At 38.3% G+C, this 65,754-nt stretch overlaps 2 protein-coding genes across 23 annotated transcripts; both read left to right on the forward strand.

The window, feature by feature from the left end:
* The first annotated feature begins 12,710 nt into the window (after positions 1-12,710).
* Positions 12,711-56,069, forward strand: dazap1 (DAZ associated protein 1). 22 transcript variants are annotated; one of them, XR_012386823.1, is made up of 14 exons: positions 12,711-12,865; positions 13,680-13,720; positions 19,759-19,925; positions 20,098-20,163; positions 20,589-20,696; positions 21,188-21,236; positions 28,661-28,743; positions 34,541-34,694; positions 35,062-35,091; positions 38,179-38,331; positions 42,977-43,144; positions 46,453-46,512; positions 51,049-51,310; positions 55,268-56,069. XR_012386823.1 is itself a non-coding variant. In XM_021479636.3 (14 exons), the coding sequence occupies exons 1-14, from the start codon at positions 12,798-12,800 to the stop codon at positions 55,303-55,305; spliced, it is 1,275 nt and encodes a 424-aa protein (XP_021335311.1). In that variant the 5' UTR covers positions 12,711-12,797; the 3' UTR covers positions 55,306-56,069. The 22 variants fall into 22 exon arrangements, 18 of the variants coding, with proteins under 18 accessions (XP_021335311.1, XP_021335308.1, XP_073772103.1 ...); XR_012386822.1 differs by having other exon boundaries at positions 55,272-56,069; XR_012386825.1 differs by having other exon boundaries at positions 38,182-38,331.
* Positions 56,070-59,169: 3,100 nt separating this feature from the next.
* Positions 59,170-63,935, forward strand: rps15 (ribosomal protein S15). Its single transcript, NM_001001819.2, has 4 exons — positions 59,170-59,193; positions 59,566-59,651; positions 63,334-63,568; positions 63,791-63,935. Exons 1-4 carry the CDS (start codon positions 59,191-59,193, stop codon positions 63,902-63,904), a joined length of 438 nt encoding a protein of 145 aa, NP_001001819.1. The 5' UTR covers positions 59,170-59,190; the 3' UTR covers positions 63,905-63,935.
* Positions 63,936-65,754: the final 1,819 nt, after the last annotated feature.

Here is a 65,754-nt window from a genome sequence, read left to right on the forward strand (position 1 = left end):
CATTGTACTGTAGCCCCTCCTTCTCCTGTCCTGTAAACATGGTTAACTGTACCCCCCAGTACCGTATTTGTGAACCTGTTGAACTAACTGATAACACAGTCCAAACATCAGATCACTGAATCCAGTGGTGTAAAATAACTAACTATACTCAAATCACTGTAATTCAGTAGTTTTTCTAAGAAATTGTAATTTAGTTAGTAGTTTTAAAAATGTGTACTTTTACATTCCGTTGAGTACATTTTTAGTGCAGTATCTGTACTTTTACTCCACTACTTTCCTTCAACCTGCAGTCACTACTTTATTTTTTCCTGTCTATGGGGATTAGAAAAATCAGTCCTGTGATTCCTGTCCAGTCAACTAAATCACATCATAATGAACTACCTCAAGATATTGGTGATTTATAATTGCAGAAAACTGTTTGGAAGCATTAAAAAGTGTCCAAGAAGATCGTCACACGCAATGACCCAGAGACTGTTTAGATCAGGGATGGGCAAACTTGATCCTCGAGGGCCGGTGTCCCTGCAGAGTTTTGTTCCAACACTAGTCAAACACACCTGAACAAACTAATCAGTGTCTTCTAGATCAGGGGTTCCCAAACTTTTCAGCACGCGACCCCTAAAATAACAATACCAGTGACTCACGACCCCCAATATCCCCTGAGGTGGTTATAAATTCAGAAAACTTGCATGCAATGGCGCGCACACACACCAATAGACCAAAGTCTATTCTTCGTTTATTTTTTTAATGTATTTCAGTGCTGTAAATGGGCCAGAAAGTTTAACCTTGTGTTATAAAATCAATCTGCTGAATCTGACGCTATTGCTGTGTCTGTAATATAATGTATTTATCCCAGGGGTCGCAATCCAATAGAACAGTGGTTCTCAAACCTTTTTCATCAAGTACCACCTCAGAAACTATTTGTCTCTCCAAGTACCACCAAAATGAGCAGTATTAAAATACAGTAGCGTAGTAGGCCCAGTAAAGCAGCTACAACTCTGCACGGTTAAAAAAGACGTGGCAGATTACCTCAGAAATATAGGCTATATGTCATATAGGCATATTATATACATAATTTCAGTAAATTTTGAAATGTGTGTAGCATGCACATGACATATTTCATTCCTCCGCGTACCACTAGAAGGAAGCCTGCGTACCACTAGTGGTACACGTACCACAGTTTGAGAACCACTGCAATAGAACAAGTAAATAAGCTACTATAGTAACTATAAACGACTGTTTTTTTTCTCTTCAGTTGGTAATGGATAAAGTATGGTAATTCTTATGGTCTAATAATAATAAGTAGATTTTTGGAAATCACCAGGCAACCCCCCTTCATTGTTCTGCGACCCCTCAAGGGGTCCCGACACCTACTTTGAGAACCAATGTTCTAGATCACTTGAACTCTATAGTGAGGTCTGTTTGAATTGGGTTGGAGCTAAACTGTGCTGGACACCGGCCCTCCAGGACCGAGATTGCCCACCCCTGGTTTAGATGCATATCACTGATAAGAAGATGACCGATGTTTACTGTAGGATGACCGAAAGGGCCTTAAACACCCAGCAGGCACAAGACATCAACATGACGTCTGATTGATTTACCCCAACGTTGTGGGGACGTCACATTTTGTTTGGAAATGAAAATCGAGTTGATTTCAGAAGTCGACACCAATGTTCACCATTTAACCTAAAATCAACGTGTACCACTAGTGGTACGCAGGCTTCCTTCTAGTGGTACGCGGAGGAATGAAATATGTCATGTACATGCTACACACATTTCAAAATTTACCGAAATTATGTATATAATATGCCTATATGACATATAGCCTATATTTCTGAGGTAATCTGCCACGTCTTTTTTAACCGTGCAGAGTTGTAGCTGCTTTACTGGGCCTACTACGCTACTGTATTTCAATACTGCTCATTTTGGTGGTACTTGGAGAGACAAATTGTTTCTGAGGTGGTACTTGATGAAAAAGGTTTGAGAACCACTGCACTACAGAATGTTACGTTTACACGGATGCACAAATGACATGTAAATGCATTGACTACTCTTGAGTACTTTTAAAAGAGCTACTTTTTACTCATACTTTAAGTAACATTTACAACAGGCACTTTTACTCTACTTTCACTACATTTTTAGGCAAGTAATGGTACTTTTACTCAAGTATGATTTTTCAATACTCGCACCACTGACTGAATCACAATTTCAAAAACTCAGAACTGAAATTTCACGCAAAAAAAGGATTTGTGGTTCTCTTCTCACTCATTGCAGGTGACTCTTAAGTGAATAAAAAAAATAGGTTTTAAAAACATACCCCCCCCATTCAATCACAATAAATGGGGACTTTAAGAGTACCATTAAAGTACTGTAAAGATACTCAATACAGCGTGCACACTATTTCAAGCCTTTGGAAGTCATGATGGATTTGTGTGAGAACCAGACTGCATTTTGGAGTCATTCTTGTAATAAGCGAGCTGATATAAAGAGATTCAGTTATTATTTACTCATCCTCATAAACTGTCTATATTTCTTTCTTCTACTGAACACTAAAGAAGATGTTTTGAAAAATGTGGATGGCCAAACAGTCCCAGCAATCTCCCTATTGAATTTACCCATGAATTCTACCAAGAGATTTTATATTCTGCGTCCACACAAATGACACAATCCAGTCTGTCTTCATATTTTCAATACATATTTATATATACACTTACCGACCACTTTATTAGGTGCATCTGTTCATTCATTCATTTTCTTTTCGGCTTAGTCCCTTTATTAATCCAGGGTCACCACAGCCACCAACTTATCCAGAACATGTTTTATGCAGCGGATGTCCTTCCAGCTGCAACCCATCTCTGGGAAACATACACACTCATACACTACAGACAATTTAGCCTACCCAATTCACCTGTACTGGATGTTTTAGATTGGGTCACCAATCTCGGTCTGTTGGGGATGTCCCTGCAGGGTTTACCTCCAACATGCCTCAACACACTCTCGTGTGTGTTTCTAGTATACCTAGTAAGACCTTGATTAGCTAGTTCAGGTGTGTTTGATTAGGGTTGGAGCTAAAATCTGCCGGACACCGGCCCTCCAGGAACAAGTTTGGTGACCACTGCTTTAGACTGTGGGGGAAAGCACCTGGAGGAAACCCACACAAACGCAGGGAGAACATGCAAACTCCACACAGAGATGCCAACTGACCTAGCTGAGGCTCAAACCACTGACCTTCTTGCTGTGATGCGACAGCACTACCTACTGCGCCACTGCATCCCCTAGGTGCATCTGTTAATCTGCTTATTAATACAAATGTCTAATTTGTAATCATGTGGCTGTGACTTATTCAGACAAGGTCAAGATGATCTTCTGAAGTTTACTCCGAGCATCAGTTTGGGAAAGAAAGGTGATTTAAATAACTTTAAATGCATACAATGGTTTTTGGTTGATCAGATTGTAAGGTCAGAGGTGTAAACAGCATGAAAACATGGACCCTTGTATTGACAGTTCAGGCTGGTGGTGGTGGTGTAATGATGTAGCAGGGTATATTTTCTTATGTTCTGTTGGGGATGTTTTCATCCACTGTGGGGTGCTTTTGAGTCTTAATTTTGCCACAACTTTCTCTGTTTCAGCAAATTGAAGGACTTTTGTTTAAATTTGGTATTTGTTGATCATCCGCTGGCATTACCCCTTTAAGATGATAAATAAATAAGTTAAATAAGCTTAGTTTCTGGGTTTTATATAAGTGGTACAGCATATTATAGTGTGCTTGTGTGAGTGAGAGTGAAAACTTTGCGCACTTACCTTGATGCATCTGAGAAATCAAAATATGCACTTCAGCTCTCAGAACTACATGGAGTAAACAAAAACAAAGCAAGTGTTTTTATTCACAGGCTTATCTAAAGGGTTGCCAACTGATGATCAGCAGTAAATATGACTTATTTTACCTCTTCCCAACAGGGAAAATTACCAGCAATCAAGAACGCATGGTTATATTGTGTCATGGCATTGCAATGAAATTCAAGTCAATTCAATTCACCTTTTACAATGTAGATTGTGTCAAAGCAGCTTCACATAGAAGATTTTAATAAATTGAAACAGTGTAGTTCAGTTTTCAGTGTTTAAGTTCAGTTCAGTTTAGCTCAGTGTGGTTTAATGTTCAACGCTGAGAGTCCAAACACTGAGGAGCAAATCCATTGATGCGCCACAGCGGAATGAACCGACAACTTATCCAGCATATGTTATACACAGCGGATGCCCTTCCAGATGCAACCAATCACTGGCAAACACCCATACACTCTCATCACACACAAACACTATGGACAATTTAGCTTACCCAATTCACTTATAGCGCATGTCTTTGAACTGTGGGGGAAACCGAAGCACCTGGAGAACATACAAACTCCACACAGAAATGCCAACTGACCCGGCTGAGGCTCGAACCAGTGACCTTTTTGCTTTGAGGCGACAACTCCACCCACTGAGCTGCCACCTTTTTAATATTAGTTTTAAATTAATTTGTTGTATTTTAATTTTTTTAGTCCTTTTTTTCCTCTTTTTGTCCAGTTTTTATTTTTTTATTTGCTTCAAATCAAATTTTGTGATCTTTTGCTGCCATTAGCAGATCCTTGGTTTGGTTCTTACAATGACAGATTTTTTCTTTAAATGTCCTATGGGAAAAATAAAAGGTCAAAATTCTGGGAGCAGCTCTGCTGAAATAGTTAGGCAAAATGAATTTAAACCTGTGTTTTCTATCATTTTCCTTCTGCTTAGTCCCTCCTTTATCAATGGTTACTACTACTACAGCTGAATGAATCGCCAATTACTCTGGCAAATGTTTTACACAGCGGATGCTCTTTCTGCCACAACTCTTGTACACTCAGTGCTGGGAAACACAACCAACATGCAACATGCAAACTCTACAGAGAGGCCTGCTTGTCCAGCCAGGACTCAAACCAACACACTTTTTGCTGTGAGCCAAGCACGCTAATCATGTAGCCACTGTGGCTTATCTTCTTCTTCTTCTTCTTTGGCCTTAGTCCATATGATAACGACTTTTTTACACATTCCGGCCGGCCTGTCACCCTCATACACTGATACACTCATTTACTATGGACAATTTAGCCTACCCAATTCACCTGCAGCATGTCTTTGGACAGTGGGGGAAACTGGAGCACCCGGAGGAAACCCACGTGAACGCAGGGAGAACATGCAAACTCCTCACAGAAATGCCAACTGAGCCGAGGTTCGAACCAGCGACCTTCTTGGTGTGAGGCGACAGCACTACCTACTGCGCCACTGCTTCGCCCCACCCTGTTTCTTATCATATTCATTTTCTTTCAGCTTAGTCCCTATATTAATCTGGACTCCACAGCGGAATGAATCGCCAACTTATCCAGCATATGTTTTACACTGCGGATGCCCTTTCAGCCGCAACCCATTACTGGAAAACATCCATACACTCATAGACTACGGCCAATTTAGTTTATTCAATCCTCCTATAGCGCATGTCTTTGGACTGTGGGGGAACTAGGAGCACCCGGAGAAAACCCACGCCAACACAGGGAGAACATGCAAACTCCACACAGAAATACCAACTGAGCCAGCCAAGGCTCAAACCAGCGACCTTCTTGCTGTGAGGCTATCATGCTACTCACTGTGTCACCGTAAGTGAAGTTTATTCATAAACTAATTTCGAGAGGAGCACGTGATTATGATTGAACACGGCTGGTCCTGCATTAGCATGCTTGATCCACCAATCAGGCCATTCCTAACCACTATAAAGAGCCAGGGTTTTCTCACTACAGTCATCTTCGATTTGAAGAATACACTGCTCTGCATCAGCTGCTACTGCTACTGCTACTGCTACTGCTACTGCTACTGCTACTGCTACTGCTACTGCTACTGCTACTGCTACTGCTACTGCAGCTACTTCAACTTCTCCAGCTACAACTTCTCCAGCAACAACATCAACTTCTCCAGCTACATCAACTTCTCCAACAACAACAACTTCTCCAGCTACATCAACTTCTCCAACAACAACAACTTCTCCAGCTACATCAACTTCTCCAACAACAACAACTTCTCCAGCTACATCAACTTCTCCAACAACAACAACTTCTCCAGCTACATCAACTTCTCCAACAACAACAACTTCTCCAGCTACATCAACTTCTCCAACAACAACAACTTCTCCAGCTACATCAACTTCTCCAACAACAACAACTTCTCCAGCTACATCAACTTCTCCAACAACAACAACTTCTCCAGCTACATCAACTTCTCCAACAACAACAACTTCTCCAGCTACATCAACTTCTCCAACAACAACAACTTCTCCAGCTACATCAACTTCTCCAACAACAACTTCTCCAGCTACATCAACTTCTCCAGCTACACCAACTTATCCAACTACAACTTCTCAACCTTCTACTTCAATTGCCTCACACAATGCAATCTCTGTGTCTTCAACCCAATTCTCCAACAAGATCACAGTAAACACTCGATCACCATCCATGAACTTTGCCTAAACTCTCAATGCCTGCGATTCAAGCTGAACTCTCTTCTAGGGGTGCACCAGCGGTAACATGCATGACACTTTTTAAGGGGAAGCCTCACAAACTACAACTAAGATTAAACATCCATCTTTAAAGGATGATTCTAGCGTGAATAGAATGACTCACCTCTCAATCAAGGTTGTAGACAATCCAATCCTTAAAACATCAGTCCACAACTTATGCATACATTGATAAACATCCATGTTAATCCTCCAAACTAGTCGCTGTGGTGCATTCAATAGAGTAGCGTCTCCAATCATAACACTAGTTCTCTGGCAAACAAAATGGCCGCCAGCCTTTTTCTGCAACTTTGATTGACACTCCTTCGAGCCAATAGCTGAAAGGAGAAGCGCCACCATCCAATGAACTCTCAAAAATTTGAGATGGTCCCACCCTCTCTCATGACAAGCTCATGAATGATTATCATTACATTTACACAATTACTACTAAATGGTGACATTAATTTTAAGTTCAGGGTTTGATGTTGGCAGATGATAAATAAATAAATACATAAATTAATAAATAAATAATAAAGAAAATAAATAATTATAAAATGTAAAAAAAAAAAAAAAAAAAAAAAAAAAAAAAAAAAAAAAAACTGCCACATCTGATAGCAGTTTAACTTCTAAAAAGTTTACTCTGCTACTGAAAAACATTCAATGCATTAGGCATAGAAGTCCAATCGTAATATGCCCCAGTGACTCATGTCCATACACTTATAAGCCATAAGCTTATAATGGCAAGTTGGTTAGATGTGAAAACAGCAAAGAAACAAACTTCCCGCTTTGACTTCCACGAATAAGAGGAGGACATTTCTGACATGTCTGATGTTTCATCAATTGACTCTGCGTTAGATACAAACCAAGGGGTTTAAACTCCACTATAATTCCACCTACCCTGTCTTCAAGAGGTACATCAGGATCACTAGTCGAGCAGATTTCCCATTTAATATGCCATCCTTAGGAGGGACAAATGCCTACCTCTACTATCTTTGCTCGTTGCGACAATGAGGCTTCGTACCATGCATTAACAAAGGCACTTCCACACTTAGTTGCCCATGCTCTTATTAAGACGCCCCGCATGGTTATCAGCTAAAATAATTCATTGTGTTTGCCATACATGTACCATGTTGTAATGTCATTTCTGATTCTCTCTTGTTTTTCTCATTTCAGAGATCATGTCAGCTGGTTGCAGAAGCTGACCCTCATCCAACCTATTACACTCCACATCCATTTCTAAATACATTTACACTCTTTGCAAATGACACTTTTCCACTCACATAGCCCACACCCTCGATGCCATATTCACACTAGCCTTTATAATTTAAGTCTTCTGAACTAAGTATGACATTTCAATCCAACGATACACCTAACCATATCTGATCTATCTTCGCAGGATGAAGGGATGCAGGATGATATCCGTTCCCCCACACACCTGTTCTAAACAGGCCCGGATTGGCTAATCGGGAGGACCGGGAGAATTCCCGGTGGGCCGGTCTGTTTTATTTTGGCCGCGAGGGCCGGTGTCCCTAGCTCCAGAATCTGTTGCTCTCAGCAGTGACACTTTTTTAATTCATTTACTTGACCACAGCTTTTTATTCATTATTTTACCACAACTTTTCTCTTTTGTTGTGGTCGAGTGGTTGGCACGTTAGGTTAAGACGCTGCGGACCTGGGTTCGATCCTTGCTAGAGTAATTTAGTGTTTTCATTTTTTGATAAGACATATAATACTGTTAGGGTTGTAGAACATTTGAAGTTCTAAAGCAGCTGTTTTCTCAAAAAAAAAAAAAAAAAAAAAAAAAAAAAAAAAAAAAAAAAAAAAAAAAAAAAAAAAAACATGATAGTGCCATTAGAAACTGATTTGGAAATATTTATTTACTTATTTTAATATAGTCAGTCGTGAACTGAGGTGGGCCGGTCTGAGGCTTGAAACTCCAGAGCTGAAAAGGTGTCCCACTCCGGCCCTGGTTCTAAACCTCTTAGCATTTTTACACCACAGAAGAGCAATACCACCTCGGGGAAGCCCAGCCGATCCTCTCCAGCCAACTTCCACCATCATGCATTATTGGGTATGAAGTATGACTCTGTCATTTCCTTCCGATTTCCCTTCCTATTTAACATAGGAGCTCCTTCACTACCCTTCCCTGTTTTTCTAGCTTTAACTTTTTCTCTCCAAATTTAAACTATCCTATACTTCTATTCACTTTCATTCACCACAGCTCCGACCAATTCAGGGGTTGTCTTGAGTTTCAGTTGCTGCAACAGGAACGTTCTAAATGAGCTTGCATACACTTACAAATTTTCTAAATACCACTATCGTTGCACTCCCCGCACTAATACAGCAGTAAATGCTTCTGCGGGAGCACAAGTTGCCTCCATACTGGCCCACTACACCACTGCAGCCGCAGAAATGCTCCGCAGAGTTGCACACCCAAAGCACCACTGCTACCGCAGTGACCCTCTAGCATATGCCTTATTCACCTTCATCTTTACATATCACTAAAGGCAGTATTTAACGTCCCTGCGGGAGCACTCAAAACTTACTAATATCGACTGTTTAGGTGCTCCACTTAACTATACACCCCATTAACATCACTGCAACTGCAGTGACGCTCTAGCTGAGCCCCTTTTTCACTTTCATCTCTAAATATCACTGCTAATAGTACTTAGTATTTCCATGTGAGACTCGAATACTGAGTACCACTGCACCTCTGCTCTTGCAGAGACGCTTTGCCGAGCCTTATTCTCCCTCTGCACCACTGCTGCAACAGTTAAGCTTTGCCTGAGCTGCAACTGCAGAGACGGCTGTTTAGCCTTAATTCTCTGCACCACTGATTTTATTGCACTTCTGTAACTGCAGAGAAGCTCTGCTGAGATTATTTTTTCCCCTGCACCAATGCTGCAGCAGTGACACCCTGCCTGAACAGTCTTCCAACAACAGATATAAACTCTGTCATTGGTCCTCTAACACCTCTAAATCCTCAATTTGCCTCAGCCAATATTTCCTCAGAGAAGCCCAGCTGATTCTCGGTTGCAGACTTCAACCTAGTTTCCAAGCAGCATGACTCTGTCTGTTCTTCCTACTTTCTGTCTTAGTTGCATAGGACTCATTTTTACTAAACTTTCCTTTTTATTTTATTAAACTTCCCTTCTCTTTCTCTTCATAATTTTTTAATTTCACTTGCACTCATTCTCCGCAGCTCGGACTCCCACAGGGGTAGCCCCAAGCTCCCACTGCCACAGCAGTGAAGCTCTTTAAAAGCTCACATGTACACTTTTCAAAAAATTTTACCATTATCACACTCCGCCGCAATAATACAGCCGTAAAGGCGTAGCGGGAACTCGTATTGCTTCCATACTGACTACAATTACACCTCTACAGCAGCTCCACTTAATTACATTGCATTGTAGCATCAATTTATTCTCCATCACCACACTCCCCGCAACAATACAGCCATAAAGGCTTAGCGGGAACTCGTATTGCTTACATACTGACCACCATCACACCTTTACAGCAGCTCCACTTAATTACATTGCATTGTAGTATCAATTTATTTTCCATCACCACACTCCCCGCTATAATACAGCTGTAAAGGCTTAGCGGGAACATGTATTGCTTTCACACATATAATGCACCAGACTCTGAATACCTATGCACCCCTGCAGCCACAGAGTCGCTCTACTGTGTCTGATTCCTATCTGCTACACAGCTGTTAATCAGCTCTCCAAAGCGCACTTCCCTTTAGAAACTGACTTTCACCGCACCTCTGCAGCCGCAGAGACGCTCAGCCGAGCATCACTCCCCTCTACATCACTGCCGCAGCAGTGACGCTTAGCGAGCGCATATACACTTCCACTTAGCAATCCACTACTGATACACTCTCCAGCACTGCCAAAGCAGTTAAACGTCTCTGCGAAGGCGTATTTACCTTCCAGATACTGACTTCCATTGCACCTCTGCAGCAGCAGAGACGCTCAGCCGAGCATCATTTACATCCCCTGCACCACTGCTGCAGCAGTGACGCTCTGCTGGAGCTCATGCACACTTCCATTACACTTATACCACTTCTGTCACTCCCAGCACTGCTAAAGCAGTTAAAACGCTGCTGCAGAAGCGTATTCTTCCCCTTAGGACTGACTACCACCGCACCTCTGCAGTCGCAGAGACGCTCAGCCGAGCATCACTCCCCTCCACATCACTGCCGCAGCAGTGACGCTCAGCGAGCGCATATACACTTTCATTTAGCAACCCAATACTGATACACTCTCCAGCACTGCTAAAGCAGTTAAACGTCCCTGCGGAGGCGTATTTCCCTTACAAATACTGACTTCCATTGCACCTCTGCAGCAGCAGAGACGCTCAGCCGAGCATCATTTACATCCCCTGCACCACTGCTGCAGCAGTGACGCTCTGCTGGAGCTCATGCACACTTCCATTACACTTATACCACTTCTGTCACTCCCAGCACTGCTAAAGCAGTTAAAACGCTGCTGCAGAAGCGTATTCTTCCCCTTAGTACTGACTACCATCGCACCTCTGCAGTCGCAGAGACGCTCAGCCGAGCTTCATCCCCCCTGCACCACTGCTGCAGCAGTGTCGCTCCACCGGAGCTCACGCACACTACCATTTATCCATACCACTACTGACACACTCCCCATTGGACTGCCAAAGCGGTTAATCAGTTAACCGCTTCTCATCTGCAGCTACAGCTCCGCAGAACCTTACAGCTTTATTTTCCATCACTACTATACTAAACCTTTACGAAACTCACCACATATGTTTTAAACCTTTACACTTACCCCACTCACTCTCCCGCTGGTCCTTACAATTAACAGAACCCGGGAGCACACATAGTCATACATAAGCACTTTCAGTTAATTTTTACACCCACACCAGTCTCTGTTGCTCCTCCAAGCTATTTCTGTATCACTTTTCAGCAGCCGGATATGGCATTAATCTCCTGTGCCTTTTGGGGGGTTCTTCAAATACGCGGCTGCTGTCCCGAGCGGAGCATTTTGGGGAGTTGTCGAGATCTACCTGAGCTCGAGGCTCCCCTCTCTTCCTCCAAACGGGAGGGAGCCCAGGGCTCAAGAACCTTCGAGCTCAGGGCTCTCTCCCGGGACAGCATGCCAAACTTGCTTATAATCAATCATCAGCTAAGTGTGAACTCTTGAAGTGAAGTTTATTCATAAACTAATTTCGAGAGGAGCACGTGATTATGATTGAACACGGCTGGTCCTGCATTAGCATGCTTGATCCACCAATCAGGCCATTCCTAACCACTATAAAGAGCCAGGGTTTTCTCACTACAGTCATCTTCGATTTGAAGAATCCCCCCTTCCACCCCTACCTTTTCACCTTTCCCTCCATAGGGCAGCACGGTGGCTCAGTGACTAGCACTGTCGCCTCACAGCAAGAACGTCACCGGTTCTAGTTCCTTAACAGGCCGGTGGTCGTTTCTGTGTGTAGTTTGCATGTTCTTCCCGTGCTTGCGTGGGTTTTCCCCGGGTTCTCCGGTTTCCTCCCACATTCCAAAAACATGTACAACAAGTTAATCGTTAAATCTAAATTTCAATACAGGTAATCTAATAATGCAGCATATCTTTTAATAGCCTTCAATCTTAATCTTTAGCTATTATAAAAAGGGGAGTTGTCGAGATCTACCTGAGCTCGAGGCTCCCCTCTCTTCCTCCAAACGGGAGGGAGCCCAGGGCTCAAGAACCTTCGAGCTCAGGGCTCTCTCCCGGGACAGCATGCCAAACTTGCTTATAATCAATCATCAGCTAAGTGTGAACTCTTGAATGCCATTTTCGTAATCAAAAACCGTAATTCACCGTAGCCTATAGTACTGTTTTATTTATAAAGATGCTATTATTTTTTACTGATATAGATAAAATAATTCTCACATTCTGAGGACACAAAATGTACAAATGTCACCCACAATCTTTATAAATATTTGATCATAATTTGTATTATTATTAGTTTTTAGTTTACATATTTGTAAACTTTTGAAATAAAACAGAGATAAAACTACGAGGTCAATATTTCTAGCGTATCAAAGCCCTCTTTTTGTTCTTAAGCCTTAAGTGTACTCGGTTTCCCAGCATGCCCTTCTGTCATTGCACCGCCCTTGCTGGGGCGCCCCGTGGCTCGCGTCAGTGTTGCGCAGATTCGGTTTGAACCGAAAGCGGAGTGTGACCTTCCCGGGCGGCGGAGACCGGCAGGAGACCGAGCGAGCGGACCCATGTCAGCACTCCCGTCCACAACCCTCGCCACGGAGATGAACAGCAACTTAGCTGGAGATGAAATCGGGTAAGACACGATGTGTTACATGACACTGTTTGGATGTTTCACACTCGTCCCGTTCCAGCGGAGAAAGATGCGCAGCGGGCCGCCCGGAGGACAGCAGATACCAGCGAACCAGTCCTCCGCGCACCGCACCGCACTCACACCGGAGCAGCAGCAAACTCCTTAAATATGTAGAGCACGAGGACAACATGTTCTCGGTACATTTAACTGATTAGATGCTTGAATAACGAAGCAGAAGATAAACTGGCGAGAAGGATCAGCTGTCAAAGCTCTGATACCGGGGCTGTGTAGCACACTCTCTTTATTCTGCAAGTTTCTTATACACAAACAGGAGTATTATATCACTGTCTGTGTATAATGTAAGTTCTACAAACAAAAAACTGGAGCTTAATATCCCTTTCATTCAATCTGTATGCTTTATTTTGGAGGAGTTTTTGTTATTATTTAGGTTTGTGATCACAAACCTGAGCTTTACATCACTCTTTTTATTCAAACAGTAATTTTGGAAGGTTTTTTTACGCTTTAAAGTATTTATAATCTAACTAAAATAAGACTTTCTCATGCACAGTGTTATCCTGTGACCAAGCCTGCAGCAGATGACATTAGATTTTGTATACCAGCTCATTCATGAGAAGCTTTCGGAGTGGGTCTGGATTATTTGACTGTATGATTATGACCCGTTAAACCGCACAGATCAGTCAGATCAGGCTTCCAGTGCCAAGGGCAAACGTGTTTTTTTTTCTCCTTCACCTTGACTCATGTTGGTTTCTGAATGAACATGAATGCATTATGACGTTCCCTCATCTTTCTGTTGCAGGAAGCTGTTTGTGGGTGGACTGGATTGGAGCACCACCCAGGGTGAGTGCAATCATTGTGTTAAAACCTGATGGTTTCATAGGTAAAGTTGGTTCTATATTCGCACATTCAGACTTTCCCCTTAATAATATAATTTCATAAATGTGTTATTTGCAAACTCTAAATAGCGAAATCATAATAGCAGCAAATGACTATCAAAGTACAACATTGCTCACAGTCAAATAAACAGTATTGTTGTCGATTTCAAGTCATGCATGCTAATTCCGATCGAATATTTAAAGTAACATGGCAAACAATATAGAGACTTCTAAATGAACGAATGTGCGAATATTAAGCCAACTTCACCTCTACTGGTTACATGCCGTAGCATTAGTTGCAATGTAGATGCTCTTAAATAATGCACGTGTACACTGCAAGCCTGTATCACTGTAGTGCGTTTTATTTCAAGTCGTGTTCTGCACTTCTGGAGATAATATTCTCCATAAACCTAGATATCAGCTCAGCATGTTCTGAGTATAGAAACCAGGTTGCCGCTGAGGGGCTGAGCTTGCCTTTTCAGTATGTGGGTGCATGTGAGAGAGCCTGGGTTAGACGCAAGCAACAGAAATCAGATAAAGCCTGTATCAAATAGCATGTGTACAATGCGATGAAGAAATCAATGGGAATTTATGTAGTGTGGTGTGTGTGTTTTAAAACTCTATTTTTAATACGTTTTCCATATAATATCACCCTCAGTCAGTCACACTTGTCATGTTTTATGTGATATTTATAATTGCCTTTCATGCTTTGACATGTTGCTGGCTGCATAAAAACCGAATAGTAGTAGAATTTTGACCTCTGGGAAAGCCAAGTGAGATGTTTGTAGTGTGTTGGAGAGCTGTACTCGTGCACACATGACAAATCTTTTGCTAAACCGAGATGTAACTAGGGGAGCGCGGGGCACAAAGTAACGCGGGGTTAAATGTAACACAGAGTTTTAAGGTGTTCGCTCAGGGTTGACCATGGCATGCTTCAGAGGTTTTTACCACATTGTCGGCAGACGTCTTCCTGTCAGTTATTGAAGAAGGGCATAACTGGGAATAGCACACAGCCAGGAACTGTTTCTAATGACAGCTCCAGAGCTGTAGTTGCGAGTGCTCAAGTTTGCGAATGTTCATTGGAGCGACGGTTTTGGGAAACGGCAAATCAACAAACTATGTTTGTAACGACGGAACTTGCGACCTTAGTTGGCTAACGATGGTTTTGGGAAACGCATCCTTGAACGGCAGTGTGATAATTACAACCTGTTATTCAATCGTTTGCTGGAATTGTATAGATGCAGTATTTTTTACTGTACACAAGTAGATAGATATGCTAGTAGATACGCAATTTTCCAATTTCGTGCAGCCCTAGTATGAACGCATTTGATGTAATTTGAATGAGAAACACAGGAGAAACCATTTTTGCAGCATATAAGTATTTTTTATTAGTCAATATTTTTTATTTTAAAAATATCTGTAAAAGTATGAACGTAAAGTCTTATATTGTTGTGATTACCGTCTTCTAGTCTAAAAGATGAAACCATTTTAAAAGATGTATCAAACGGGGTTAGTTGTAACAGGCGGTTACAAATAAGTCACGCAATGTTGGACACCAACTAAACTAAGAAAATATTGTTTGGATTTTGAGTGTAATCTTTAAAACTTTTTACATAAAATGTTTTTAGTCACGTTTTACAATAAAATTTATTAGTTAATGTTAATTAATGCATTTACTAAGATGAACAAACAATGAACAATACATCTACTACTGTATTTATTCATGTTAGTAAACGTTAGTTAATGAAAATACAGTAGTTCATTGTTAGTTCATGTTAACTCACGGTGCATTAACTAATGTTAACAAGCATGGACTTGGATGTTAATAATGCATTAGTAAATGTTCAATTAGGATTAATAAATGCTGTACATGTGTTGTTCATGATTAGTTCATGTTAGTAAATGCATTAACTAATGAACCTTATTGTAAAGTGTTACCATGTTTTCAATAGAAAATATTTTTAATCGACAAAAAAAAAATGTTTTATTGCCAATACTACAAATAAATGCATTGTATAATAATGGATAATATTCTAAACAAATCCAAATGTGTTTATCCAATAAATAAATGAACATACTGTGCTATGTAGAATTAAAAATAAATTGAGATAAGTACTGAAGAAATATAGCTACTGTTCAAAGTAAACTGGATTTAAATTACTTGTGTGAAATCTGCCTTTTAAATCACGTGTTACAACTAACCCTCTATCTGTTACAACTTGCCCCGCAGGTGGGGTAAATAGTAACATTTATACTCCTGGCACTTTTGGCAATAGTGCATAGAAACCAGAAGTCCGGCGATCATACAACCAGTGCTCATTTGTAGGAGAGGCTTATGTGTTGTTGGTAAAAAACAAATGGTTTGTCTAACCCCAATACTTTGTTCATTATTTAGCCAAAACCCAAAAGTGTTACTTTGTGCTGTGCTCTCGCCTACAGTAGTGGTTTATTATTGGTACACTGCCATTCAGGTAGGTTGAAAAATGTATCTGAAAGAGGTTTCATACAGCTTTAAATAATTGGAACGTTTCCCCCTGCCACTATAAGGAATTCACCTTTTTTTTTATTAATAAAATATATTAATCATGCGTTCATACTAGGGCTGCACGATATTGGAAAATTGCGTATCTACTTGCATATCTATCTACTTGTGTACAGTGAAAAATACTGTATCTATACAATTGCAAATGCAAACGATTGAATAACAGGTTATAATTGGTACACTGCCGTTCAAGGATGCGTTTCCCAAAACCATCGTTAGCCAACTAAGGTCGCAAGTTCCGTCGTTACAAACATAGTTTGTTGATTTGCCGTTTCCCAAAACCGTCGCTCCAATGAACATTCGCAAACTGCGTCGCAAACTTGAGCACTCGCAACTACAGCTCTGGAGCTGTCATTAGAAACAGTTCCTGGCTGTGTGCTGTTCCCACTTATCCCCCCATGCCCAATTCATTTAGAACTTTCTAACATTCAAAGTTGGAATTATTAAAAATAAAAAAGCATTAAGGTCATCTCCCTTGAGTGTAATTTGCTTTCAAACTATTTTTACAGTTCAGTTTTAGCGATCTTCATGTTTACAATTGTGCTCCCTTCGCAGTGCACTTTGAAAACATTGATATCATTTTGAACACCGCCTCATGGCGAAAGCTAAGCTATAGGTGACCTATTATTATTAGGGATTATTATTATAAAAGAGGAATTTATGTAACGTCTCCAAAGCTTGTGAAAACAAAAAGCATGCATTAATTATTTTAATTTATAGTAGGTTATTTATTAAGTATCTGTACTGTATATGACATGGACCTGCTGGTTAGAACTTTCTGCTGTGGTTTACAACTGTCAAATTGTTAAAGTAGACTTAAATATATAAACAATACCCTACCTAATAATACTAATAATCATCATCATTAATATTGTTAATATTATTATAAAATTGTTTTTTTCATTGTTAACACATAATAACAAAATAATAATAATCATCATCATCCTCATGATCATCATTAGTATTATTAATATTAATATTATTAAATTAGGATTTTTTTCTTTTCCTAATGTTTAATAAATATTAAATTTCATTTCTTAATAAATAGCCTCATTATTTATTTATTCATATGATTGATATATGATATTAGAATATAGTTTTGGAATAGGAGATGTCATATTCTCAATTTTGTAAAGGAAACATAGGCTCTATATGTGGCATTTACATATAATTCGGTTAATATGGAAAGCGAGTGCGTGATTTTACCAAAACTAATATCGGACTTTTTTTAATTGCCTGTTTGTGTAAAACAATATAATTTGCACAAAGAAATGATGGGGTTCTTCTCTAATGATGTAGTTCCTCCGCCCCGTTCAGAGCGTCATTGTGGGCGATTTACGTTATAACTAACATGGTTTAAGCGATGGATCTGCGACAGAGAAACTTTGCGTTTTGGGAAACACTCGTCTCTGCATCGTTCTTTTCCCAAACGATGCATCGTACTATGATAGCTCAGCCGTGAGTTATGTCATTGTTTGGGAAATGCACCTCAGTTTGGTGTTGGAAGATGTATCTGAAACAGGCTTCATACAGTTTCAAACAATTGCAAAATGTCCCCCCGCCACTATAAAGAGTTAATCGTTTTTTTAATAACAAAAAATCATACAAGGGCTGCACGATATTGGAAAAATTGCGATATTTAGTCTTTCTGTGATATATATTGCAATACACTATCTATACAATCCTAGCAAATGATTAAAAAGGACTATTTGGAAAGCGTTTTTGGTTACAATTTATTTTAAGGTTCAATTCTCAGTCTTAGCAAGTCATTAACTATGACTTTTGCTTCAAGAAACACCTCATTTGCTCCTTATTAAGGTAGTTTAGGAAGTGGGTAGGAGAGATGTAGAATAAGATCATACACTCAATATATATATATATATATATATATATATATATATATATATATATATATATATATATATATATATTTTTTTTTTTTTTTTTTTTTTTTTTTTTTAACTTGTTCAAACTACCTAATTAAAATGAGCTTAAACAACACAATTCTTGAGATTTCATTTGGACAACTTAACTTTTTTATGTTCAATCCACATAAATTTGTTAAAAGTGTTAAGTTAACATAATCAACTTTTGTTGGGACAACATGAATGAATTATGTGAAACCCTGCATTTATTATTGTACAGAATATGTGCTTTATAAGTACTAATAAGCAGCCAATGTCTAAATAACCTAGGATATTTGCAGAGCTAATGTTTCTTTTCATACTGATTTATTTCCGGTGAATGGTTAAAGTGACTTTTTTCCATTTTAGAGCATTGATGTTGAAATTTCAATGCTCAGCTAGGCGCGTTGCAGGCGCTGTGGGTCACGCCGATTACTTGACGCAGAAGTATAAACCAGGCTTCACACTGCATGTCTTTGGACTGTGGGGAAAACCACGTGAACATGGGGAGAACATGCAAACTCCACACCAGCTGCAGACCCACATACATTTTAGGACACAAAATCCAGGAAACACGACCTAGGCAGGGACAAACCATGTATGCTTAATTAAGTTTAACGATGACTAATCAACACCTACTGAATTTCACGAACATGGCGATCGAGACCGTCTGTGCTACGATTACTGTTCATTAGACTGTCAACAGTTTAGTGTTTCCCATTTCAGTCATTTCATTATTATATCGTAACCATTTTAACATTTGTGCAGTTTTATTACTCAAATTAAAATAAAAAATTACTTTGTCTCGCCTAGATCATCTCTATCTGCATATTTTTGAAATAGTGTACACTATTGTCTATTGGGTACAATATTTATTAACACTATATATAAACATATATTAATGACATCCATCATAACCACATATGGTTCGTCCCTGCCTAGATCATGTCGCCTGGATCGTGTGTCCTGAAACATGTGTTGACTGGTCCAGCCGCGATTCAAACCAGAGACCTTCATGCTTTGAAGCAACAGTGCTAACCACTGTGCTGCCCAACTCTATTTTTCATTCATTCAATTTTTTTTCGGCTTAGTCCCTTTATTAATCAGTGGTCGCCACAGCGGAATGAACCGCCAACTTATTCAGCATATGTTTTAAGCAGCGGATGACTTTCCAGCTGCAACCCATCACTGGGAAACACCCATACACACTCATTCACACATGTACACTACGGCCAATTTAGCTTAGCTTTAGCTCTTTGGACTTTTGAGGGAAACCGGAGCACCCGGAGGAAACCCATGCCAACAGGGCCAGAACATGCAAACTCCACACAGAAATGCCAACTGACCTAGCCGAAGCTTGAATCAGCGACCTTCTTGCTGTGAGGTGATTGTGTACCCACTGCGCCACCGTGTCGCCCAACTCTATTTTTTATGTAACGGAATTTTTGACTGAGCTTTCTGAATGTGATCCTGTCAGAACACCATCAGTTCAGAACCCCTGATCATCATGTATTTAATGCACCTTTTGGCTAACTGTTTCTTTCCTTGTTTTGTTAGAGACTTTACGAAACTACTTTTCTCAATACGGAGAGGTTGTGGACTGCGTCATCATGAAAGATAAAAGCACAAATCAGTCCAGGGGCTTTGGCTTTGTGAAGTTTAAAGACCCCAATTGCGTACGCACGGTCCTGGACACCAAACCTCATAACCTGGATGGAAGAAATGTGAGGAAAATGACCGATAAATCACTCTGCCTAGTCTTGAAAATTGCATCGCATTTAATGCACTTAAAGACATCTGCTGCTTGTGACCCTCAGAGTCAAGAACTTCTGTTCTAATGGCATAATGGTTTAGATGTTTTTTTACTGAGTAAGTGCTGTCTGTATATTCTTGTAGATCGACCCAAAGCCTTGTACACCGAGAGGTATGCAGCCCGAGAAGACCCGGACAAAAGACGGCTGGGTAAGGACTTAAAAATGTTCAGCCACTTTAGTTTTTTAAATTTAAAAGTTTTATTATTAGAGTCTGAAAGCTATTTAAAGACATTCAATTTTATTTTTTAATAAATTTTTTTATTTATTTAATTATTTTATGTTTATTTTTTTTAAATTAATTTCATTTGTCATTTATTAATTTATTTTATTTTTTATTGGATTTATTTTATTTTATTTATTTATTATTTATTTTATTTTTTTTATTTTTATTTTTTTATTTAATTATTTTATTTTATTTTTTCATTTTATTTTTTATTTTATTAAAAAACTGATTGGATTTTATTATTTTTTTAAATTTTATTTGTAATTAATTATTTTAATTTAATTTAATTTTATTTTATTTCCCCCAGAAAAGCTAAAACATTTTGTGTGTGTGTGTTTTTTTTTTTTTAGAAAGGAAGCAAAAGTGACAGTAATAAATCTAAGAAGATATTTGTGGGTGGAATACCTCATAATTGCGGTGAAGCTGAACTCAGGGATTACTTCAACCGATTTGGAGTGGTGAGATGGACACAGATGCAGAAATGTACCATTTGTCTTCATTGAGACTGTGATGACTCTAATAGAAAAAAAATAATCATAGTATTGTTATACAGTGTTCAAAAGAGCATATGAAGAGTTCAGATTCAGTCTGGTTTAAATGCTGTCTGAAACGTTCTTCTTGAACGGACACTTTTCTTAGCCTCATATGTTTATGTTCAATTATTTCACTTTGAAGGTAATGAAAATAATCTATTAACTGCAGGAGACTGAGAAAAATGCTCATATTAGAAGAACATTTCAGACGGCACTTAAAGGTTTTTGCATCTGAACTCTTTATTTACAGTGGAGGTCAAAAGGACCAGATCGTCAGTACGGTCCATTTGAGCATTATTTTATACGTAGATCGTACATTTTGCCACACATTTAGACCCCTCTGTATGAAGTATTTTATATATGATGCCTTTTTGCTCTCCATTTTGTCCTTCACGGGTCCTGTTCTCCTTTTGAAGGTCACAGAGGTGGTAATGATCTATGACGCAGAGAAACAGAGGCCTCGAGGTAAACCACACATTCATATTTGCTCCCATTCAGTCTCTCTCACCTCATCCGCAAGACAAACTATTCCAACCCAAAGAGAAGCGAACATCACGCAGGCCATCCGTCCCTCTCATGTGTGCGCCATGCTTGGTTTGGTGCGTCTCAACTTTTGCATGGTGGCAAATCAGCAGCATCCACATGGCACGCCGACATTTGCATTAAACGTGCTCAGATAATGCAGCTTCTTGCAGATCCACTTGTTTTTAAAAAAAGAGTAGTTCATCCAGAAATTAAAAGTGCTTTTTCCTTTATTTTATTCAAACCTGTTTGCTGTTCTTTTATTTCTTTTAGAAACATCTTTTTTTTTGTAATTACAGAATTGGAGGCACTTCTTTTAAAATGATGATTGTGCATGCAGGAGGTTTATTAATGAACTTAAAGGGCACCTATGATCTCTACATCATCTTTTGTGAGCTGTTTGGACAGAACTGTGTGTCTACAGTCATATTGGAGTGATATAAACAAAATAAGTCTCTTTTTTTACATTTCCTGACATTAAAATAGGATCCAAATCTCTCCCAATTTGAGGCCCCACTGCAATATGACTCACAAGTGTGGTTTCCTCGCCCACTGGTTTGATTGACAGCTGTGTATTAACATGTCCCCGTAGTAACATGTATAATTATATCAACAAGACAGGACGTGCACAAAGCAACCAGGATTAAAAGATCTGTTCAGCTGACTGTGATCATCAACAATCATCAAATGTGATCAAGAATGAGTATATAATGTTTTTAAAATGGTGCATGTTTAATAAATTACATCGATTTTTACCATCTTTATCACCACATTCGCATGTCAGGACAATTATAAAATAAGACGATTCAATCACGGATTGTGGATGTTAAATCAGGTTGATTTTGTACATAAAGGATATCTTTACAGCAGTGGATATTAACAAGTGTCCTGTCACATTTGCTGTGCAAAAACAGTGCAAAGTGTGAGTCATCATGGCGGAAAGGCTTGAATGAACTCCACATCAAATAATCATTGGGAAAGTTCTTACTGTGGTATTTCTCACAAACGTTACGTGAGATCTGCTTCCTTCATGTCTGTCACTGTGCTGCTTATCTGACGCAGCCGGAGATTAACGGTGGGCTGGGAGAGCTAGCATTAAAGGCACAGGCAACAGAGCAGTGTTCAGAGCAGAAAAATTCAAAATTCTGAAAGGTATATTAAATAATCTGATGGGTGTTTTGAGCTAAAACTTTACAAACACATTCTGGAGACACAAAAGACTTTTCTTAAATCTTGAAAAAGGGGTAAAATGGGTGCCCTTTAAAGTTCATTAGCCATTTTAATGGTGCATTTTAAAAAATGAAAAACAACAATAGATTTTGCCTTTGAGACTAAAAGATCACAACTACATTAGCCATGAAAATTCTGAAAAAAAATCAATTCAACATTTTTTACTAAAAAAAAAAAAAGTATTTTTGTTTGTGTCTTGCATTTTAATAGAAAAATGTTTGACAGAGTTTATACTTTTCTTAAAGAACTCATACGACTTGAATTCCACGGTAAAAAATAAATAACAGAACAACATGTGATCATTATATTTTTGTAAACACTTTAATAGAGCCGTTGTTTTATTATCCAGCCATTACCTATTCACCATAGCTAGTGTTGGGGGTAACGCATTACAAGTAACATGAGTTACGTTATAATATTACTTTTTTAAAGAAACGAGTAAAGTAACGCATTACCTAAAAAATTAAGTGATAATATTTGAGTTACTTTTTTAAAGATGTGACTCAAGTGACTTTTTAGATTAATGACTACACTTTTTAAAAAACTTTTTGCTGAATTGAAATCAGTGTAATCATGTTGAATCACAGTCATTGACTACATTTACATGGACATCAGTAGGGTCAGACAGAATCTGCGGACATTTTTGCTATTTCTGCTGAGAATTTTGTAAAAAGTCTGAGGAATTATTCGTATCATAACTAAAACCTTAATATATATGAAATTAAAAATAAAAGCTTTTTAACTTGTATGCAATGTTTACAATGCAAAATTCAATTAGATCCACTTTATTTGGTAAACAAAGCAAGTCTCTCATATAATATATCCACTAAAAGACAGTTAATATTACTTTACAAACTGTATTGTAAATAAATCAAATTAACACTTTCTAATGTAAATAATATTTCTGAAATGATAAAAAACAGAATAAATTTGCTCAGATTTACACCATAAAAAAAAAGACTCAATGATGGGGATCTCTGAGCACAGATTCCGTATAGGCCTAGACATGAGTAATCGAATCATTTGCCCTAATCTGAATAAGACAATAATATGTTAAAGGTGTTTACATGAGTTGCTTTTTGAATGTGCCTTTCATGATCCCGTTTTACACGTTATAGCACATAGATCGATTAACGTCATTGCATCACTGCGCTATCCACATTTCTTCCAGAGTTTCATGTAATTTAATAGTTTGATTGCGGTGTTTACACGTCTGTACTGCACTTCAGTATTCAATCGGAATACTCAACATGTCTTAATTTGATTTCTGTTTAGTTCGATTATGACTTTAGTCGGATTAAGATAATCATAATAGTCAAAAGATCTTAATCGGAGAATTGTCTTAATCATGTTTAAATGGGTTTATTGGTTAGTTATTAATTCGTTCAGACAAAAACCAAGATGGCAGAGCCTTACATTTTTGAGATAGAAGTATTGTCATTTTTTGAACACATAAAAGAAAAGGGGATTATTGTCTCAATGGACATTGATTTTATATACGGCATGTACAGCATCAGGAAGTTCTCAGAAGGTAACATTATTCTAACTTTTTTTAATTATTACTTTTTTAAGGTAAATGAAAGTGTAGGTTATTTGTTGTGTTGGTAAATGCAGAGCTCCTCTATTTAAAAAAAAAAAAAAAAAAAACACCCTGCAAGTTCTGAAAGACATCAAGCCTCAGGCAGGTATGAAAAAGTAACGTAATGCATTACTTTCCATAAAAAGTAACTAAGTGACGCAACTAGTTACTTTTTTGGGGAGTAACTCAATATTGTAATGCATTACTTTCAAAAGGAACTTTCCCCAGCGCTGACCATAACAGTCCATAACAGTTATCTAGTAAAATGGACTGTGGCACTAACATGATTCAATGTGAAACATAGCCCTCAATAAAACTGAAGAAATAAATAGAACAGCCTTTTCATTTTAAAAAACAGTAGTGTTCATGCAAAGTTTGCAGTGTAATTTTGACATCCGCTCCAGCCATGTTCTTTGTCTCCCAGAAAATGTTTCCACCTAAAATGCTTCTGACATTTCACTCTCGTTGGGTTCATGTGGAATGGTTTGTCTTGTGAACATTTGCAGTTGTCTTATTAAATTTCAAACCACTAAAATTAATTCCTATTAACCTGTAGACATATTTAAGTAAGTTTTTTTTATGCATATTTATATTTTATTGATCTACAAAATCTGTGTTTATTGCAATGTAGTGCATTTAAGTAAGCCTTTCTATCTTTCTTTTTATGTCCCTGTTTTCCTTGTCAAGTGTTTGAATGCATTAACGTTTTTCCTGAGATATGTCTGTTCTTTCTTGTAGGATACAGTACAGATAGTGGCACCACACAGATTAAGGCCTGGTGTGAAACGCACTCATGTCCGTTTCTCTGGTGTAAACACGGTTAATGCTTCAGCTTGTACCCAGCTAAACACTGCGACTCTTCCTTTTTCTTATGGGTTCCTGTTGAGAAATTCAGTGTTAAAATATTTATACACTAGAGTCAGGGTTTTGTTCTCAGTAGCTGTATGTTTTAAGGTTGGGCGATGACTACCAATTTGACATTGTACAATGTCTAATTTCGTCGTAGGCGGCGGTGAATTTTTATTATTGGTTAATTAATTAATTCATATCGAATTTATTATTTGTAGCCTACCATTTCAACTGTCTGACCTGCATGGTCTTTGTTTTACCGATAACCAAATCATGAATAAATAAAGATAAATTACACACAAATCACCACCTGTCAGTAGAATGAATAGGCAGAGTCATATATAATGGCGTCAACAAACTTGGTTGGTAAAAAAGGTGCACAACCAACAGTTTCTGAGGTTTTCACTAACATTACTAAGTACAAGCGTAAAAGCGAACAATTGAAGCAGTGTACTGATGCTGTAACACATTACCTGATAGATTAAAAAGACAGAAGAGTCGCTAAATATCACGTTTTAACAAATATAGTGAGACGCGATCCAGCGGTACATCCTTGATAAACTGTCTGACGTGCACTGATCTCTGGGGTTTTGTGCTCAAAGCACCCGCTGACTGCTGGAGCTCAGACTCGCTCTTATGCTGCAGCGCATGACAGTGTGTTTGTATGTGTGTGTGGTCAAGTGAAAAGCGTTTATCAGGGCTTTTCAGAAATTCTAGGTGAAACCCCAGTGTTGACGTGGATTGTTTTCGTTCTAAAATGCCATTTTAAAACTAAGACGTATTAGTGTTAACAGTGCCGTGTGGATTTTTTGCAAGCAAATTACTGCTGCGACGGGGGCGGAGGATCGCGATGCCAGCTCAGAATCGTGTTGTCTATCGGCAATCAGCGATCAGAGTTGTCAACTATTCCCAATGAAAAGTACTTAAAGCCTGCCTGAAAAGTAGCTAAATGTTGCCAGATGACATCACGCGCTAATTTGCATAGAAGTGACGTCATTACATAGTATCTGACAAGCGTAAGCCCGTCATGACTCTACTCTCTGAGGCGCAGTGTATTATTTTATTTTACATTAAAACATTACATCCAGATGCACAATAAATACGTTTTTATTAGCATATTTCTTTGTGTGATGACGTCATTGCGTAATCGCAACTCAAAACTACATCTTAATGTAGTATACAAAATAATTCATGTTTTCTCAAATTGACTAGGCGTCTCAGCAAAAACATTATTTGAAATCTGTCCATTTAGATTTGTATGCAAAATAGAGTTGACTATTTGTAAAAGTAATACAAACACTTTTTGAGCAGAATTTTATATTTTTAACTATAAAACTGCTAATAAATAGTTTCATTCTTTTAAACAATCACAGCTTGTGCACTTACTCTTTTTAACTTGTGAAATTAACACATTTGACATTTGTGAAAGTGACAACAAATTTAGCACTATTGGAATTTATTGCTAGCTAAATTACCAACAATTATACATGTTAACAAATATCAGTAAATTAACAGTTATGCAAAACAATCTGAGCTTGCAATTTACTCTTTTAAAATAGCTAAAAGTAGCCAAATTAATGGTAAAAATTGCTAAATTTGTTGCTAGGTGATTTTTGAAAAAAAAAAATGTTGCTAGGGTAGTATAAAAAAACAAGATTGCCAAGTTGGCAACACTGTCAGCGATGGACGTTGGCATTAACTTATCTTCCCAACCCTAGTATGTATGCAGGACTCCCTCGAAATATATTTGACTGTAACAGGGATGGCTCAGGACTAGTTGTTCATCTAGTACTCTAGTGTTTGGAAATAAATTAAGAGATACATCTTCATGGAGAGGGTTTTAGAGTGCTGTGGATTAGCTTGAAATACTTTCAGCATGGTCACACTCTTCATAAGGTTGTGTCTCTAAATTCATTCCACTTTAAGGGAGAATTCATCCAAAAATGGTCATTTCCATGAGCACTGCCATCATTTACATCAATTCTACTCTTCACTTATTCCAAACTTAGTTGAGTTTCTTTCTTCTGTTGAACACAACTGGTTGCTGGTACCCGTTGACTTCCATATTAACTGTTTTCCTACTATAGACCATTTCAATGTGGTCATGTCATTGGTCCATGAACATTTCCTGCTTGTTATCGAACTATTTCATAACTGTAACAAGAGGCAATTTAATCATAACTTAATGTTAAAGCAGCTATCATAGCATTATTTATTAATATGTGTCTCTTTTTGGATTCTCGGAAGCTATAAAAATTAAAAATGGAAAACAGGAAATACATTGGGACCATTGTTTTGTTTACATCCCTCAAAATGGTCTATTGAATCATTCTGTGCCAGCAAACTTTCTTCTTTAAGTGATCTTCGTTTTTGTTCAATAGAAGAAACGAACTCTTGAAGGTTTAAAACAACATGATGAAGAGTAAATGAGTAAATGATTAGGTCATTTTTAGTTTTGGGTGAACAATCTCTTTAAGGAAAAAGTTGCTGAAGTATCGTGTGCATCTTCATGTCCTATTAGAAGTACATCTCAGGATCTTGTGGCATGAAAACTAATAATAGTTAACTTTTAAGTTGGACATTTGTAAGACAATTAAGTCAATATGTAGTCCAGATTACCCGTTGGCTAGCCAGTTTTGATCAGATCTAGTCTTAAAGAGGAAGAAGCGCTTGATATCGACTTCTAAAAGCCTCTTTAAGTGGCAGCTTTCTACTTTAATGAAACTAGGCCTGATGATGAAGGGCAGGTTGGGTATATTTAGTCCTCATTTAGACGGATGGTTCTGCTCCACATAGTGTATGAATTCTCAGATCTCTTCAGTCTCAAAGGACGTGCAATCGGAATCAGGTTAGATCCCAAAGTGGAGATTCTCGCAGCCCAGTTCTGCCACAGTTATCTGATCTGACAGAAACTAGTTCACACTGGTGGACCTGGCACAGCTAAACTCAGCTGCTGCTGGAGGATTGTGCTCTGTCTTATCGCGTAAGTGACCTTGGATTCGCGCTCCGCTTCAGCGGCCCACTTTGATAGTTCTGCCTGCGCGACCCCTGCACGCGAGGGTGCACGCAGTCGCATCTTTTTCACCGTCCCCGAGTCTCTGAGCGGGTCTCTGGATGAGCATTAACTGGGCTTACACCACACGAGAAACTGGGCTGCATTACATGTTTCACAAATATCCTTATATCCCTGTGGTGCTCTTGTTGCAGCGTTATAATCTCTGTTCTCTCGGTTTGCCCAAAGTACTAAGGCATTTTGGGAAGCTTTGAGAAAAGCAGCTGTAGTTGTAATGATCATTCTTGTTATGCATTGATAACTGTGGTTGCTGCTCGCATTTGTTGTGTAAGATCGGGGTGGTGATGGAAGTGAGGTTCAGATGAAACGTGAAAGGCAGAAATATGCACGTGACTATATTCAAAAAATTAAAAACAGCGAGGATCCTCCTGTCATCAGCACGCTTGAGGTTGCATAAGACCTCAGTTATCAGACGCCTTCGACAGCTGTTAATCATTCACTATGTTCAGGGTTAAAGTAACGCAGGATAATACGCAACGCCTCTGTCCTTTCGGCCTCCACCTGTGATCTTTTCCTGGTGACTCGGGCCGCATTGTCATCTGAACCTCAGGGATCCCCCACCCCATCCCTCTTATGTTCTTCTAGCTGTTCTGTCCCAACACCCTGCTGCTCTGTTGACTTTTGGTCGTTGGCTAGGTTTTGGATTTATTACTTTCGAGGCCGAACAATCAGTGGACCAGGCTGTCAACATGCATTTTCACGACATCATGGGCAAAAAAGTGTGTAGTTGTAGTTTTATTTTCCCCTACAACAGAAACTAAAGCTTGGGCGACCAAACATATGTCAAATGTCGGTTTTTCTTTCTTTATGAACGAAAAACAGGATTAAATATTAGTCTCCCAATCAGGGGGAAGTTTACAAAAGTTTAAAAAGTATAAGTTATTTATTGTGTAATAGTTTTTACCATGTTAGTCACCCAAGGCTTGGTTCATTTGAACCGCTCCTTTAGGTGCTGTAATGATGTATAAAGTGACTTACCTTAATTAGCACTCATTAAATTAATAGCATACTTTGCTATCATTATTGCATTATAAAGGATCACCACATCAAAATACAAAGGGAAATTTCAAGCATTACATCAGCACTCACCTAAAGAACCGGTTGGTTTCCTCTTTTTTTTTTTTTTTCCTTTCTTTTTTCATTTTATTCAGGTTGTTACTGTCAGGTCACTTACTATTTGAGCTCTGTAATATCCCAGAAGGCAAAGAGAAATCTCAATTAAGTGACCTCAATATGCGAATCTCCATACTGTGTTTGTTAGTCCACTTAATATGGGCTTTGGGTGGGTACAGGGCTTTACATTAACACCACCAAATGCGGGTAGATTTCAGCTTTGGCGGGTTAGACAGCCGCTCCCACTAGCCACTTTGGCAGGTTGGAAATAATTTTTACATTGTAGTTTTCTTAAAGCAGGGTTCGACAACAAGGATGGCCCAATATGCGTGCAAATGTGATCTTAAAATCGAGAAGCAAAGCAGGTGAATACCGTATAAGAGGATGATTACTCGCGCCCACAGGTGATGTGATGCGCGCGACTGTTAAAAAGCGTGCGCGCTCCCGTTTACTTGCGCTTTTTTTCGTTGACTTGCGATCGGTTCTCTTTGAAAAAGACTAGACAAAAAACGATGCTCGCGTGTATCCACAGTCCTGCTGCTTTCAAGAGCTCAAGATTGAAATATATATATATATATATATATATATATATATATATATATATATATATATATATATATATATATATATATATATATATATATATATATATATATATATAAGCAACAGCAGCAGTCACTGCTTTTGTTTTAATTATTCTTAAGCACGTGATCATCCTTTCATTATCACACATGGTATGTTTTTACCTGCTTTCTTTTGCTTACAGTTATTTTTGTTAATATAGTTGAATTATCATCCTTTACAATAACATTGCTTTACTAGGAGATTAACCCATTTTTGTGTAGTAACTGCTGATCTAGGACCTTTAGCCAGGACAGATTACTGTGCATATTTTAGATATATGAGAAAAGATATTTTTAAATGTTAATTTAAAAAAAAAAAAGATTTTTTTGTTGTTGTAAAAAGGTATGTATACAGCTATATATTTGCTTGTTTTGACAGATTGAAATATGTGGCTAAGAAATAATTATTTATTTTTGGTATGGTTAGAGATGACTTTGGTAAAACCTTTATTCTGAGCCCTAAAAAATCATGTGAAATAAAAACCAATTGCAATGCGACACAACACTATTGCTCATGCACAGTGGGCAAGCTCATACACAACACACACAAACAGTGAAATGAATGAGGAGGAATGTGGACAACACAACATCTAAATCAAGTCATTTTAGCATGTGAAAGTCACATTTATTTATATAAAATATATTTTCCAAACAACAAAATTATGGCTAGTGAAAATGGCTAGTAATGTTGGAAATCTACTAGCCACAGTGGCTGGTGATCTAAAAAATGAATGTAAAGCCCTGGGCGGGTAGCAGAAGTCTCTGTAGCGTTAGATTATTGTCTGATACTTAGGTGCATTGGTCTGTTTTGCGGGATAGCGCAAGGCTGAACGAGTCGCATGACGCGTTATCTCACCTCACCAGCTCCACTTCGAGAATCACTCCCAGCATGGCCTGTTTGACGAAGTTCATATAACTCTAGCATTCTCACACATTTTGACTAATATGAATGCGAAGCCAATCGCAGAAGAGAGTCTTGGACTTTCAGCGCTTTGTCTCCCGGGGCATTTCCTTGCTCTGTCATGACTGCACTTTGCTGATTTAAAGTGGAAAAACCTCTTCCAGCGAGTTTGTTTGAGACTCCAGAATAGCTCCGCAGTTTCTGTCCTACATTGAGTTTGTTCTTGCCTGCCGACGCTCTCCTTGACTCGGCTCTGCGTTCCTGAAGGAATCAGGTGCTACGGTACCTGGGCTATTGTTCTTCTCGTGACATTTTTTCATTGGGGTTTTAAGGGAGGTGGGGCTATACGTTATAAAATTAGAAACTGGAGCATATCAAACTGTGTACCAAATCCCAGCTCTGCTGTTGGACGCGGAGGCTTGCGCGAGGCCTCCCATCACTCTGAGCAGTGATGCCCGCGGGAGTGGGGGGGCCGTGCTGCCGATTTGAGGGTTGCAGACCACTCGCTCAAACTGATACCTAATTAGGTCGACAGTGAGAGAGGAGGAGAGAGAGAGATGAAAAGCGAGTCATTACATTTATGCTGCTTTCCAACGGAAAAATATTGTCTCTCGCTCTTGATGCAAGGTGACCCCAATAACTCACCCCCTTTAGAGTCTCAAGTCTATTTCTGGATCTCCACTTGAGCTCAAGTGAAACTTCCCTGCGTGTATTAAACTAAGTTTGTCCTTTTTTTTAAATCAGTGTGGCAGGTAATAGAATGCCTTTGACTTAATTGGGTAATTATATAATTAGTGTTAATTAAGGGCATGAGTCTTTCTCATTTTGCTAAACATAGGATTTCCTGAATCTTAAGGAGATTACTTTGAAAGTGGACCTTTTGTGATCGTCCATGCTTTATTTTTATGAGCTTGTTTTTTATGACAGATGAATAAAAATCTTCAGTGTTTGGACTTTCAGCAGTGAAAATTAAACCGCACTGAACTGAACTTCAACTGTGAAAACTGGACTGACACGGTATCGATTTACTAGAACTTCTGTTAAGCTACTTTGACACAATTTATATTGTAAAAGGGCTGTAGAAATAAAGATGAATTGAATTGAATAAATGTAAGACAGACCCGTGATGCTGTCTTCAATCATTAGGATGTTGAAATCTTTCCCGTTATTTGAATCAAAGGCGAGCTTGCATTCAGATCTGCCTTGTTTGATATATTTGTTGCTTTCGTTACACCGTGACTTTAAAGGGGTTTCATGGAGAATCAGGAAACTTTTTTCATTGAAGACTCGTTGGCTGTTAAGTGAACTGGAGACCTCAACTTACCGCTTACACTAGTCTGAGGGAAACCTGTCCTTTATCTGATGTAAAAAGACCCAAAACTAATTTATTTTAGTTTTTTTATTACTATAGTATTGCTTTTATTTACTTACATTTTTTATTTTGGTCAGATAAATGATTTATTTTAATCAAATTTGTAATTTATTTATTTAATGTATTGCAATTATTTGTTTGTAATTAAACCACATTTTTAATAATTATATATATATATATATATATATATATATATATATATATATATATATATATATATATATATATATATATATATATATATATATATATATATATATATATATATATACTACCGGTCTAAAGTTTAGGGTCAGTAGGATTTTTTAATGTTCTAAAATAAGCTTCTCCTGCTCACCAAGGCTGCATTTATTCAATCAAAAATACAGTACATATTGTATAATTGTGAAATGTTATTGCACTATAGAATATCTGTTCAAAAGTGGTTTATAATTTCATTTAACAATTTATTCCAGTGATTTTAAGATTAATTTTCAGCTTCCTTACTCCAGTCTCAGTCTTCAGTCACATGATTCTTCAGAAATCACTCTAATATTAATATTTGTATATTATATTATATTAATTATTATTTTAAATGTATTATTATTATTGTTGTTATTATTGTTGTTGTTAAAAAGCAATGACTGGAGTAATATTTTTATTTGAAACTACATACAATAAAAAAGCAGTTATTTTACATTTTTATAAATATTTAGCAATTAAATGTTTTTTTTTTACATTTAATAAATACCGCCTTGATGAACAGAATGAAAAAGCATGAAAAAAAAAAACTGATCCCAAACGTTTAACCGGTAGTGTAATTCTGTTCCAATTTTGATTTAATTGTTTTTTGTGTATTTGTCTTTTAAACTAATATGTTAAATCACCCTAAAAAATAGTGATTAATAATTACAGTGATCAGCATAATTGAGTACAGCGAAAATGGGCAATGTATTTTTGTGCACTTAACACTTAAACAAAAGAGATTCATTATACAGATATAGTTATTAAAATAATATTTTCAAACATCTTTAGAAATTGAAAGATAATACAATTAAAGTCAAGCTAAATTTTGGAAAAAGAAATTAAAACCTATAAAATTTCAATCAAATTCTCCCTTTTTTTTTTTTTTTTGCTTCTGGATTTTTTTTTCTCTTTTTTAAATTTGTATTTATTATTTTTCTATAGCATATACATTTGGCTGTACTAGTTTCTGGACCGTTATCATAAGTTATTTTGTTAGATAAGCTCCAGATTTGGCTTTAATACTGACCAATCTATTGTATATGCATATATATTATATTGTATAGCTTTCTATAAAAAAATATTCATTTAAAAGATAGATTCGTCAGGGGTGTACTTATATATGCTGAGCACTGCATATCATATTTATTTATTAATTGCTTTATTTAAAAATGTTTATAACCCCTAGTTTGAAAGTCGCTGGATTAGAAGTGAAAAGACATTGGAAGCAACTTAGCAGTAAAATACTGATAATGAACATCCAGTAGAGGCTCTCTTTAGGCAACAACTTCCAGAGTCCTTCACAAAAATATCAGTATTTTCAATAGAGCTTTTGTTCTAGCCTGCTGCTAATGACGGCGCCTGCGTTTAAGCGGTATTTCGTATCTTTTTACGCTTTAACATCTAAATGAATGCCTGAATCTAATTAAGTGCTTATATTTTTATTACACTACAACATCGATGCTGTAAGAGGAACATTATGAAATTGAAAATGTTTATAAAGATTTCACCAGACGTTCATCATTGGCTGAAAAACACTAGCTGTGCATGTAACCAATTGGCCATAAAAAAAGGCCAAAAGAGAGAATACTGCAGTCTTTGTAGTGGATTTTTAATCTGGGACTGTTAAACAACCTCAAAGATGTGCCTAACACAAAGAAAACTTTAACAACCGTGTAAACCACAACACCATAGCATTAAGTGCAAACACAATCAAGCCATTTTAATTTCACATGTGACACAGTATGAAGATTCCTCTCTGATTAGATGTCTCCATTTTTTATTTATTTGCATGTTTAATTATTTGGTACAGTTAGATTATCATACATCATTGACCCTTATGTTGTGATTGCCGTATCTAAAGTGAAGTTCTTAAGCATTAGCCAGGGCAGGTAAGTCTTTATTTTCTATTAGCAGTTTAAAAAAGCTGAGATATAAGATATATTCTAAAGGGATGACGGTGTTTCTCAGGTACGTCTGTGCACATAAAACGTATATAATTATGAAATATGTATAATTCTCAAGTTTAAGCAGGACTCATCCTGCCACATCTGACCCATAGGGTGTTAGTGAGTAGTACCTAATGTGAATTTCATAGCCAAGTACCTGAGAAACATTTGATAAAGTTAATAAATAGTCCAAGAATATATAATTTGTCTGGACTCCGGTCATGTATTTGGCCTAAGTTAGAGTATAGTTTGTGAGGTGAGGGCTAAAGTTTGTGAAGGGAGTAGGCAGTATGTTAATTCCCTCTCGCTAGTTACGACCTCTTGTCCTTTGTGCAGGTTGAAGTGAAGAAGGCGGAGCCTAGGGACAGCAAAGCTCCCGCCCCTGGTCAGCTGGGAGCCAATCAGTGGGGGCCCCGAGCCATCATAAGCGCAGCCAATGGCTGGGCAGCACAACCGGCCCCGACCTGGCAGCAGAGCTACGGGCCTCAGGGTGAGTGACACTGTGGGCCAGAACTGTGGCAGCAGGAGCGTAACACGCCTCACCCTGAAAAATGATACTGAGAGCCAATGGATATCAGTGACGCTTTGCTGTAGGTCAGCCTGCGCTGTTTGTGCCATCTGGATAAGCCACAGTGGCTTTGTCCACTATGCAGGGGGGAACATTTTCACATTGATCTCACCCAAAATATGAGCCTGCTCTGCCTGGCGCGAGTTCAGAAATGTCATGCTTTAATTGAACGCCTTCTGGCTTCACCCCCATTAGATGTACAATTCTTAATGCGTTTTGAATTCACAAGTGGTGTACTTGAGTAATAGTGTGCTGGTTGTGACCGATATTCTTTGTCTCTCTCTCTCAGGTGTTTGGGTGTCTACAGGTCAACCGCTTGGTATGTTCTGTTTTAATATTACGGTTTGATTTGGTTGTATTTGGACATTGTTTTATTTGAGGATTTTAAAGGGCACCTATGGTGAAAAATCTACTTTTCAATCTATTTGGACAAACATATGTGTATATATAGTGTATAGACCATCATATTGGGGTGATATAAACACACCCAGTCCTTTTTTTTTTTCAATTTAACAACATAAAAATGGGGGACCAATTGGAGCGGTTTACAGACCGACCGCAACTTTACGTAGGAGTGCGGTCCCCCCGCCCACCGAATTGATTGACAGCTGCGTGCATTAACATGTTCCGGTAGTCACGTGTATATGTCAACAAGACCAGGCAGACATACGCAAAGCAACCGGGAATAAAAGGTCTGTTCTGTTCGCTAGGATCAGCAATCATCATCAAATGTGATTAAGAGTAAGTTTCACATGTTTAAAGTGTTTTAAAACAGAGTATGTGTGTAATTAATTACAGCGTTTTACTTCAGCTTCACTTCATCAGCACAGCCGCGTGTCAGAACAAGTATAAAGGAAAATGCTTCCATCCCGGTTTGTAGACGTTAAATCGGGTTTATTTTGTACGATAACATAACAGATATCCATACAGCGGTGGAGATTAGCCTGTATCCTGTCACATAAGCGCGCTATATCTATCTGTCTGCCTGCCTGTCTGTGTGTGTGTGTGTGTGTCAGCTGCGGTGTACGTCTGTATCTGTGTGTGTGTGCGCGTGTGTAAACTTTGTAACAATATTGCGTGTAACTCATCAATGCAACTTTAAACAAATACTGATTAGTAAAGTTCTTACTGTAGTATTTCTCACAAACACTACGTGAGACCTTCTTCCTTTAAGTCTGTCTGTTGTCTGATGTGCTTTAAGGAGATTAAAGCACGCGGGAAAGCACGTAGAAACAGTAGGCGGGAAAGACTCGTCTTAAAGGCGCAGTACGACAAAACCACCCCCTGCTGGAAATCAGTATAAAACAGCATCTTGTAAAAGGTATAATGAAAAATCTGATGGGTGTTTTGAGCTGAAACTTTATATACACATTCTAGAGACGCAAAAGACTTATAATAAATCTGAAAAAAGGGGTAACCTAGGTGCCCTTTAAAACTAAACTGATTTGAGTAGTTTTGGAGAATTGTATAGTTTCGTATTATTTAGAGTTTTTCTGAAAAAGTCTCACTCGCTGACCAGAGCTTCATTGATCAAAGCATTAAAGCATTAGAAAATATTATTACGATATAAAGTAACTTCAGGGGTGTCACGGTGGCGCAGTGGGTAGCACGATCACCTCACAGCAAGAAGGTCGCTGGTTCCAGCCGCGGCTGGGTCACTTGGCATGTCCGAGTTTGCATGCTCTCCCCGTGTTGGTGTGCATTTCCTCCGGGTGCTCCGGTTTCTCCCACAGTCCAAAGACATGTGATAGAGGTGAATTGAGTGGGCTAAATTGGCTGTAGTGTATGTGTGTGTATACAGAAAGCAGAAAACAAATAAAAACAGAACACAAATAAAGGTAAAAGAACACAAATAAAAACCTGTGGTTTTAAAACTAAAATATTCCTATATTACCGATGTCTTTTTTTTTTCTCTCGTTATCATCCCTCTCTTTTATGTTTGATTGTTTTTATTGTGGGCTTTCCACATATTTCGGTTGCGCAATTCTGATTAGGCAGAACGAAAGTGTGCTCACTCAATTGGCTAGTGAGACTATCACACACAGATAACAGTCACGCATTTGCTCGAGGCGGGAAAAAATTAAACAACATATTTCATATCGCAGCCTCTTGCGATTAGCTATTCGCAACGTTTCAAATTGCGATTCGATTTTGATTAATCGCACAGCCCTAGCGTGCATGTGTGTATTATTATATATTTATTTGTAGAAACTATTTGGTTAATTGGATTTTTGTCATTTTAATTTTCTGAATAGGTTTTTCAGAAAACTAAAAAGGTTTGGTGTTTTGTTGTGTGTGTAGTGGGTGCAGAAAGTTATTTAGGGAAAAAAATTATTCTTGCTTTGCATTAAAGGGCACCTTTGATGAAAATCATCTTTTGTAAGCTGTTTGGACAGAACTGTGTGCAGGTATAGTGTGTTCAGTCATATTGGCATGATATAAACACAATAAGTCTCTCTTTTTTAATTTCCTGATGTTAAATTAGGATCCAAATCCCTGCAATTTTGAGGCCCAACACAACATTACGTAGGAGTGCAGTTTCCCTGCCCACCGAATTGATTGACAGCCGTGTATTAACATGTCTCCATAGCAATATGTATAATCATATCTACAAGACTGAACTTGCGCAAATCATCTTTGATTAAAAGATCTGTTGAGCTCTCTGTGATCTTCTGCACCCCAAGAATGAGTTTTACAAGTTTAAAATGTTTTTTAAACAGTGCATGCTTGTAAGAAAGGCAGTAAAATCATTGTAATTCATCACCACAGCCGCATGTTAGAATAATTATAAAAGAGGAATCTTTAATCCCAGTTTGTGGACGGTAAATCAAGTTTGTTTTGTACATTAACATAACGGGTATCCATACAGCAGTGGATATTATCGTGTATCCTGTCATACTTGCCATGCAAAAACAGTGCAAAGCTAAACGTGTGTGTGTCTGTGTGTGTGCGCACTTTATAACGATATTGACGATATGACTCATCATTGCAGAAAGGCTTGAATTAACTGCACAACAAATACATCAAATAAGCATTGGGAAAGTTCTTACTGTAGTAAGGGAGATTTGCTTCATTCTTGTCTGTCACTGTGCTGTTTATCTATGTGAAAGCTACACAGAGCAAGACAGAGAGATCTCTATGGCTCTGGCATTCATATGGGAACGTTGGGTGGGGATAACCAGCTCATTTGCAGTAATAGCTACAATGTCCTAACAGCTCGAATTTCCCAAATTTAGAAAGGTATTTTGAGCTGAAACTTTACAAACACATTCTGGAGACACAAAAGACTTCTCTTAAATCTTAAAAAAGGGGTAAAATAGGTGCCCCTTAATGCACAGTGGACTTGAAGGGTTTTGACTTAACAAAATGTTGCGTGAAATGTACAAAACCCTCTCTTGTGTTTCAGCAGGGTATGGACCTCCTCTACCCGCTGGCCGTGGGGCACCCGCACAAGCTCCTTCTCCATTTAATGCATTTCTAGTTGCAGCGCCACCTACAGGAGGGTTCGGGGCGCCTCAGGGATACCCCCAACAGGGCTTTAGCACGCAACCTCAGTTTGGTAGGTCGAACTACTTACTTGGGTTTGCATTTCTACCACTAGCTAAGTTTCCATCCAAAGTTGCACAAAATTAAGATGTTGCTGACCATTTCTGTAAATCAAACACTGTTTCAAGCATAGAAGAATCATTTTTTGGTAAACAATGTACAAATGTACACTTACCGGCCACTTTATTAGGTACACCTGTCCAACTGCTCGTTAACGCAAATTTCTAAGTCACATGGCAGCAACTCAATGCCTTTTGTCATGTAGACATGATCAAGACAATCTGCTGCAGTTCATACCGAGCTTCAGAATGATGATTAAAGTGACTTTGAAAGTTACATGGTTGTTGGTGCCAGACACTGTGGTCTGAGTATTTCAGAAACTCCTGATCTACTGGGATTTTCATGCATGACCATCTTTAGAATTCACAGAGAATGGCCAGAAAAGAGAAAATATCCAGTGAGCGGCAGTTCTGTGGGCGCAAATGCCTTGTTGATGCCAGAGGTCAGAGGAGAATGGCCAGACTGGTTCCAGCTGATAGAAAGGCAACAGTAACCCAAATAACCACTTGTTACAACAGAGGTCTGCAGAAGAGCATCTCCGAACGCACAACACAATAATCTTGAGCAGATGGGCCACAGCAGCAGAAGACCACACCGGGTGCCACTCCTGTCAGCTAAGAACAGGAAACGGAGGCTATAGTTCGCACAGGCTCACCAAAATTGGACAACAGAAGATTGGAGAAACGTTGCCTGGTCTGATGAGTCTCGAATTCTGCTGTGACATTCAGATGGTAGTTTCAGAATTTGGCATCAACAACATGAAAGCATGGACCCATCCTGCTTTGCATCAATGGTTCAGGCTGGTGATGGTGGTGTAATAGTGTAGAGGATATTTTCTTCGTGCACTTTGTGTTAATTAGTACCAATTGAGCCTTGTGTTGACGCCACAGCCTACCTGAGTATTATTGCTGACCATGTCCATCCCTTTATGACTACAGAGAACCCATCTTCTGATCCAGCAGGATAACGCGCCATGTGATAAAGCGTAAATCATCTCAGACTGACTTCTTGAACATGACAATGAGTTCACTCTACTCAAATGGCCTCCACGGTCACCAGATCTCAATCCAGTACCTTTGGGGTGTGGTGGAATGGGAGATTCACATCATGGATGTGCTGCCGAAAAATCTGCAGCAACTGCGTGATGCTATCATGTCAATATGGAGCAAAATCTCTGAGGAATATTTTCAGTAGCTTGTTGAATCGATGCAACGAATGATTTAGGCTGTTCTGAAAGCAAAAGGGGGTCCAACCCGGTAATCAATAAAGTAAATAAAGTGGCCGGTGAGTGTATGAAGAAGTGTGTATGATGACTTCATCTCTTCTGCACTCAATAATCAATTGTAGAAGTTGTAAAGTTGCACCTCAGAGAGTCGTGCAGAAACAAATTCTGTCTTGTTATCTTGTGTTTGGAGGCAGATTCTGATGTTAAACGAATGTGAAAATGTTTGTGTAAGAAAGTTCTCGGACCAAACTACAAAATTCAACGGGATCACCAGTTAATCTAGTTATCGAATCACATCATTTGTTGATTCACTTCATCTAACGATTTTTTTGTTTGATGTGCATCAGTGAATTTATTCAGAAAATCTTTCCGTTGTAAATTATACTTGTGTATTTTGTATGATTAATAATATATCAGATTCAGTTATGTGCATGTATTATAATGGGCAATTCTAGAATTTATTTGAGTGTTTTAATGGTGGATGAAAACATAGCTAGTGAGAAACCAAGTAAAATCAAGTATTTTGTGTTTAACATGTACAGTGCTCAGCGTAAATAAGTACACGCCTCACAGATCTCGCTTTTAAATGAATATTTTCTATAGGACGTAAAGACGCTTTACAATAATATATTTGCACATATGTATTAGATTAAGCTGTACCAAAGCCAAAACTGGAACTAATCGAACAAAAAACAAGATCATGTACACCTAAATGAATATATTATAAAATCTGAATGATCAGCAAAAATCAAGAGCAACTTAATTCAAAACTTAAAAATAATTGTAATTTAGTTGAAGTTTTGGAGTTTATAATAACTGGTTTGAATTTAAATGTATTATCTTTCTATTTCTAAACATGCTAGGTGATCAAAACCTCTTATTGTAATGAATATAACTCTTTAGTAAAACTGTTTTATTTAAAATATATATACTACGACATGGATAAAGTTATTCATTTTCTATTCAAAACCAGCAGATTATACAATGCTTTTCGCATGTCCTGTACTTAATGTTATTTGCTTAATAATTAGGGTCGCACAATATATCGGCGGACATATCAGTATCGGCCGATAAATGCTATGTTAATGTTGGCGTTTTTGATCTGATATCAAAATTGTAATATCTTTAAGGGGATAGATTATGTAATTGTACAATTTTAAAGTTAATTAAATTAAAGTTAATTAAATCTTGTTTTGTTATTTATGTGAAGTTTATTTATAAACTAATTTTGAGAGGATCACGTGATTATGATTGAACTCGGCTGGTTCTGCGTTAGCATGTATGATCCACCAATCAGGCAAGTCCTTACCCAGTATAAAGAGCCAGGGTTTCTCACTACAGCCATCTTCGATTTGAAGAATCCCTCCTTCCACCCCTACTTTTTCACATTTCCCTTCATAGGGCGCTACAGTAGCCCAGTGGTTAGCACTGTTGCCTCACAGCAAGAACATCACCGGTTCTAGTCCTTTAACAGGCTGGCGGTCATTTCTGTGTGTAGTTTGCATGTTCTTCCTGTGCTCGTGTGGGTTTTCCCCGGGTTCTCCGGTTTCCTCCCACATTCCAAAAACATGCACTACAAGTGAATTGATCCATCTGAATTTAGCACTACGGTCAAACTCTCATCCTGCAGTTTATCTCTTCATAGCGTTCATTTTAGTCATCAGCTCTTATCAAGGGGGAGCTGTCGAGATCTACCTAAGCTCAAGGCTCCCCTCTCACCCTGCAAACGGGAGGGAGCCCAGGGCTCAAGGACCATTTGGGCTCAGGGCTCTCTCCGGGAAAGCATACCAAACTTGCTTATAATCAGTCATCAGCAAAGTGTGAACTCTTGAACCTATTATTTTTATGCATAATGCATAAACATTCAAGTTTATTTTTGGCATGCTGATTTATGCAAAATAGTGAATATAGGTCTATATAATCACCTCACAATTTTGAAATTATTAGTTTGAGCAGGCTATTCAGTTCATAAGATCCGTTCAAACTTTTAAGAAGTTTTTAAAATAAAATTAGTTGTTCATTGCAAAAAAATAAAACATTTTTAAATGTCTATATTTATCGGCTAATATATCGGTTATTTTGTCCTCCGAATCTGAAGAGTTATCGGTAGGCCCACACGGAACCCAAAGATTTCAGCTGGTTTTTAGGCCACCGTTTCCGCTAAATTCATTCTTCCATGGCGGGACGCCAAGCCAAAATTCATCCCGCCACGGCTACATTACACCTGATCATTCAAAACATTTAATTTTTTTAATAGCAGGTAATAATCGCACCAAAATGTATTAAAGGGTAAATGAATTATAACAGCGCAAACTTTTCTGTAACTGTAGTAGTGCTGTGCGTCATTTGTTTAATCCAGTTAAGGTTATGTGCTGACAGACTAAATGGCTGGCTGACAGGTGCGTGATGCGTGAGGCCAGCAAACACAACGTATAGCCGTTTCACTTTACTTCAGGACGCATTAATGCTACCCTGTATGTCTATTAGAGACATTCATAAATATTCATAGCAAATCTAATAAATACTGGAGACATACTCGTTACATAAACGCACTAAATCGCACTCGGCAGCGTTTATTTGAGAGCGCACAAGAAGATCTGCGCGCTTTTGAATCGGCTTATATTTGAGGGAGCAGAGGAAATCGGCGCACAAGCAGAGATTCACATGCTCGTACTTGTAGGTTATTAAATAAATGCGATCTCGACTTCTAATACTGTGCTCACGACATTTGTCATTGAAATAACGCCACAGGTATTTGGTAGATCTGTGTAAAAAAAAAAAAAAAAAAAGACCTTCCGCCACAGCTGGAAAAAATCCTAGAGGATACACTGTCGCCCATCATTGAGTCTATGTATTTACTTAATGTAAATGTGTGTAAATTTAAATTCATTTAGTTTTTAAATTTATTTCACTGATATTTTGTGACATAATAATAGTGATGTTTTTAGTAGATATATGATAGACTTGCTTTGTTTACCAAATAAGTGGATCTAATTGGATTTGCATCGTAAACATTAAACAAAAGTTTAAAAAAAAGGTATTACTTTTTATGTCACATATTAAGTTTTTACTTATGATACTTTCAAAATTCACATAATCCACAGATTTTTTACACAATTCTCAGCAGAAATAACAAAAAATGTCCACAGATTCTGTCTGTCTCTAGTTATCGGTTATCGGTATCAGCCCAAAACTTCATATCGGTGCGCCCCTATCAATAATAGTACTAATAAAAAAAGATAATAATTTTCAAAAGGTGGTGTACTCATTAATACTGAGCACTCTAATGATGCAAACGAAGTGAAACTTTTAAAGAAATGTAACAAAATTGTCATGATCGCCACATTGTTGTTTTTCGTCTTTACTAACACAGGATATAGCTTTGGAACACCTCAAGGTGACCAGTTTGTAGCACAGGGAATGCCTCCCCCTCCCGCCACGCCGGGCGCAGGGCCTTTAGGGTTTGCTCCTGCAACGACTCCCTCTCAGGACCTGAGCAAAGCCGCCCCAGCACAGCCAGATTTCTCCTACAGCCAGTATGGTAAGAGTGCACTAAAACACAGCACCAAACCACCGCAGATGTGCTGTAGCCCATCACAGGGCTTCTGCTTCTTGTTCACATGTCTGAACGGGCATGGTGGCATCACATACACGTGCTTCCACACTGACCCTCACTCTGTTTGCCCTCTAGACTTTGATATGTGCTGTCTGAGGGTTTATCCAGTTCTATATGTCAATTAGATCATCCTGTTCTGCAATGCTGCTTTTGACCAGTTGCCGCTTCATCTAACGCAGGCCAGGGTTTTCATATGTAGATGTTGCAGTGATGGATGGTGGGGGTGCCGATGGGAAGTCAAGTCAGATTTCATTGGTAGATTTAGACATATATTGAGACACACACACACACACACACAACTCTTGATGCAGGTGTCAACAAAGTACTGACAAAATCTGGAGCAACCGTTTGAGACTTTAGAACAGGGGTCACCAATCTCGGTCCTGGAGGGTCGGTGTCCCTGCTGGATTTAGCTCCAACTTGCCTCAACACACCTGCCTGGGTGTTTCAAGTATCCCTAGTAAGACCTTGATTAGCTTGTTCAGGTGTGTTTGATTAGGGTTGGAGCTAAAATCTGCAGGACACCGGCCCTCCAGGAACAAGTTTGGTGACCCCTGCTTTAGAAAGTAGAACTGACTTTACAGAAATAGTCACATACCCCCAGTCCATAGGAACAGCCAGAACTGAAAGCATCCAGAGGTCAGAGATGTGGGACAGGGTACTTTTAATGGTGCTAAAGCAGACATTATTGCAGCTATTATTGCCTCAACATAAAGTTAAAAGTAATAATGGCCCATTTTCCACTGAGTGGTTTGGTTTGGTGCGCTTTATTTCTGTTTCCACTATCAAAAGGTGCCAAAAAGCAAACCATATCGCACCACTTTTTGGGTACCCTTTCCAAAGGGCAAGTACAACAAAAGGGTACCAAAAGGCAGAGCTAGACACACTGCTGAACACTATTGGTTTACAGAGATACATAACTAACTCGGGCACAAGCCAGGAGAATGAAAACAAAGGAACCGCCATTTTTAAATACACAGCCGACACATTACACCATAATAACATATACATATAATAACATGCCATAGGGCTGCTCGATTTTGTTAAAAATCATAATCACGATTTTTTTGGTCATAATTGTAATCACGATTATTCAAAACGATTATCAGTTGAAGTCAAAATTATTAGCACTCCTGAGAAATTTTTTTTTTGAATAAATATTTCCCAAATTATGTTTAACAGAGCAAGGAATTTTAACAGTATTTCCTCTAATATTTTTTCTTCTGGAGAAAGGCTTATTTGTTTTATTTTGGCTAGAATAAAAGCAGGTTTAAATATTTTGAAACCCATTTTAAGGTCTATAATATTAGCCCCCTTAAGCACTATACTTTTTGATTGTCTGTAGAAGAAACTACTGTTATACAATGACCTGCCTAATTACCCTAATTAAGCCTTTGAATCGCTCTTTGAATCTGAATGCTTGTAGTTTGAAACACATCTAGTCAAATATTGTGTACTGCATCATAGCAAAGATAAAATAAATCAGTTATTAGAGATGATTTATTAAAGCTATTATGTTCAGAAATCTTCTTTCCATTAAACAGAAAATGGGGATGAAAAGTGTTGCTAGTATTCAAGAGGGCTTATAATTCTGACTTCAACTGCATATATTATTTTCCACCCTGCAAAGGAAAGAGAAACAAATACAATAGAATAAAAAATATTAAACAAACTGTGCTTTAAGCATCTTCACTGTAAGAAAAACACTTCAGCTACAAAAGTCCACAGAAATGAGGGATTTCTCGTTTTGTTTGAATAATGATAGAAACAGGCGGCAGCAGGAATATCGCCCTGTCACTTTAATGGTTTCTCTTTCACATGTCTTTTGATCCTCAACTCGCTTGTTTATTACACAAATGAGGGTTAATATGAATAATCACTAAACACCGCGTTTTGACCCCCAATTGACCATTAAAGCGCTCACGTTAAGCACGTGCCGCACACACAAACACACGCAGAAGCATGCGGCCTTTCGCGCTTTTAAGAGCAACACATGTACAACTGGAAAGGGGGCGGTATATGATGCAATAATCGTTTATCTCGATTAATGGTTTTTCATAATCGTTAAAAGCCAAAATCGAAATCGAAATTGGATTTTCGATTAATTGCACAGCCCTAACATGCCATGGTCGACCTAAGTTAAACAGACCTTGTTGTCGTCTTGATGAACAGCCACAAAGCCAAGAAGAAGAGCAGATGCTATCGTGTGTCCTGTTGTTGTTTACAACACGAACGGTTTCACTTTCTTTAGAAAGCTTGCATGCATAGGAACATTGCATGTTCCTATATTTGAAATAAGGAACTTCTTGAGCTGATGATAATAACGTGCGCATGATTATTGAAGTACTTCTGACATCAGATCCTTTCAGAAACAGACAGACGCCAGAGTGAAGGGTGAAAAAACGAAGGAGAAATATAAAAGATGAACAAATTGCCATGTTTAACTATTATCATCACCTTATGGACTATTATGAACTCTGAATGACAGAATTACTCTCTAACAGAAGCTACATGTTCCGGTGAAGACTACAGATACATATGAGAGGTTTGGGCTATATGTTGCCTGTTTTAGTACCCAAATAAGGCCTAAATGAATGCTGTGTGTAGTTTTACTGTAATTAGTAACATATCGGAGACTGTAAGGTGCTCTATGTGTTCATATATGTTGCATTTATTTATTTGTTTTATACAATTGTAGACGTTACAGTAGGCTATTTCACACTATCATGCAGTTATAATCAAATCATGTTCATAGAAAGGTTAGTAATAAACATTAATGCAGAAGTATTTATGTGTATAAGGCATCTGTGAGCAACCCGTACAGCTTTACTTTCACATCTCCTCGAGCGAGAATGACGTCGTACTTTCTGTCGTACACCATGGCCATTGGTACCCTTTTGGCAGTGTAAATGCAAGGCTGATAAAGGTGACCCGTACTGTAGCACTCAGTGGAAATGGGCCATAATTGATCCCATACTATTTCTACTAAAAACTTAAATCATGACCCCAGTAATAGTGTTTTGAGACTATGTGCTTGACCAACTGTATACGTAAATGCAAAAGAAAGTTCAGTCATTGTTTACTCACACTCTTGTTGTTCCAAACCAGTTTGACTTTGTTTCTTCTGCAGAATCCCAAAGATATTCTTAAGTATGAATGTTGGTGGTGATTTAGGTCTGATGACCGCTGCTGACTATTGAACTGACCATAATTTAATGATTTGGATTTCTCAGAGTATCTTCTTAGATGTTCCACAGAAGAAGGAAAGCCATTCATGGTTGAACTACAAGAAGGTTAGAAAACTTTTTTTTTGGGATGAACTCATCCACCATATCATTCTAGTGGTAAAACCCATGCAGAACATCTCGGCAACATTGAATGACCTGGCAACCACCCCAAACAGCCTACCAACACCCTAGAAAAACAAAACTGAAATAATAATCACTCTTAGAAATTTAATAGCAGCGTCCTGACAAATATTAAGTACATCTAAGCCATTTCCTCAGTTAGTTGACGCTTTTATCCAAAGTTAATTAAAAAGGAAAAAAAATACGGCAGTCAGATGAAAGAATAACGTCAAATTTACTCTCAGCCCCATAGATGCTGCATTACCGTACGTTCACACCGAAAGCGACGAGAGCATCCAAGGTCGCTCTGGCCACCCTGGCGACAACGCTGTCTGCCTTCAGCTCCGGCGGCGAGAGCGTCAAAACTCGCTACATTGATCTCGTATTTAAAGGGGCCGTTGCAGCATTATCAGTTACATTCCTGCATAAATCATGCTTTCTGGCGTGAAAATGTTGCGCTCTTCTTATCAAATTCATACAACAATGGAAGATCAAGTTGCGTCTGGTGTGGCTTTGCTTTATTTATCTAATATGTGTCCATATGTCTGAAATATCCTGAAGCAGCTATCCGCTTGTTAAGTGGTGACGTGTTTGTGACGTATGTATACTGTTTCCGGGTCCAAGCCGCCATTCATTTGAGTGGAGAAATCATTCGTTTATGATCGTGTTTTATTCCTATCACAAATTAAAGTTAATTTTACATAAAGTCATAGTGTACACAACAATCTTGCTGCATAACAAATACCAAAATTTTAACAAGTTATAAAACATTGAATCACTTTCTGGCCATCAGATATTAGGCATGGACATGTATATTGCGATCGTGACTTTCGAAAGTATTAAATCGCTTTGTAAACGTTTATTATTACCATTTCATGAGTCTCCCCATTCAGTTGAATAGAGCGCTTGGACCCGGAAGCCGCTCCGTGTGACGTCACACTTAACAAGCGGATACTGTTTTGTACTGTCACGTCATGTGAGTTTCCCGCTGTTTTGAGATAAATTTATATAACTTTAATGAACATCAGTAACTTATTTAATGCATGTTCCTGTAAGAAAACATTGTAAATCCGGCGACCGCAATAATCAAACCCCTGGGAACAACTGTGGTTGGAAACAAAGTTCACATGTCTGTGTTCTCTGAACCCCTATCAAGCGGTGGACATCTTCATTCTGATTGCTTGCCGCCGAACCGCGACATAGCTCATTACCATAAAGTTGACTTGATTTCAACTCTCCTCAACGCCCACGCTGGAGAAGACGCAATTTTCTTTCGACTTAAGCTACTTAAGCTACTTTCGGTGTGAACGTACGGTGAGAAACACCTCACATAAGCAGTATTTCGTTTTTTGTAATTTGACGCAAAGATTATATAATACATACATATATCCATATAAATGTTCACATGTTTTTTTTTTTAAGTCTGAATATCAAAAACGTTCAAGGGTCTAAGAATATGATGACCGTTAAACGTGTTAAAGCAAGTCTTGCGAAAAGGGTCCATTCAATCATTCATTTTCTTTTCACAGTAGTCCCTTCATTAATCTGTGGTCGCCACAGTGGAATGAACCACCAACTTATCCAGCACATGTTTTACGCAGCGTATGCCCTTCTAGCCACAACCCATCACTGGAAAACACACACACCCTCATTCACGCACTCATAGCATACCCAATTCACCTGTACCGCATGTCTTTGGAAATGTGGGGGAAACCGGAGCACCCGGATGAAACCTACACGAACACGGGGAGCACATGCAAACTCCACACAGAAAGCCGAGGCTCGAACCAGCGACCTTCTTGCTGTGAGGCGAACCTGCTATCCACTGCACCACCCTAAAAAAAGGGTCCATTGTAGAGTATATTTGCGAACACAGACTATATCTAGGCTGTGTAAATCTATAGTTTGATTGAGTCTCTTTCTTTGCTTGACACATTTACATCAGAGCACAGAGCAGCTCTTTCTGCATGATCTGGCACACTGTACAGCATTCATTTCATGTGTCACAGTGTGCAAAGCGGACACAACCTTTTCATTTTCCTTGCAAAAGTAATGTCCACAGCTTCCATGAATTCAAAAAGAGCCACTTGTTGACAAATAATGTGATGAGAGCAATTTTAACAATAGGTTATGATTGAATTGCCTCTTGTTACAGTTATGAAGTAGTTTGATAACAGGAAATGTTCATGGGGCAATGACACGACCACATCGAAATAGTCTATAGCAGGGATTCTCTACCGGTGGGCCTCAGCGATCCTGCCGGTGGGCCGTAAGATGGCTTAAAATTAGCTTAAATATTGCACTTTAATTATTTGATTTCATTATTAAATATGTCATATTAAAATGATCCAAGTAATGGCATTTCCTTCTATCTGTGATTGAATAAGCTTATTCAGACTTGGTGCAAAAACAGCCTCACTGTTAAATGCAGACTGTGTCTTAAATTTTCAAACGCTGGAAAGACTTCGTCCTCGGTTGTATAAATCAGACCGTCACGCAAATGTGAAGGTAACGATGATTAGAGTTATAATAACCAGCTCGCACATGCCTCACGTCTGCGACTCCTACTGTATCATGTCGCACAAGTCCGTTGATTAACAAACTATGCGTGATCTCTTTGTGTGAACACTTTACAATATCTGCAGATTTGTCCAAATGAACGTCTTGCGAATGTTTTATTACGAAGGCGCGCCCATACAGTAGGATCCAGTGAGACTCGGTGGTGTTTCAGTAGTGAAGAGCTGTTCACCGTTTCTGTCAGCGAACTCCAATAATGTCCTGCTGCAAACCCAACCGCTTTCAGATTGATGTTTCAACAGATTTAGCTTGTTTTTAGCGTGTTTTACATTTATTTTTAATAGATATGACTAGCATGGTTGCGCAGTGGGTAGCACAATCGCCTCACAGCAAGAAGGTTGATAGTTTGAGCCTCGGCTAAGTCAGTTGGCGTTTCTGTGTGGAGTTTGCATGCTCTCCCTGTGTTTGCGTGGGTTTCCTCCGGGTGCTCCGGTTTCCCCTACAGTCCAAAGACATGCGGTACAGGTGAATTGGGTTGGCTAAATTGTTCGTAGTGTATGAGTGTGAATGAGTGTGTGTGGATGTTTCACAGAGATGGGTTATGGCTGGAAGGGCATCTGCTGTGCTGGATAAGTTGGCGGTTCATTCCGCTGTGGCGACCACTAATTAATAAAGGGACTAAGCCAAAAAGAAAATGAATGAATGAGATATTAATAGCAGTTTAATAGATGAACAGTAGTCAGTCTAATTCAAAGCAACAGCATTTTTTTTTTGCCATCTCCTGTTGTCCTGTCAGGTTTTTTTTATTAAAGAAAAGGCCCAAATACTCTGCAGTTGTAAAAAATAGCTCAAATAAAGAATTCAGGAGCTTTGAACCTGTCTGTCTGCTGTTTTATATTAAAATATATATTATATTTTATACTATATATATATATATATATATATATATATATATATATATATATATATATATATATATATATATATGTATATATATGTATATATATATACACACATACATACATACACATACATACATACATACATACATACATACATACAGAACAGAAGTGTTCTGTCTGGTTCTCGAATCTGATTGGCTGAAAGCCGTGATATATTTAAGTAATATCAGCACCCGCACACCCTTTTTACCCTTTGTGTATTACTCCGCCCACACATAGCCAGCAAAAAGCAGACACTACAGATCTAAAGTTTAAAAGATGCACGCTCAACTGTTTAACTGTCAGCTTATGATTTGAATCCAAGGCGGAAGAAAGTAGTTCCTCATACAAAAGGGTTTTTGAGACTCTCCATGTTTGATTTTGTTTTTATATACACAATTATGCCGTCAAACTGTTGTATAAACGCAATATCACACTCGTAGCAGTGCAATATGGCTGTATATCGGCACTGGTGGGGGCACTAACGCACGCCTCCCACCAGTGCCGATATACAGCCATATCCCACTGCTACTGGTGTGATATTTCTCATATATATATATATATATATATATATATATATATATATATAGTTAGTTTTTTATATAAAATGATGTAGAAAAAGCAAAATAAATGTTTTCCTAATAAATAAAGCTTTAAAATAAGCCTAAATAAGCTTTTAAAATAGCATTTTCTCTAGATAATCAGTTTGGGCCTTCAAATATTTATGTGGGCCTCGAAGTGAAAAACCCCTGATCTATAGCACCTTCAGTCCAGCTCTTTTAGACTAACTAGAACTCTGTTAAGCTGCTTTGACACTATCTACATTGTTAAAAGCGCTGTATAAATAAACATGAGTTGAATTGAATCTTAAAATACCCCTTTCCTGTGCATCTGCATCGCTGACATAGGTAGAGAGAGCTGTTAGCGTAGGCGTCAGGCTGTCTGTGTGGGTTGTCTATATGTACAGGCGGTCTTCCACGACGCTCTCATCATGTCACGCCTCCGCTTTGCTTCCATTCATCAGCACTCTAATAGCCCAGCTGATAAACATCCCCATTTAGAAAGAGCGCGGGTCGATCCATCCACATGTTCTGAGCAGGCCAGGGCAGCGTTCACCTGGGTAGGAGCTGTAAGCTAGTAGTTAAGTTAGACTCTCTTTGGGTCGAGTCAACCTGGTCTCCTCATCTCCCTGCTAGGCTTGGGTAACTATCCTCAGGACCCCTCTGCCTACGGACCAACGCGTCCTTCTCACACTTATGTACAGGAAGAGCAGGGATATAGCGCAGGTAGGTGAGCAACTGCATCCTACAATCACTCAAACCCAATAGAACAAACATCAACAGCTCATGCGGTTTCTCACGCATCGCATGTGCAATATGCATTCGCCGTATGCATATTCTACATCTGCTCGAGGCATATCACGGGATATACTAAAGCACAGCTACAGGTCATTCTGAGGGACGCATGCTTAAAATGAATATCTGAATGTCTGATGAGGCTTCACTAGATGGCATTGCATCTGGTATGGCTTGTAGCTGTCGTTTACTATATGCCCAGCACTGACAGCTTGCTTCAGATCCTTTTCTTTCCAGTCACCGCATTGCTTTGCTGCCAAAAGGATGATCTAATGTGTCTACTGGGTTTTCTGTGGATTTCGCTCCCCTCATGCAGCGTGTGACAGTCACCGCTGAACAAGTCTGTGCGAATTCGGCGGCCACTTAAAATTCTTTACCTGACTCTTTCGCCCCATTCACACGGGGCGTCAGCGCCAACGCTTTCCATTCACTTTGAATGGGTGTCGTCAGGCGTTGCCGAACTGCATTGTGGATCCGTCTGCGCTGCTTCAGAGGCGTTGCTCGCAGAAGTTGGGAACAGCTCAACTTTTCAAGCGCCGACGGAAGCGTCAGCCAATCAGATCGCTGTATGCAAATACACCAGCTAGACAGTGGCCTATTGCTGACTGAATTTCATTGGCTGACGCTTCTATGACGATCACTTCAACCCCAACTTCAGACACGCCTTCAGTCAAGCGTTGACGCTGAAGCCCCGTGTGAATAGGGCGTTAGGATGCTTTCACACCTGTGAATCGATTCAGTTGTTCCGAAATTGTTACGTTGTTGCTCTTTGCTCTTGGAGCGGTTCGCTTTCACACTGCAAAGTTTCTAATCGGACCAAAAGAGCTAAAACAAGTCACGTGCGAGTAAACTCTCCTCACATTGCTCAGAGTGTCAGGGTTTATTTTGCAGCGTCCCGCTCAGCTGTCAGGAGAGGTGGTGATTTGGTGGTGGTGATTGACAAAGTGCGCGCGATGTGTCTGAGGAGAGATGCGGTGGGGAGGGGTGAGAAAGGTGCGCGACGATGCCTATTTGAGGACTGGGAGGGAGACGCGAGATTACCGGGAGATATCGCTCGTTTGCGGGCACTTGGAGACTCGCGAAACTTCCCGCCCTACTCATAATTCTCTCTTCATATAGCCGTAAGCCTATTACATATCCATAAAACACTGTGATATAACCGCGCTCGGATCGGATCGCTTTCTCACTGCAATCGAACCGCTCCAGGGTTCGTTTCAATCGAGCCGAGACCACCTCATTCAAGCGATCTCGGAGCGATTACTTTTGCGCGGAACAGAGCGCGATTGCCCTGTTCACATATGCCAAACGAACCGCGCTAACTGGGCAAACGAGATACGTTACGAAACAAAAGTGTAGGTGTGAAAGCTCCCTTAAAGTAATCCATTTCTTTTTCATTTGTGCTCATGTAGACTAACGCAGGGGTCTCCAACCTTTTGTGCACCACTTTTGTTTGATAAGTAGTAGCAGAGATAGATGTGTGGGGATTCATACATGACAACATCAAATTGCATGACTAGAAGATGGATAAAACAAACAAAGGAACAACAAGGTTATTGAAGTTTTGCAGTATTTAATTCATTTTTATTATTTGGGTACTCTTTATACATTTGCTAGTTGGGTTTAGTTGGGTGCTTTAGATTGATGGTTTTATTCCAAAACAGGGATTGAAATTGTAACAATGTTTATTTTCATTATTGGTGCGGTTCGCTTTCACACTGCCAAGTTTTTAAATGGACCCATATAACGAAAACAAGTCACATGCGAGTAAACTCTCGTCACTTTGGTCAAAGTTTCAGGGTTTATTTTGCAGAGCCCTCCTCAGCTGTTATGCGTCCTTATTTAATTTACAGTTGAAGTCAAAATTATTAGCCCCCTTTCGATTTATTTATTTATTTTTTCTCTTTTTTAAATTTTCCCCAAATGATGTTTAACAGAGCAGGGAAATTTTCACAGTATGTCTGATAATATTCTTTCTTCTGGAGAAAGTCTAATTTGTATTATTTCGGCTAGAATAAAAGCAGTTTTAATTTTTTTAAAACCATTTTAAGGACAATATTATTAGCCCCTTTAGGCTAATTTTTTTTCGATAGTCTACAGAACAAACCATCGTTATACATTAACTTGCCTAATTACCCTAACCTGCCTAGCTCACTTAATTAACCTAGTGAAGCCTTTAAATGTCACTTTAAGCTGTGTAGAAGTGTCTTAAAAAATACCTAGTCAAATATTATTTACTGTCATCATGGCAAAGATAAAATAAATCAGTTTTTAAAGTTAGGTTATTAAAACTATTATGTTTAGAAATGTGTTTCAAAAAAAATCTGCTCTGCGTTAAACAGAAATTAGGGGAAAAAACAGGGAGGCTAATAATTCAGCGGGGCTAATAATTGTGACCTCAACTGTATGATGATGAGCAATAAGACAGTATAAGCAAAAAGCTGCACTGTAATTTTGACACCCACAGACATCATCACCAAATATAAATCAGAGATAAAACCTCTTTCAGAGTCGTTGAGTAGAATTATGCATTATAGAGGGAAAGAACAGATAAACCAAGACTGCAGTTCGGTCAATTCTCCTAATGCATTAACAGCTTTTGTAATAGTTCAGCATGCGTTCACTTTCATATTCGACATGAAACGCACATTTGCCGGAAGAAATGACATCCCGCCCTACTCATAATTCTTTCTTCATACAGCCATATACAGTTGAAGTCAGAATTAATAGCCCCCCTGAATTATTGGCCCTCCCTGTTTAATAGCCCCCAATTTTTGTTTAACAGAGAGATTTTCTTAACACATTTCTAAACATAATAGTTTTAATAACTCGTCTCTAATAACTGATTTATTTTATCTTTGCCATGATGACAGTACATAATATTGGACTAGATATTTTTCATGACACTTCTATACAGCTTAAAGTGACATTTAAAGGCTTAACTAGGTTAATAGGGTATATGCCAAGCTAGTGCTGTTCCCATGCTGATACACTTCCGGTGACCTGCTATTGTGATTTTTTTTCCAATTTTATACGGTTCCTTACACAGCATCGATGTTGTAATGTCATTAAAATACATTCAGTTAAATAAACTTTAGCATTTATTTAGCTGCTCAAGCGTAAAACAAGACAAAAAGTTGATTACTCGCACGCGCCCGTCAGAATCGGCAGGCTAACGCAGAAGCTCCATTAAATATACTGAGGTAAAATAAATGCTCATATTATAAAGACATGGTGGGGGAAATGTAATTTAATGCAGTGCTTCTTGTACAATCTGAGACCCACTTTAAATGGGATATCACTCAGCTAGTGGAGATCGCTGATTTTTAAAGAAAACAGACCTTAAACGCACCGGATTTTGCATTGGCATTCGATTCGCAGGAAGCGCTTAACCCAGGTTACTGGCAAATTAAAAGTCCTATTAGCATGCTTCGGCATATACCCCATTAGGTTAACTAGGCAGGTTAGGGTAATTAGACATGTTCATGTATAACGATAGTTTGTTCTGTAGACTATCGAAAACAAATATAGCTTAAAGGGGCTAATAATTGTTACCTTAAATGTTTTTTGAAAAAAATTAAAAAGTGCTTTTATTCTAGCCAAAAGAAAAAATATTATCAGACATACTGTGAAAATGTCTTTGCTCTGTTCAACATCATTTGGGAAATATTTAAAAAAGAAAAATAATTTGAAAGGGGGGCTAATAATTCTGACTACAACTGTATTTTTAGTTATGTTTTACAGTGAAGTTTGAACGAGCAGCAAATATAATGTTTTAAGTGTAGCACAAACTGCTGAGGGGGGTTACGAGATGCGCAGAAAGCCTAGTCACACGTCTGCACTGGTTTACTGGTGTTTAATATCCCATCCCTTGTTTTGATGTCTGTTGAGACAGGTTATGGGCAGGACCTGAGTGCTTTTGGTCATAGCTTTGCAGACCCCAGCCAGCCTACTGCCTCATACGCCGCAGCCCCCTCCGCGCCCTCGTCAGGAGCTCCAGCGGCCGCCAGCAGCTTCGGACGGGGACAGAACCACAATGTACAGGGCTTCCACCCCTACCGGCGCTGAGCTGCTGTCCCACACCAACCCTCCCTCCCTCCCCAATGCAATAAACATCGTCAGGGATACAGACGTTTCCAGCACAAGCTGAACTGGATATTGGGATTGTCTTTCTGAAGATCGCAAAGAGCAAATAAAAAAAGGGGTTTTATTGTGTGTAAATTGTAAACAGGGGCTCTACTCCGACAATAGGAGACCACCGTACTCTTCTATATTTTGTAGTAGAACTGAACTACTGAAGTATTTAGCAATAGATTTGGATTGTCTGGTCAAACATCAGCACAGAACAGACGCACCAGACGTCAGCGACAGGGTCTCCCAATTATTCAGCTTTAATTATTATATTAGCGGGGAAATGTTTTTATTTGGAATTTTGTGGATTTTGTTTACTCTACGAGCCTTTTACCGTTTTATTTAAGTTTGAAATAGAGTACAAATGTGTATTATACACCTAAACTGTGCAATTTTTTAAAGAATTTTGTACTAATATATGTGCGCTTTTCTCGTTTTTTTATTTAAGGATGTAGAATTTCCTCAGGTGGCTGTTGGTGCACTTTGCACTTATGCAAAAAAAGAAAGTTTAAAAAAACACACACAAAAATGAGAGTTTATTTGAAATAAATGATTTAAAGAAGCTATGTTGTGACAGTTTATTGAGTTCACGGTACAATGGGGTATATGCACACACTTTTAAAAAAAAAAATTTTTATTGGGTTTTTCACAACATTAAAACAAAACATTTAAACATCTGAACATCACATTACAACAAAACAACTCCAGGATAACATACTAAACTTCAATAAATAAATAAATAAATAAATAAATAACAACAGTAAGAAAAATAAATAAATATAAAAAATAAAAATAAATGAATACATAAAAATAAAAAAATTCTAAATAAATAAAAATAAAAAGAGTCAATATAGAGTATATTTCTTTGCACACAACATCAAAAGTAGTTCACTGTTTGACCTTGATGTTTTATTTAACTTCTATTCTTTTTTTATTTTTTTTATTGCAATAATAACAATACATTACAACAAATACCGATACAAAACTGAAAGAAGTATAGTACAATCAATAGAAATATTACTTTTTGAAAAAAGTGGATTGTAACAAATTTAGAACAAATTAATAAATGTAAAAGAAATTAAAGGGAACAAGAGAGAGAAAAGAAGAAGAAAAATAAATAATTAAGGGCACATAAAGATAAATTATTGCAGAATATTAAATAAAGCACATATTTTAGAAGTTTTAATAGCTTTCTTATTGTGAGAGTCTATGATGTTTTTTTAAATAAAGAGCTAGTTCTCGTTTAAAAAATAGAAAATTAGGCTTACCATGAGTATATTTGCATTTGTGTATAAAAAACTTTCCAATAAATAAAATGAGGTTTATGCAAAAAGTTGCATTAAGGAATTCTTTTCCTTTAATATATAGCCCCAAAATAACATGACGATAGCTTAAAGAAAAATCACCACAAACCTTTTGGACAATTAACTTCTATTCTGCTGTCAGGTCCACTTGGTTGCAAAAGTGTAGAAAGGGGTTCCAGATGCAATAAAAGTCTTTTAACTTCCGTTTGATAATGTACGTTAGTTTTTCCAGAGCAAGATTACAGGACATTTCCTTGATCCATTGATTAGAAGAGGGCCTTTGAGTCTCTTTCCATTTTAATGCAATAACACGCTTGGCCTGCAGACATGGACACACTTTTAACTTCAGCCAGCCAGCCCCAGGGCTTCCTGTTATCGTCATCCCATTCAAAATCGCTGCGTTTAAGATGCGATTTCTTTAAACGACAGCAATCATCACTGCCTGGCTGAGATACGATATGAAGTGGGCCTCAGACCAAACAAGAAGCACTGCATTAAACTATATTTTACCACACCATGCCTTTAAAATATGGACATCTATTTTACCCCAGAGTTTTTGTGCTCGTCTTTCTTCTCTTTTTACGCTTTAACCACCAAATGAATGCTTTAGTCTATTTAATTTTTATTACATCACAACATCGATGTAGTAAAGGGAACCTTATGAAACTGAAAATAGACCAGCTTTCGCCGGAAGTTTGTTGTTGGCTTAAAAACGTTTGCTGTGCATAAAGTTCATTGCTTTCACATTTACACAAATGAATCTATTGACTTTTTTAAGAGCCGGAATATATAAAATCTAAGAATTGTTTAGTTGTGAGTGGGAAAAGGTAGGCAGTGTCCATGTTTAATAATGCTTGTAACAGTTGAACATTAGGGGCAGGGTACTTATGTCTATAACATTTTTATTTTAATTGTTGTCAATGTCTATTTTTTTTTTTAGGTTTTAAAATAAGAGATTTCTCAAGGATTTTTGTCTTCACCAAGTGGTGGTAAAGTCTTAAAAGTGCAAATGCTCTATGTTGCTTCAATATGGGGTAAATAAATAAATAAATAAATAAATATATATATATATATATATATATATATATATATATATATATATATATATATATATATATATATATATATATATATCACATAAAGACAAATTATAATTTAGAATTTAATAAATATATTTTTGGTAGCTTATAAACCAGAAATAATCTCTCTCTCATCATTTTTTTGGGCAAATTATTTTCATGAATTTAAGTGTATTTTCTTTCCATTTCTAAAGATGTTCTGTGACGAAAATATTATTTTATAAATTATATCTTGTTTAATAAATCCGTTTTGTTTAAATGCACCTATATATATTACACATAATCAGTGAGAAATGGGCAAAAATATGCATTTTCAAAATGGGCTGTATATACATAAATGCATAAACGAGTCCAACCCCTTTTGAAAATGAGCATTTTTGTCCATTGTTGGGTAATGGGTATATGGGGAATTTTGTGCATTTGAACTAAACAGATTTATTAAACAATTACAACATTTATAATGTTTGGTCACCGAACAACTTTAGAAATAGAAAGATAATAGGCCTACATTTAAATTCAAATAGGTCATTGCAAAAAACAAAACAAAACAATGTTTTACTATTTATGTTTCTCTTTTATCTGTTTATTAAAATTATATTTAATATTTCCACCTGATGTATCAATTTATTTTCGCAAATGTATTATAATATTTATCTATCTATCTATCTATCTATCTATCTATCTATCTATCTATCTATCTATCTATCTATCTATCTATCTATATCTATATCTATATATATATATATATATATATATATATATATATATATATATATATATATATATACATACATACATACATATCTATGTGTGCGTGCGTGCGTGCTGGTCAAACGTCTGGGCTCAGTGAAATTTTTAAAGCCTTGAACTCACCAAAGCCAAAGACTAGGAACTTTACTGAAGCTACTATTATTGACCGATTCATTTAATGCAAACATTTTTAAATAAAATATATTTTATTGCGTTTTAAAGAAAATTCTTGTGCTGCAACACATCTGCAACATCATCTGTGGTATTTGTTTTATTATTCAAAAGGGCAGCATTTAGGTCTACTTTAGACAAAATTGCTGTAGCAAATAGGCTACATGTGGTCACATTTGATCCACTTATTACGTCTTTTCTGGGCATATTGTCAGGCTCAATTATATACATTGTTTATATTCTGTTTTTACGTGAAAAACTTACTTCCTCCTCCTCTCCGCAAGATGGCGGCTTTCCAAAGTCGTCATGAAGAATGACGGAACTCTCGCGATATTACAGCGCCTCTCCTGCTTTCTTCCTTTTCCGGTAGTCTCTGAAGATGGTAGGTTCATGTCTTTATTTCTGAATAGCTACATCACATTAATCCAAAGCAATCTGTCGTATATACAATGCGAATCAGAACATTAAACACGAGTGAGATGTGTTTAAGATTTAGTGAATGTTACCAGGCCACTATTTAAGTGTTTGGGATGAAAGATTAGGTAGATGTTCGTCTGATTAGCAGCTTCAGTCTTGCGCTGCATTTCTCAGTCCGGCATGATGGATCCACGGGAATTTTTAATACGTTATTTTTGAGTGGCGTTATGAAGCACCGCGTTTTAACGTATTTAGTCGTTTATTTGTTATTGAAGTCACGGAGAGAGTCGCGGTAATGTCTCCCAGCAGCGGCTAACAGTGGTTGTGTTTCCCGCAGGCGGACACTGAGCAGAAGAAGAAGCGTACCTTCAGGAAATTCACCTACAGAGGTGTGGACCTGGACCAGCTGCTGGACATGTCCTAGTAAGTAAAAATTAAAAACATTTTCGCTCCACACAGTTAGTAAAGACAAAGCTTTATGTAAACTTTTTTTTTTAACTATCATAGTCTGATGTGATGCATTTCAAAGTATACTTGTTCGACGCATGCGCAATAGGTCATATCGTGGGACATTTCATTCCTAGATGTTTAGCGATCATATCTTAAGGTATTGCCAAGCCATGTAACGTTAGACATGTAAAATTATCGTCCTGCTGATTAACTAACTGCTGCAAAATGTGAAAAGTATTCCTTTCATAATTTGTTCACCTTCAAATTTATTCCAAAGTTTTGAGCTTGTTTTAAAGAGTGTTCGAGTGTTTTCACACCTGCCTCATGTAGTTCGATTAAATGGCACTAGAGTTCATTTTCCCTCTCGGTGTGGCTCGTTTGGGCAGGTGTCAGTGTAGCAATCGTACTGTAGTAAGCACCAAAAGCATACCAAGATCTCCTGAAAGAGGTGGTCTCGGTGCACTTTCAAACAGACCTCGTTTGTGGTGAATTATGATCCGAATTTAAACTGACCCAACCGCAAAAAGTACTGCGCCTTTTTGGACTAATCCAGCTGCCGTAGGCCGATGTGCTGTGCATCATGGAATGTGTAGGAAAATATTTGTTGACAGCGCTTTATCGAGAGAGAGAGAGAGGGAAAACCATTACCTGATGGATCGTTGGTAATATTTCCGGAAGATGACCATGTTGCAGTTTAGCTAAATTAATTCACGCCTCCTCCTGAAGTGACGTGCGATGCGTCTTTGCCGTTTGCAATGCATTAAAACATTTTCCAGCCGCATTTCATTTTCGAAATGTATAGTCTGTCCATAGTGATGTATTCAAACTATATAGTATACTATAAGCAGGGATACAATCAGTCAGCGCAGTCGTAGCTCCATATAGTCAAAAGCGACATGTTGTGTTCACCAGTTTGTTAACTGCGGCATTGGCATTATCCCGCACGTGAATTCTGACCAATCGAAAAGCAGTTTAGGAAATGTGTTCAATAATATCTGGCAATGAGTGATGTGGATTTTATCAGATGACTCAATTTTGGTTCTTTTCTACTGATTCGGACCAAAGCAATCAGTGTGGTGTACAAATAACCCAAAAACAGAAGAAAATGCTACAGTGTATCAATTTTTGCCCTGCGTCCAGACCAAAGGAACCCAACTACAGACGTGAAAGCACCCTTAGAAACTTTTTGCCACTGGCGAACATTGGATACCAGTGTCCAACATTTTTAAAAATATCTACATTTTCTTTTTAAATGGAGTATAAGAAACCCCTAAAGGTTTGGAGTAACTTGAGTGTCAGAAGATTTAGATTTTTGGGGTGCACTGTCGCTTTAACTATGCGCAATATGCTGATCCTCATGTCAATTGTTGGAAAGTCGTAAATGAAACCGGAACAATGGGCTAAATGCACAGCTAGTGTTTTTCAGCCAATGATAAACTTTTGGTGAAAGCTTAACGTGACGGTTTTCAATTTCATAAGGTTTCTTTTACACCATCGATGTTAATGTCATTCAGTTTAATAGCCTGCTTCAGGTCCCGTTTACACTAATACGTTTAGTTTTAAAACGGTGTTTTAGATTGATAATGATCTGCATCCACACTAGTGGTTTACCTAGTTTCTGAACCGCTCTCCATCCATACTACAGCACTGAAAATGCACATCACGTGACCACACACACACTCAGGCATGCGATGCAGCGTATGTGTACGTCTGAGCTTCAGGCAGTCATCTACTCAGATGAGAGCAGCGCATGTCGGACTGTTCATCAAGGATCTACCGCTGGATCTAGTCTCACTATATTTGTTAAACGTGATATTTAATTTATCTCGTTGTCTATATCTAACCACATATTCCCCGACTTTGGTCTTTTAAATCTATTACTTGTTCTCAGGTTATGTGTTTTAGCCAAGCGCAGAGATAAGTTAATATATTTGTTTATGTAAGCGCGTACACTGATTCTGCACATTTGACTGATTGCTTGCCTTTATTTCCTATATTGTTTAAACTTATTGTACGTTATACTTTTATAATGGCCATTATTGATTATTAAAACACTGATATTCAGCTTCAGAGAGGGCATGTTTCGTACCGTGAATGACAATAAAAGGAGGCAGTAATGTCATGGGCTCTGTTTTGTTATGCATACAGTGAAGATGACATCATATAAACATGTAGCTACACAGCGCCTCAACATTTCTGCTGTCTGTTAAGTTGCTAATATCAAAATAAAAATAGGCTGTTTCTTATGTTTTCATTTTATTAAGAAAGTGAAACAACGTAGCCAGGGTGATGCGAATGAGGTTATAAAACACACTGCTCCCTTTGAAGATTTACCTAACATGGAGTTTGTTTTCTATATCAAACTTGCAAAGTCCAATAGAGTCTGGCTGCAGATTTGCACTTGCACGCTCTGAATAACACGCTTCCTCTGCAAGTGACGTCAATTACAATCGCCACTTGTGGCCGCTTGCATGAAAGTCCTTTAGTCATTTAACTTAAGGGTGTCCCTGAGGCGTAAAACTCTGAGGTAACGGAATTCATTAAGATCGTTGCAACAAACTTCTTATCGGTCACTCTTTGACCTGAGTGCCTTTTTTCTAAGCGTTTCACTACTGTACTTTCTGTCCTGGTGTACAACTTGAGTACTTAATTATTTGGCAACGTCGTCACTGTCATTGCAAACAAACTTTAAACTTACTCTAGTTTTACTTGTGTTGATTTCAAGTGACGTGACAGGTGCAGGTGTCGATTGTAAATGACGTCACTCGCATAGGAAGGGTGGGTGCCTGAGCGTGCAAGCCTGGAGGTGCAAGTGCCACTCTGCAGCCAGACCCTTCTCACAAAGTCTGAACTTACAATGAGAGCATTTAAGACTGAACTGTGTGCACTTAATATTGAGCAAGAAGCTCCAATCAGAGAGGAGATTGTCTTCGTTTTCCCCTGTCCACACTAACATGGGGCATCAGCGTTTTAGCTTTTTCAAAATGCTCCATTTCTGGCGCTCAAACTCTTGACGTAGTGTGGACGGATGGTGTAACTGTAGCAAAACTCGTGTGTAAATAGGCCTATGTAGTTTTAAGTGTAAAACGAGAGGAAAGACTAAAATCGGGAATCAGGAGAAACTCCATTGAAAATACTGGGTAAAATAAACTCGTATTTTAAAGACATGACAGGGGGAAATGTAAATGAATGCAGTGCTTCTTGTCTGGTCTCAGACCCACTTCATATCAAACATCTAAAAATCATTGAATGTGAAAGAAATCAGAACTTTAACGTGGCAGTTTTATTTGTTTGGAAAGCCCGTTCACTGGAAGTGCTGAGGCTGGATGTCTAAAATTAATAGCCCGTCCACTTTCAATGCTAAATTAATGGAGTTGTTATTTGTGGGATTGAAATCAGGTGTAAATGGTTTGATCTAATGCTGCTTTCACTTCTGAAAGATTGCCTTTATTGCCAGACCACAAAAAAATTAAGATAACACCAAACTGAACTGAGAAAGTTTTGCTACAAATTGGTGTGTTTGATAATTGGTTCGCAATGTCAAAGCAGCACAGACAGACTTTATTTTGTTCTTTTTTGAAGTCCTTGCCAGTTTAATTTATAAATGTGGAGAATAGAGAAGACTGACAAAGCTTTTGTGTTGTTGTACCTGTAGTGAGCAGCTGATGCAGCTGTATAGCGCCAGGCAGAGGAGGAGGCTGAACCGCGGCCTCAGGAGGAAGCAGCAGTCTCTCCTTAAACGCCTCCGCAAGGCCAAGAAGGAGGCGCCACCCATGGAGAAGCCAGAGGTGGTCAAAACTCACCTGAGAGACATGGTCATCCTGCCCGAGATGGTGGGCTCCATGGTCGGCGTGTACAACGGCAAGACCTTCAACCAGGTGGAAATCAAGGTGGGGATGAATCCTGCACTGGTGATGTGTCGAATGTGTTTTGCATTGAATACCGGTGCTGCTCTTTGTGGCTTTCAGAGTAAAACGTCTCAAGACTAAGCCATTGAATATGGAAAATATTGAGTAATGTCATAATCGGCAGTCCTATTTTTGAAGTTGTAATGAATTTAGACTCAACAGTGTGCAGTTAATGATTTATTTATTTTCCGTTTGTTTCTCCAGCCTGAAATGATTGGTCATTACCTGGGAGAGTTCTCCATCACTTACAAGCCTGTTAAGCACGGTCGTCCTGGTATTGGAGCCACTCATTCTTCCCGCTTCATTCCTCTGAAGTAAAAAGTCGATGAGTATGTAAATAAAAGCCTCCAGAAGAGCCTCTGCTTTAGTCTGTCTTTTCTTTCTGCTTACGGCACATTTATAATAATGCTGAAAATAGTTATTGAACTTTATCCAGTTCATTCTTTTCAATCCAGCCAACATCAATAGTTGTTCATTGGTTTAATTGATTTATTTTTGGTATGGTTTAGTCAGACAATCGTGGTCTGTTCTGCTCCAAAACAATAGGGTATATGTCGAGCTAGTGTTGTTCCCATACTGATAAACATCGGGTGACCTGTTATTGTGAGTTTTTTCCATTTTATACGGAGCCTTTTACAACATTGATTTAGTTGCTCAAGTGTAAAATGAGACAAAAGCGCGCCCATCAGGATTAGCAGGCTAGCGCAGAAGCTCCATATACTGGGGTAAAATAAATGTTCATATTTTATAGACATGGCGGGGAAAATGTCATTTAATGCAGTGCTTATTATCAGATATCACTCAGCCAGTGGATATCACAGATTTTTAAAGAAAACGGACCTTAAACACGCTGATTTCCCAACGGCATACAGTTCACCAGAAACGCTTAAGCCAGGTTACTGGCAAATTAAAAGTCCTATTAGCATGCTTAGGCATATACCCTATTGGTCCAAGATCACCTGAATGAGGTGATCTCAATTTGGTTGTAGTGAGAAAGCAATCTGATCCAACCAACAGCCTATATCACAGTGTGTATATATATATATATATATATATATATATATATATATATATATATAAGGGAGAATGAGCAGGGTAATGTCATTCCTCGTAGTAAAAGTGTTTAATGTGAAAGTAATGTGTAACTGAACTGCTAAATATATATTTGTATCGTTAGCTTTTTGTTTAACTTCTGACATAGAATTGATAAATATTTTACAACTCTCGACAATTGAAATGAGGCTGACAAATTCTTACCTGATTTGTATTTGGTGATGTCTGTGGTAGGCTTGGGCGGTATCCAAATTTTGAGACCGTCAAACCTCCTCCCTGTTTTACCCCGGTATGCGGTATTACTGTGCATAATAAAATAAATATGACGTAAGGCTCAGACAGCGTCACCAAACTGTTGGCTTGTGCCTAAATCATTGAGAAACTGAATACCGTATATGCGACCTGAGGTTCGCGGTTCATATTAGAGATCTGCGTGGGACACACACACACAGAGGGCTAGAGAGATTCACAGCATCTCTCTCTCCTCCACACTGTCCCGTCATGACAATCACGCATACGCATTTAATAAATAATATTTAATATTATTTAATACTTGTTTCCTATTTAAGTGCATTGTTTTTACGTCGGTATAATGGTATTAAAACTGACACCATTGCCATTTTTAGATCCCGTATACCATATTACCGCCCAAGCCTAGCCTGTGGTTGTTACCATTCAAAATTAAAGTGCACCTTTCACAAAATTTCTCATCATAGGTTAAAATGACAGCTGAGTGGAAATAAACCAAACTCATCACCAACAAGAGGAGAGTTTACTGGCATCATCGCATGTGACAGTTTTGGTTTGCTTAGAACAGGAGTGTCCAAACTTGGTCCTGGAGGGCCGGTGTCCTGCTGAGTTTAGATTTAACTTGTTCAACACACCTGCCTGGAAGTTTCTAGTTGGAGCTTAATTTCAGGTGTTTGATTAGAGTTGGGGATAAACTCTCCAGGAGAGTTTGGACGCCCCTCTTTTAAAAAATTTACTGTGTGAAATCAAACTGCATCAAGGACAAGCAAGACCAACCATTTTAACCTGTTTCAGAACAAAACAGGTGTGAGCACCCTAACATAAAATTTCTGTCAGCATTTTCATAATTTCCCTGATTAAACTGA

The sequence above is a fragment of the Danio rerio genome, chromosome 11 (genome assembly GCF_049306965.1).
Source record: "Danio rerio strain Tuebingen ecotype United States chromosome 11, GRCz12tu, whole genome shotgun sequence".
NCBI classification, from domain to species: domain Eukaryota; kingdom Metazoa; phylum Chordata; class Actinopteri; order Cypriniformes; family Danionidae; genus Danio; species Danio rerio.

What these genes read in the sequence shown, in the direction of transcription:
- dazap1 (XM_021479633.2), top strand. Translation starts at nt 12,798, where the DNA reads ATGTCAGCACTCCCGTCCACAACCCTCGCCACGGAGATGAACAGCAAC. An exon ending in AGAGAAACAGAGGCCTCGAG is followed by an intron (nt 21,237 to 28,660) that starts GTAAACCACACA and finishes GTCGTTGGCTAG; the next exon opens with GTTTTGGATTTATTACTTTC. An exon ending in GTCTACAGGTCAACCGCTTG is followed by an intron (nt 35,092 to 38,178) that starts GTATGTTCTGTT and finishes CTTGTGTTTCAG; the next exon opens with CAGGGTATGGACCTCCTCTA.
- rps15 (NM_001001819.2), top strand. An exon ending in CAGCTGCTGGACATGTCCTA is followed by an intron (nt 59,652 to 63,333) that starts GTAAGTAAAAAT and finishes TTGTACCTGTAG; the next exon opens with TGAGCAGCTGATGCAGCTGT. An exon ending in TCAACCAGGTGGAAATCAAG is followed by an intron (nt 63,569 to 63,790) that starts GTGGGGATGAAT and finishes TTGTTTCTCCAG; the next exon opens with CCTGAAATGATTGGTCATTA.